This window comes from Gossypium hirsutum, chromosome A13, assembly GCF_007990345.1.
Source record: "Gossypium hirsutum isolate 1008001.06 chromosome A13, Gossypium_hirsutum_v2.1, whole genome shotgun sequence".
NCBI lineage: Eukaryota > Viridiplantae > Streptophyta > Magnoliopsida > Malvales > Malvaceae > Gossypium > Gossypium hirsutum.
Window position 1 is genome coordinate 94,925,012 of NC_053436.1, and position 72,089 is coordinate 94,997,100.

Genomic DNA, 72,089 nt, shown 5'->3' on the forward strand with positions numbered 1-72,089 from the left:
CAACACGTAGGGCACAATTTCTCGAAATTTCCAAACGTCAAATATTGCCTTGTTTAAAAATCTCGAATAAAAATGCAATAGTATGAAACAATTAAGATTATCTTGTTTCAAAGAAATAAAATATCACATCCAGCACGTAGGACACGATATTTTAAAACTTTAATGTCAAAATCATCTCATGATTCTCAAAATTTATGTATTGAAAATTTTAAAAGGATATTCGATTGTTTGGTCAAACGATAAATCAAAACCCAACACATAGGGCAGAATTTCTAAAAATTTCCAAATGCCAAATACTGCCTTATTGAGAAAATTTATTTTGAAATATAGTGAGTATGACATTTAACGATGAATGTTATTTTGTTTGAATTAAAACGAAACGTTTCATACACGATATGATTTAAACTAGTTAAAATGAAAGGCAATATAGAGCATGGAATAGTGATACATGAATTAGATGCTATGTTATTGAAGGTCAATGAAGATACTAACAAATAATTTCTAAGGCATGCAAAGGCGACATACAATGAATATTATTTAAATACCAATACCAACAATTAAAGACAAATGAAATAAATAATATGAACAATTTTAAATAAATGACAAGACAATTTTAAATAAAAAAATTCCCAAATAGTTTAGTAATATACGACATCTTAGGATAATGATCGAAAGATTTATGATAAATAATAAAAGAGTTTAAAATAGTCTACATGTAAAGTAATATAGCCAAACAACATATAAGAAATTTAAAATGGAGAATATATATAAAAAGGATGGAAATAAATAACATAAAAGTATTTAAAACTAAAATGTGTAAACAATTTAAAATGATTTGAAGTAAATAATATGGAAACTTGATGAATAATAATAACGAAAATAAATAAATAAATAAATTAGACAAAGTAAGGATTAAGTTGAAATAACAATAAAATTCAAGATATAAATTATAAATAATGGAGAATAGGCTGTCGAGGGTCTAAATGAAATGTGCTGAGACAAATGAGGGACTGGGTTGTAAATAACCCTTTTTAGGGAAACACGCAGATCCCCCCTGGAGCTGGTCGAATCGCTCGCGGATCGCCTAAAACGGCGTCGTTTTGACGCTAGTGATCTAGGTGCTAAACAGCACCGTTCCGTGTCTGTATATAAGCCTAAAAATTTCATTTCTTATTTTTGTTTCATTCCTTTTTTAAAAAAATCTAAAAACAACCCCCCATTTCCATTTATCCTCAGCTAGGGTTTGTACCAACCCATCATCACCGCCACCGTTGATGTCACCGTGGACGGTGGTTGAGGGCTAGCGAAAAGGGGGTTTTTCGCCTCTGTTTAAAGCGCCCGAAGGCTACATGCCCCCTAACCTGAGAGCCTAAGAGAAGAGAACCCCCTTTATTCCCTTTAGAATCGGTCTTAAACCACGGAGCCGGGGTTCCGATGACGCGACTTTGGGGTTTGGGGTAAGTCTCCTTTTCTCTTTTCTTCTTATTTTTTTGTTTAAAACAAACTTGAAAACAGAAAAAGAAAAAAAAGTAAAATAGAATAGAAATCAGGAGATAAAAAGAGAAGATCAGATTCAACCTTTTTTTTATTGCTTAAATCGCGTGTAAAAACCAAAATACATTGATCTTTCTGGCTTTTATAGCCTAATAAAATTTCCTATTCTACTGTTTATTTCACTATTGGTGCTGTTCATGATTTTGCTTATGCTACTATTTCTATTATCCTTGTTTCTGTCTTTCTTTTTTCTTTTTGCAGGGCCGGTGCTTAGTCAACGGAGGGGAGAAGGGTTTTTTTTCCATTTCGGTGCAAACTTACAGACGAGCCTCGGGACGAGGTACGGGCGATGTGGCCGAGGAGGGCATAGGTGCGGCGCACATAAAATTAGGGTTTAGGCTTCTGTAAAAAAAATGTTTAGGTACATGGGCTTGTTATCTTTGGGCTAAGTTTTTAGTTTTGGGTCTGCAGAAATTTGGAATTGTGTTTTGGACTCTGGACTGGTGATTTTTATATTTGGGCTTTTTGTTTGGGCTGCTGGTTAATGGTTTTAGGCCTAGGTAAATTTGGGTTTTTTATCTGCTCTACTGTAACTTCAGAGAGATAAGATCTGCAATGTATATCTTCAATCTGTTCCACTGCAACTTCAGGGAAACAAGATTTGCTATCTTCAGCCTACTCCACTGCATCTTCAGGGAGATAAGGTTAGTGGCTTCGATCTGCTTCGTTGCAACTTCAGGAAGATAAGATTTGCCAAAATTCGTAGTTACAACCGATCTTGCTACCGCGTACTCTGAGGAACATGACCTATAGAATTGATTTCTTGAGTCTTTGCATATGTCAGATGATTAGGATGTCATGAATGAATCAAATGCTCCTAACTAGATGTGCATGGATGATGTTGGCGTGAATCCAAAAATATTATTTTTAATACCTAATTTGATATTACTCGCTATTCGTCGAGGTTTTATCATTGATGTATTACTCTCCCATTTTCCTTCGGCTGGTATCTTTTGAAGAATAATCACAATTTGAGCCATTCTTTTCTAATGTTTCTTTGAATTTGGGTAATTCAAACTAATTAGTCCGGTTTTAGGTCCTCGTATCATTTAAAATCATTTCAGAGTAATATGCAGAGCTCCTTTTGAATGTCATTAGTCCATTAATTGTTATTTCAATGAAAAGTGCTTGAAAAATATTATCGCAATAGATAAGATGGAATTTTATTGAAAAGAAGCTCGAAATGAATAAAATAATTAAGATGGAAAATTTTGCTAAGATACAAAATGAATAAAAATAGGTGCCCTAGATATCGTAGCATGAGCTTCTCCGCCCAAAACTTCTTAAGGACCCTTTGAACTCGATATGTGTTTAGAAGATCACGAGTACTTTGTTGATGCCCCAGGATGTAGCATCCCTCCTTCTTTTTAATTCAGAGAGGAAAAAATTACTGTATGCCTTATCTTCGATCAAAATTTGAATTCCCCATTCTTGGGTTTTCAACTCAAAACCCCTTTGGTCTCAAAGCGCCCTTTTGTGGGTTTTCGCCTTAGTCTCTCCCTTTTTTTTTAGGTAAAGTACCTCTTGACTGAATCTGAATTCACAGGGTTAGGCAAGTTTTTGCCATCCATCTCATTCAAGATCAGAGCTCCTCTGAAGTCCTTTTGTATGGGGAGAATATTTTTCAAAACAAGGTCTCCTTCATAGAATTCTCTAGGGCGAACCTTCTTGTTATAGGCCCGCATCATTCGCTTTTGGTACATTTGACTATGGCGAATAGCTTTCAGCCTATTTTCTTCAATTAAGTTCAACTGGTCGTACCGTGACTGGATCCATTCTGCTTCATCTAACTTTAATTCTGACAACACTCGTAGAGAAGGAATTTCAACCTCGATAGGTAGGACCGCCTCCATTCCATAAACCAAAGAGAAAGGTGTTGCCCCGGTAGAGGTTCTAATTGATGTTCGGTAGGATTACAGGGAGAATGGTAACTTTTCATGCTAGTCTTTATAAGTCTCAGTCATTTTTCCTACGATCTTCTTGATTTTTGTTATTGGCCGCTTCCACTGCACCATTCATTTTTGGGCGATATAGTGACGAGTTATGGTGTTTGATCTTGAATTGGCTACAGACCTCTGCTATCGTGCTATTGTTCAAGTTCAATGTATTGTCGGATATGATCCTCTCAGGCATCCCATATCGACATATGATCTATTTCTTTAAGAACTTGCTGACTGCCGATTTCGTGACGTTGGCATAAGAGGTGGCCTCTACCCACTTAGTGAAGTAATCGATGACCACAAAGATGAATCGATGTTCGTTAGATGCCTTCGGTGAGATTGGCCCAATAACATCTATCCCCTACATGGAGAAAGGCCATGGAGAAGTCATAACATGAAGAGGTGAAGGAGGTACATGAATTTTATCTCCGTAAATTTGGCATTTATGACACTTTTTGGCATAGCTGATGCAATCCCCTTCCATAGTGGACCAATAATACCCGAATCTCATGATTTGTCTAGCCATTGTGAAACCATTAGCGTGTGTTCCACAGACACCCTCATGAACCTCTTCTAATATTTTTCTTGCCTCAACGGCATCCACACACCTTAGCAGCACCTGATCCTTCCTTTTTTTTTATATAGGATCTCTCCATCCAATACATAATCACTAGCCAGCCTTCTCAATGTCCTATTATCATTCTCAGTCGCTTGGTCAGGGTATTCACGACTTTTCACATATCGCAATATATCTTGATACCAAGGGTGATCATCTTTTTCTTCTTCTTCATCAATGTTGTAGCAATGAGCCGAAGCCTCATAGATACTCATCTGGATAGGCTTCATATCGTCCTGCTTGTTTACTTTGATCATAGAAGCTAAAGTTGCCAAGGCGTCAGCCATCTGGTTTTCATCTCGTGAGGATAGTAAAAAGTGATATTGTCAAACTCCTCAATTAACTCCAGCACCAGCTTTCGATAATTGATCAATTTAGGGTCTCTCATCTCCCATTCACCTTTGAGCTGATAGATCACTAATGCGGAGTCCCCATAACTTCTAGCACCTTGACTTTGAGTTCAATAGCTGCACAGATACCCATGATGCATGCTTCATACTCTTCCATGTTATTTGTGTAATCAAAATCCAATTTACTAATAAAAGGATAATGATCTCTATTCGGGGATACCAAAACTGCCCCGATTCTGTTACCCACGGCATTTGAGGCTCTGTCAAAATTCAGTCTCCAAGGAGGATCTTCTTGAGAACCTTCTTCATTGGTTGCAACATACATTAGATCTTCGTTTGGGAAATCGAAGCTCAGAGGTTCATAATCTTCTAGAGCCCTACTGGCCAAAAAATTTGCTATGGCACTCCCATTTATAGCCTTCTGATTCATGTGGACTATGTCAAAATCAGAAAGAAAAATTTGCCAACGAGTCATTCTTCTGTTCAAAGTATTTGATTCCATCATGTACTTCCGAGGGTCTAGTTTCGAGATGAGCCAAGTTGTGTGGTACAGCATATACTGTCTCAGTCTCCGGGTTGTCCAAATCAAAGCACAACATAATTTCTTAATCACCGAATATCTTGTCTCACATTCAGTAAATTTCTTACTGATATAATATATAGGTTTCTCTTTTCTTCCTGACTCATCATGTTGGCCTAACACGCATCCCACGGAGTTTTCAAACACTACCAAATACAGTATCAGTGGCTTATCAGGACAAGGTGGCATTAGCACTGGGGCATTGGACAGGTAATGCTTGACCTTATCAAAAGTTCTTTGGCACTTCTCATCCCATACACTTGGGTTATGTTTCCTGAGGAGACGGAATATTGGGTCACACTTCTTCGTTAGTTGTGAAATAAACCGAGCGATGTAGTTTAGCCTTCCTAGGAAGCCTCGAACTTCTTTTTGAGTGCGTGGCGGAGGTAACTCTTGTATGGCTTTGACTTTATCTGGGTCGATCTCGATCCCCTTTTCACTGACTACGAATCCTAACAGCTTTCTCGATCTGGCCCCGAAGGTACATTTTGCGGGATTGAGCTTTAATTGAAACTTTTTTAACCTTAAGAACAATTTCTTCAAGACTTGTATGTGCTCTTTTTCTATCTTGGATTTCGTAATCATGTCATTGACGTAAACTTCGATCTCCTTGTGCATCATATCATGAAACAGAGTTACCATGGCTCTCTGATATGTCGCTCCCGCGTTTTTCAGTCCGAATGGCATCACCTTATAACAAAATGTTCCCCACATGGTCACGAATGTGGTCTTTTCCATGTCTTTGGAATGCATCTTTATCTGGTTGTATCCCAAAAAACCGTCCATAAAGGAGAAAAGCGAGTAACATGCCGTGTTATCCACTAATGTATCAGTGTGAGGTAATGGGAAATTATTTTTTGGGCTGGCTTTGTTCAGATCTCGATAGTCTATGAACATCCGTACTTTTCCATCTTTCTTAGGAACCAGGACTATATTGGCTACCCATTCTGAGTATTTAACCACTTGTAAGAAACTGGTGCCGAATTGCTTCTTGAGCTCCTCCTTTATCTTCAACAAAACATCAGGTCTCATTCTTCAGAGTTTCTGTTGGACTAGCTTACACTCTTCTTTTATGGAGAGTCAGTGTACCACAATATCGGTATTTAACCCGGGCATGTCTTGATATGACCATGCGAAGACATCTTTGAATTCTTGTAGTAGCTCAATGAGATCTCGTTTTGTCTCAACGGCGATACAGGCTCCAATTTTCACCTCTTTTCCTTCTCATAAGCTCACAATTTCCACTAAATCCTTGTGAGGTAGGATTTGTTTCTCATCTTGTTCTACCATACTTAACAAATCAGGAGATAGGTTACAGTTTCGGTCATCTTTAAAATCCTGAAAATCCTCCGTACACATATCTTGCTCAAAAGGAGACTCTAAGTCAGTAGCAGCGTTACTCTTATCATTGATATCTAGAGACATGTTATAAAGATGAAGAAAAGTCCAAAGAACAAAAGAAATCTAAGAATATTTATTGGTGGTATAATTATGAATGAAATGGAAAGAATAAAAGAATATTTGCTCAAAATGATACACAAAAGTACATTTTTTTATTGAAATAACGATATTGGATAAGAGCCTATTTTACAAAAGGATTCTTATTGCCCCTAGGCTTAGAGCGATAAGCTTGTTTTGGATATTACTCTGAATTAATTTTAAAAGTTACAGGGATCTCCTCCGCGATCCAATTGTTTAAAACACTCCCGGGCACGTATGGGCAAATGCCTACATGATTTCCTTCTCTCGTTTCTTCCTCGGATATGGTGTTAATACTCAAATTCTCCAACATTTCTTCGGCAGGCCCCTTCCTCATCGATTTTCCTTCAGAGTAAATGGTCCCTCTCGATACAAATGTTCTGGATATATGAGGAAAGGTTATTGGCTCTTATTTGACCTCTTCCCCATTTAAACGTGCTCTTCTCCTCTCTTATTTCTTTTCTATCTCCTTTTTCTTCTGCCTTACATCTGGCTCATACCCTAAGCCAAAACGGTCTCATTTATCCATGAGCATGAGTGCTTCGCTCCTTCCTTGTAGGCTTCTCTCAAGCCCCTTTCCAGGCAAAGCTCATTTCCCAACTGTCAATTGTAAGCCCATCCTTGTAGTTTTAGAGATTTTGGGCACTAGGACCTTGTTCCCTTCGAAAATAAAGGTTACGTTCACAAATTCTAATGATTGGAAATAGCATTCTATTGCTTCATCATCTGCACCCACATAAGGTGCGTCACTGGTAACGGATGCAATAATATCTTCTTCTGCGTTTATGGTCACCAATTGGCCTTCCGTTACCAATTTGAGCTTTTGATGCAGCGATGACGGTACTGCCCTTACTGAGTGAATCCATGGCCTCCCCAATAAACAATTGTAAGATGGCTTAATGTCCATTACTAATAAATCTATCTCGTATGTGCTTGGGCCAATTAAAAGGGGTATTTCAATCCTCCCCATTACCTTCCTTTCAGTGCCATCAAATGCCCTTACTATATTTTGGCATGTCTTCATGTGGGAACTGTCCACTGGCAACCTATTCAGTGTGGATGGGGGTAGGACATTTAGTGCAGACCCATTGTCAATCAATACTCTCGGTAGTGTATGTCCTTTACAGCGGGTGGTGATGTGTAGTGCCTTTGTTGAACCCATTCCCCCTGGCGGTATTTCATCATTATTGAAAAATATGAAATTATCGGCGCTTATATTGTTGACGAGACGGTCCAACTTATTGAAAGAGATATCATCCGCGACGTAGGTTTTGTTTAGTACCTTCATTAACGCGCTCCAATGTGTCTCCAAGCTTAGAAGTCAGGCTAGCACTGAGATGTGAGCTGGCTGCTTATGTAGCTGTTCTACAATGCTATATTCGTTGTGCTTTAAGAACTTTAAAAACTCTTTAGCCTCATTTTCAGTCACCAGCTCATTTACTGGTGATTCGGGTTTGATTGTCTTTTCCTTTCTTCGCTCGTCTATTGGGGTCTTTTTTTTGAAAAATTTGGTTCTTTCATCGGCGGGATCATAACGTCTCTCACTACGTGTATAGAAACCTACATCTTGGTTCTTCCTTGAAGTGCTAGCCGGTTTCTCCCCACCCGGGATCGTCATGTTGCAGTCGTAATTCCAGAGAACCCTTTTACTGTCCTTGTAAGGGAAGGATACCGACTTCTGAATTATGACTCTCGGTGCCATTTGTACTCTTACTTCATTGTTCTTTGGTCGCGAAATTATCACTACAGGATAATTAACTCTTTAGACCCCTTCTGCTGTTCCTTCTTCTGAGGCGTAAACCTCTCCTTCTTCTGATCCTTCGATTTTTTCGTAAAATTCCATCTCCTTATTGTCCATCAGATTTTGCACTATGGACCTAAACTTATTGTACTCTTGGATGTCATGGCCTTAATCGGCATGAAACTCACAGTATCTTCTTGCTTCTCTAGGCCTTTCCCTTAAATCTTGTGTGATTAAGCGTCCACCATTTTCTTCCAAACCCATTTCAATGGGGGTTTTTACGTCTAATACATCTATCTTGGTTCTTCTCTTTTCATTTTCAATTATCGCGTTCACCCCTTTGTCTGAATGACTAGGTAACGTGTTCCCTACCACATTAGGTCCTGCGGGCTCATCGAACTTCACAACGCCTATGCCTATGAGCGTTTCGACTACCTTTTTGAAGGCAGTGCAGTTCTCAATCGTGTGTCCTGAGATTCCTGCATGGTATTCGCATTGAGCGTTTGCGTCATACCACTTAGGGAATGGAGGTTGCAGGGGTTTTAAGTAGTAAGGTGACACCACATGGGCATCAAATAAACTCTGATACAACTCCCTGTATGACATTGGGATAGGCGTAAACTGGACTCTTTCCGTGTTAGGCCTCGGGTTTGAATCTTGTCTTGCAGAGCCCTGATGGCTAGTAGTCACTGTCTTTGGTTGGCTCACAATGACTGGCTTGGAATAATTCTTATTGTATACGCCCGCATTGTTCACTCATTTTCTTTCCTTCTCGGAGCTGATTTCTTGGCATTTTCCCCTGTTTCGATCTTTCCGCATCTTATCGCGTTCTCTATCATCTCTCCCGACATTACTATGCCTAAGAAGCTCTTAGTACCGCTCCCCAGCATATGGTTGATAAATGGGGCTTTCAGAGTGTTGATAATGAGCATAGTCATTTCTTTCTCCAGAAGAGGTGGTTGGACTTGCGTCGCCACCTCTCTCCATCTTTGGGCGTACTGCTTGAAGCTCTCATTTTGCTTCTTCTACATGTTTTGTAACGTGATTCGATTGGGTGCTATGTCTGTCACATGGCCGTATTGCTTCATGAAAGCTTGTGCCAAGTCTTTCCATAAATGGATTTGCGCGTGACTTAGTTGGTTGTACCATTTGGCCGCAGACCCGACAAAACTATCTTGGAAACAGTGGATCAATAATTGATCATTATGAACGTACCCTGCCATTCTTCGACAAAACATGGTGATGTGAGCCTCTGGACAGCTAGTTCCATTGTACTTTTCAAAGTCTGGGATTTTGAACTTAGGAGGGAGGATTAGGTTTGGGACCAAGCTCAAATCTTTGGCGTCGATCCCAAAATGATAGTCAGCACTTTCCATCACTCTGAACTTGCACTTTCCATCACTCTGAACTTTTCTTCTAACCACTTGCATCGATCTTCCAATTCTTTCGAGAGACCCGTTCTCACTCTTTCTTCTTCTGTCATATTATTCAGATCAGGGATGGTAAGATTAATAGGGTTATCCCTGGGATTAGAGCCTGAGCCCGTTAGATAATTGATTGGCATCGAGGTATTAGCCTGAAATTGCTGAGGCCTGATCGTAACGAACGGTCTTTGTGTGTGTAGCTCGAGTTGCGTTTGAGCATTCACCGGGGTGAAACTAAGGGGGTAGAGGGGATCTTCAGTAATGGATGGCCTCTACGTGTGTGTCTCATGTTGCGTTTGAGCGTTTACCGGGGTAAAACTAGGGGGTAAAGGGAATCTCCATTGTTATTTCTCATATCAGCCATAGGGCCTTTTCCTTTATCCGGAATACTAGTCATTAGTCGAGTTAGCTCTTCCATCATATTTCTTTGAGATTCCAGCATCTGGTCCCTCATTTCCTGCTGGATTTTTGCTAACTGTTCTTACACTTGTGCTTGCATCTACTCCTGCATCTCTTTCTGCATTTGCTCCAGTCTTTCCAGTTTTTTATCCATTGCTTTAATTTTCCTTCTTGTATCGTAGGGATGTGTATTTGGGAGATTTTCATCAGTTTCCAGATTACTAAAACATTTTTAATTAATTAGAATCTTTTTATGGCCTTTAATGCATATGATGTAATGTAATGCAAATGCATGAATGCAAAGGAATGGATGAATGCAAAAAGAGGCATTGATTCTGATTCAATTTCATTAGAACAACTTTGCTAAAAGTAAAATTTCTTTACATAGAACGGATAATTATATATACGACTTTGCCCTAATGCCCAAAGCCTTAACTTTCCTAAGAAGCCAAGCTAAGTCCCAGCCTCGATTTGATTCTGACTCGTATTTTAGGCTTAATACATCAGCCTAAACTGCCAAGGTTTGCAAATTATCGGCTATCTCTCTAACTTGAGTCACGACTTCACCCATAACATAATCTCTATTTCTGATCTAATCTTGAGAGTGGTAAAATTGTGTTTTGTAATGTTCATTGTTTGCCTCAAGGAATTCTGCTCGACTTTTACTATCTAGAAGTGTCGTCTCGAGTCCCTCCATTTTCCCTTTCATCTCCTCGATCTTGCTTAGGCTGGCCTTCATCTCAGTTACAAAGTTACAACTACGATGCAGATATAGTGATTTTCCCAATTCGGCTATTTGAGCTTTTAACCTCTCTTTTTCATTTTGGTCTTCTGACAAAATTTTTTTCAAAACATCTTCCCGTACTCGAACATCTTGAAACTTTTTCTCCCCGTTTTCAGCTCTAGCTTTTTCTTTTTCAATTTTAATTTCTTGACGCCACTGATCCGATGTTTTACCCAAACCGGCAGTTCTTATTGACGTACGCAGCTTCTTATAATCAGTCTTCAGACTATCCAAGTCCTCTTCAGCTTTATTCTTCCCTTTTCCTTAGCTTCTCAGCCTCTAGCTTGTGGATGTCAACATTTAATCCTAGCCGCATCTTTTCCTCCTCTAATTGCTCTATCTTCTTTCCCAATTCCGAGCTCCTTTTTTCGAAGTCTTGCTTGATAATTTGTAACTTAGATGAGACTGCTTGTAAATGCTCTTCTATCGGTCGGGCATTTTCCTGACTTGGCATTGGGATATTGTCGTTGACTCTTTAACCCCACCACCGGTCATACTCAGGGGTCATCATTGGACCCGCTGTGAATATTTTCATTCTTCAGGTTCGTTTTCAAGCATTTGACATCTCACGAACCGTTTTCCTATAATTGTCGTCTTTATAAGAGAACTCACATTGAGCTAATCCCTATGTCGCTGGTACGAACTGCCTTGACCGATACTATCTTAGAACAAGTAGTGGAGCATACCCAATGGCTCCCCATATCCCAAGTAAGGGGGCCCAGTCAAAGTCCCCACACCGATAGAAGATCTCGACAGGGATCATCTATGGAGCTCTCTACTCGATATCTTTAGCTTGTAGATTCTGGAGAATCGCCATCCACTTCTCTTCAAAAAGGTCATCCCCCCTTATCGTACCCACTAATTCTTTCAGTGGGGAGTAAGTCTCGGAGAAAACTCGAGAGGAGACCTTTTCTACTTTCCAAAAATGGCTATGAAACCAAGCCAACAATAACTGAGCACACCCTATGAATCTGCCTTCACCTGTCCTCCGACATGCGTTCAAGGACCTGAAAGTTTCCGCTAGGATTCCCGAGACGGATGTGACCCCTTTATCAAGTCAATCGAAAAGGTCTGAGACTACTTCATCTACATACCCTAATGTCTTAGGAAAGACAACCAAACCGTAGATGCTCAAGGCGAACACGTCAACCCTTTTCCTTATATCCGGATGCGTTAGAATTAGATCTCTTAAGTTTTTCTAAGGAATAAACTTACTGTCTCCTTTCTGCTTGATTTGGCTTGCAACCCACTATTCGTTCATCCCCGTAATACTCACTAAATTTTTTACGAAGGCTGTGACATTAGTAGCTCTTGAATAGGCTTTGTCGACCTGAATCTTCAGGCAACTAAGTAAAGCCATGTACTCTTCCACAGTAGGTACCAAATCGACTCTTCCGAAGGTGAAGCAACTATAGGCCGGATTCCAAAACTGCACGAGGGCTCGAAACAGATGCTTGTCCACCTTTGCATCGAGCAAAAAGGGTAGGTTACCGTAATTACAATAAAAAAATTGCTTGATCTCATCATTCCATTGACCCCATATCTCTTTTAATTCTTCTAGGTCGCTTTGAGTCACACTGATATGAGTGAAATCCCACAATTCTGTTCATATCCTTCGGTCAAACTATCACATTTCTCTTATTGTGTCGTCTCGGACCATACTCGGACTGCCGCATTATCCTCCACTCTATCAAGAAACCCCTTTTCCATGCTAAGCTCTTCTACTTAGTAATCGAACGGGAATCAACGCCTTTTTATGATGAAATGCCATGCAATAACAGCAAAACATAGCAAGTCAGTATTATGTAATAGAACTTAAAGCAAACAGGAAATATCGAGCACCTAATTGGGTAATCACTAAGGTCTGGTGCAGTTCTACCTAGAGTATGCTCTTAAGGCTCATTATATGTGGTTTGGTTCTAGAGTAAGGGTACCCGAACTAGCAGATTCCTCGATCCTCACCCATTGTAGGCTCATATAGACCGAGTTCAGTTCAGGGGAATACATTTCCCTATGGCTACACGGAGATGAAAATCTCACGAAAACATAGGTATGGATGTATCTCGAAAGCGATCCAGTATCCTACAGGAGGTGAAAACCTTACGAAGGAATAGTTTCTCACTCCCACTTAAGAGGTGTGACCACAACGGTCATGCAATGCAATGTGCGAGGATATATACATAAAAAAAATCGAAGCAATAAAGAAAATAGGAACAAAATGATGAAAACCATAAGAAAAACGGATGAAATGCAATGAAGGGATCGTAAGTTTAAAACGAATTTTTAATTTTTGACAAAGGACAAATATTAATCAATTTATGGCTTGACTCTCAAAGTCCCCAGTGGAGTCTCCAAGCTGTCGAAACCATTTTTTTGAAAAACGGGGTCGACTTTGGTTTTGAAAATGAAAACGAAAAAAAAAGGCAGTTGCCACCAATCCTTTTTTAGGTGTGATTGGATCACCTAGAAGTTTAGTCATTTTAATAAAATATTTACTAAAACAACGATTTTGGTCTACGAAATCTGAGAAAACGGGTTCGGGAGTCGTTACGTGTGAGGAAGGATTAACACCCTCATCACGCCCAGAATTGGTACCTAATTGATTAATTAATGTCTTAATGTTGAAAATTGAAAAGATTTTGAAATACATTTTAAAATGCAATCCCTTGTTATGAATGTTTGATAAAACTTGGATGATAAGATTCTCTTGTTTCGAAGAAATACAATATCACATCCAACACGTAGGACACGATATTTCAACCTTCGATACCAAAATCGTCTCATAATTTCCAAAATTTATGTATTGAAAATTTAAAAAGGATATTTGGTCGTTTGGTCAAGCGATAAATCGAAACCCAACACGTATGGCACAATTTCTCGAAATTTCCAAACGCCAAAGGGCACAATTTCTCGAAATTTCCAAACGCCAAATATTGCCTTGTTTAAAAATCTCGAATAAAAATGCAATAGTATGAAACAGTTAAGATTATCTTGTTTCAAAGAAATAAAATATCACATCCAGCGCGTAGGACACGATATTTTAAAACTTTAATGCCAAAATCATCTCATAATTCCCAAAATTTATGTATTGAAAATTTTAAAAGGATATTCGGTCGTTTGGTCAAACGATAAATCAAAACCCAACACATAGGGCACAATTTCTCGAAATTTTCAAATGCCAAATATTGCTTTATTGTGAAAATTTATTTTGAAATATAGTGAGTATGACGTTTAACGATGAATGTTATTTTGTTTGAATTAAAACTAAACGTTTCACACACATATGATTTAAACTAGTTAAAATGAAAGGCAATATAGAGCATGGAATAGTGATACATACAATCAATATTATTTAAATACCAATACCAACAATTAAAGAGAAATGAAATAAATAATATGAACAATTTTAAATAAACGACAAGACAATTTTAAATAAAAAAATTCCCCAAATAGTTTAGTAATATACGACATCTTAAGATAATGATCGAAAGATTTATGATAAATAATAAAAGAGTTTAAAATAGTCTACATGCAAAGTAATATAGCCAAACAACATATAAGAAATTTCAAATGGAGAATATATATAAAAAGGATGGAAATAAATAACATAAAAATATTTAAAACTAAAATGTGTAAACAATTTAAAATGATTAATATAAAAATAACTAACGTGTAAAACAATTTGGATTGCTTAGTGTATGAACAAAATATATATAATATGTAAAAGTCCCAAAATAATGTAAAAAGGCCTAAAGCAAGTAATATATAAAATAATTTAAAGTAATATATAAAGTAGTAAATAAATAAAACGATCCCTTTTAAAAAAAAAACATATATAAGAAACTTAAAAGAAAAATCTAACATAAATAATATATAAACAGTTTCAATGAAAACATATAAATATAATGAAAACATAAGTTATATATATATAAGTTTAAAGTATATAAATGATTTCAAAATAAATAAGACATAATAGTTTAAAATAAATAATGTAATAATATGTGAAAAGGGCAAATTAAAGATAAAATGATTTGAAGTAAATAATATGGAAACTTGATGAATAATAATAATGAAAATAAATAAATAAATCAATTAGACAAAGTAAGGATTAAGTTGAAATAACAGTAAAATTCAAGATATAAATTATAAATAATGGAGAATAGGCTGTCGAGGGTCTAAATGAAATGTGCTGAGACAAATGAGGGACTGGGTTGTAAATAACCCTTTTTAGGGAAACACACAGATCCCCCCGGAGCTGGTCGGATCTCACGCGGGTCGCCTAAAACGGCGTCGTTTTGACGCTAGTGATCTAGGTGCTAAACAGCACCGTTTCGTGTCTGTATATAAGCCTAAAAATTTCATTTTTTTATTTTTGTTCCATTCCTTTTTTAAAAAATCTAAAAACAACCCCCCATTTCCATTTATCCTCTACTAGGGTTTGTACCAACCCATCATCGCCGCCACCGTTGATGTCACCGTGGACGGTGGTTGAGGGCTAGCGAAAATGGGGTTTTTGGCCTCCGTTTAAAGCGCCCAAAGGCTACATCCCCCCTAACCCGAGAGCCTAAGAGAAGAGACCCCCCTTTATTCCCTTTGGAATCGGTCTTAAACCACAGAGCCAGGGTTCCGGTGACGCGACTTTGGGGTTTGGGGTAAGTCTCATTTTCACTTTTCTTCTTATTTTTTTGTCTAAAACAAACTTGAAAATAGAAAAAGAAAAAAAAAGTAAAATAGAATAGAAATCAGGAGATAAAAAGAGAAGATCAGATTCAACCTTTTTTTTATTGCTTAAATCGCGTGTAAAAACCAAAATACATTGATCTTTCTGGCTTTTATAGCCGAATAAAACTTCCTATTCTACTGTTTATTTCACTATTGGTGTTGTTCATGATTTTGCTTATGCTACTATTTCTATAATCCTTGTTTCTGTCTTTCTTTTTTCTTTTTGCAGGGTCGGCGCTTAGACAACTGAGGGGAGAAGGGTTTCTTTTTCCATTTCGGTGCAAACTTACAGACGAGCCTCGGGACGAGGTACGGGCGACGTGGCCGAGGAGGGCATAGGTGCGGCGCACATAAAATTAGGGTTTAGGCTTTTGTAAAAAAATGTTTAGGTACATGGGCTTGTTATCTTTGGACTAAGTTTTTAGTTTTGGGTCTGCAGAAATTTAGAATTGTGTTTTGGACTCTAGACTGGTAATTTTTATATTTGGGCTTTTTGTTTGGGCTGGTTAAAGATTTTGGGCTCGGGTAAATTTGGGTTTTTACATTTACCAATGAGCAGGCAACATTAGTAGTGACCTCAAATAGCAGCCTTTTTTATAGAACAGTTGAAACTTAAATATATTAAGCAACAAGAATAGTTCCTTATGTTAAATTTAGATAATAAGTATATGGCATTTCTTTGAAGCTTTTGGCAGTGCACATATATTTTTACTCATCATTCTCTGCTCTCTCTTTGGCACGCTTTTGATCTCTACCGTCAAACTCTCTAAAACCCCTGCCTTCTTGAAAAGATACTCCACCAATTGAAACTCTATATTCTTTCTTTTCAATGCAAAAATCTTGATTGCCTTGATATGATGCCGTAAACAAGAGGGATATTTCTTCGGTGTACGCCAATCTACGGGATCAACGTCCTGAAAAACAAGACCAAAACATATATAGCTACAACGAAACTAGTTCAAGACTGCAATAATATGTATATATGCAATTTCTTTCCTTAATTCGTACCTCCAATTCAAAAGCAAGGGTTTCAAGACATGGACATCTAACAAGCATGTTTTCCCATCCAGCATTGCAGGTACCAATCTTCAAAAAGGTCAGGTTTGGAAATTCGGGAATCAGACTGGGCCTCTGTAGCATAGCTTGAATCTGAAAAAGGAAGGTTGGTTATAGTTAAGTCACTTAGTCAATGTTTTTTCTTTTTTTACTAGAAAATGAAATCCAGAATTTTTTTTTTGTACCCCTGAGCAAATACCAGTTAAATGAAATGATTGAACACAACTGAGTGCTCTCATCACATCAAATACCGAATCAGTGACATTGCAGTAGTTTGAAGACATGGCTATAAATCCAATATAAATGCGTGCTTCTGAAAGAGAGTTTAGGTTTCTGAGTGAGAGCCTTGTTTCTTTACAGTAGACGCAGCCGAAATCAAAGAAGACCAGATTCGGGGTGTCAATCTCCACTTCACAACTAGGGGCAATAAAACCACCACTTATGGTTAGCCTCTTAAGTGTAGGATGGCAAACACTGAGTTTGTTTAGGTTGCTGAGTTCACATGATTGAACAAGCAATTCCTCCAGCGAATTGCAGCTCGAAAGTAGCCTTCTAATGGATTCATCATCAGAGAATTTCAGAAAAGTAAGATGGAGACCTTTGAGATTCGGCAGACAAGAATGGGTGGGAATAGTCAGGACAAGACTTGGAAGGTTGAATAATCTCAATGTGAGCAGTGTTTTACAAGTAAAAACCCCGAGTTCCAGGTCAGTGAAATGTCTTGTTTCGAAGGTTCCACTTTGAAAGATCAATTCAAGTTCTCTAACGCCATGCCTTACTGCGTACAGTATCCATTCATTGATCTTGCGATGATCAATTCCGGGTCCATAGCAGAGGCGAAATCTATCCACACTGATATCCTTACGCAAGGACAGAAATCCATCCACAAATTCCATGAATCTATTACGTAAAGCCCCCTTCCTTAGAACTCCATCGAGCTCAATATTGGATATGGAAGTAAAAAGATCCTTCCATCTGGTAGACAGAAGGCATGTTCGAACTGCTTCTTTCATCGGAAGCGATGACATGATGTGCAAAATAACATTATCCGGTAACTCACTGAGTCTGTCGGCTAGGTCTTCCTCGTCTATTCTTCTGGCTTTTACGCCCCTAACATAAAAAAAAAAGCAGACGAAGATGAGGTCAATTGAGGTTACTCGTCGGCAAAGTAAAAAAGAAAAGCAAACAAAACATACCTGGTTATCAGGTTTTCAGCATTAGCGAAACCTTGTTTTCTTTTGATGGCCATGGGATTGTTTCTGATTAAAAAGAAAGAAGAATTGAACCCAAAAAAACAAGATTTGAGAAACCCTGAACTAGTTGTTTAGACGCAAGTTAGCTCAAGCTGGTGGGGGAATTTATTTACGTTCAGAGTTCCAGTTCTTGCGGGATTAGGAAAACAATCTAGAGGAATTAATTAAGGCCTCTTCGCCGCCTTCTTTTTTTTTAGGTTAATTATTAACAATAAATTAATTATAAAATAATATGAATTAATGGTAATTGCTTATTTTTTGTTTAGGTTTAAATATTTCAAGGGTCCTTGTATTTTTTCAAATTTAAAATTTAATCCATATATTTTAAATTTGACACATAGAATTCCTGTATTTTTTTTTTCTATTTAACAACCTTACCCCTAGGCAAACTTCTTTCCAATTTTGCTTTTACTGGTTGATGAGGACATTTATAGGAAAGGGCAAAGTAACTTTTATAGCCCTTGATATTTATTTGTTTTTGTAAATTTAACACTTACTCTTTATAAATACATAAAAAGTCTAAAAATTAAAAAATATATAATTTTGAATATTCAAAAATTATGAAAAAATAAAAACTCTTTAAAATTTAAAGAAGATAAAGAATTTAATTACCAAAATATTCTATCCTTCTGTTTATGATTTTAATTTGAAGCACTAAACATGAATAATTTTACTTTTTTATATGCGAAAAAATATTTAAAATCCAAATTTAGAAAACATAAAGAAACTAATGCAAAACAATGTCTTCGCATCATCTCATCTACTTAGCTACAAAACTATGATTGATTTCTACACTGCTAAACCTAATAATTATTTCAATTTCGTTTAATAAACACTAAACATCGATTCTTGATTGTCAAACCCAATATATATTAGTCACCCCTAAAAACTCAACAATGTTCATCCCTTCAAAAAGTATATAAATATTTTGTGCATGAGCAGGGGATATAAAAACTAACAACAAATTAATTATAAAATAATATGAATTAATGATAATTGTCTGTTTCAAAATCATGTTTAATTTTGAAATTTATATTTTCATTTCTTTTACTTTATAACGTAACGTTGCATATAATAAAACTTTGCACTTTTTATTCCAGCTCTTGTTCTCGTTTATAATTTAAATATCAATTTAAAAATTTAAAAGCTTTTTATTTATTTTTTAATATCAATTTTAATTTGAATATTTTTTTAAGTTTATTTTCAACTTTTTATAATAAGATTTAATAAACTTTTTATTTACCATTCAAAAAATCAAAATTTCTTAGTTTCCGTTTAGGTTTAAATATTCTAATTTAAAATTTAATCTATGTACTTTAATATTGATACATTGAATCCCTGTATTTTTTATTTAACAACTTTGCCCCTGAGCTAACTTCTTTTCATTTTTGCTGTTACTAGTTGACGAGGCCATTTATAGGAAAAGGCAAAATAACTTTTATAGCCTTTGATATTTATAGTTTTTGTAAATTTAACCCTTACTCTTTATAAATACATAAAAAGTCTAAAAATTTAAAAACATATAATTTTAATTATGAAAAAATAAAAAAAAAAACTCTTTAAAATGTAAAGAAAATATAGAATTTAATTACTAGAATCTTTTGTCCTTCGGGTTATGATTTCAATTTGAAGCACTAAACATGAATAATTTTACCTTTTTATGTACGAAAAATATTTAAAATCCAAACTTAAAAAAAAGAAAAAACATAAAGAAACTAATGCAAAACCATGTATTTGCATCATCTCATCTGCTTAGCTGCACAGCTATGATGATTTCTACATGGCTAAACCTAATAATTCTTTCAATTTTGTATAGTAAACATAGAGCATCGATTCTTAATTGTCAAACCTAATATATATATTTTTCTGAGAAAAATCAGAATAGTGTAATAATAAAAGAAAAGAAAACAAGTGGGCTAACATAGATCACAAGCCCACCAGAAAAACCAAAGCAATACCCAACAATAACAAAAGGTTTAAAACGTTTACCAAAGAAATACAAATGAAAAGACAGAAAGAAAAAAAATGACAACCAGTCTAATAATAGCTGGACTCCACTCAGCATTTCCGCATTTAATGTACCGATTCCAATCCCCAAAAAAGCAGTTTCCAATAAACCATTCATTATTCCGCTTTCTTTTTATCTTTTCTACAAAAAGACCCCTATCAGACAACTGTCAATCAGGTTCCTTTCTTTTCTGTCGATCCATCTCCAAAGTTTATTGCTTAAGGATCCTTTCAATCAGGTATGTTCTTTAATCTTCTTCATCGCATTTCTAGCAAGGTTGTGATCCATATTGTTTGCAGATTTGTTTGTATGCTGAAAGAATATGTGTTGAAAAATTGTTTTTTCTGTTTAATGTTTCGTATTATACCCCCAATTACCAATCTATCAGTCTTCTCCGAGTTTCTCTTTTTTATCATTGTTGCTGAGTCTCCTTCGATAATAACTGATTTAAACCCCATTTGTTTTCCCACAATCACTACTTGGAGGTACGCAAGTGCCTCTGCTGCAAATAGAGAAGCCACCTCCCTATGGATCTTTGTTTTGAAGCCGAGTACCTTCCCCGATGCATTTCTGGTTACCACCCCTGAGACTGATTTTGCCCAAGAGGCATCAAAAGTGGCGTCAAAATTAACTTTGTAGTAGAAAATTCTAGTGGGCACCAACCCACAGCCTCATGATTCATGGTAAAGTTCTGAATTTCACACCCCTCCTGTTCCTTAATATATTTGTTTATCCATGTAGCAACTTCTTGACCCATACTGTTTTTCCTTCATGTAAACCTTTGTTTCTAGCTGTTCAGATCGCGCACATAGAGCAGCAAAAAATTCGACACTAAGTGTTGGAATTGTTTTTGAACACCTAAGTAAGCCACTCGCAATGTGACAAAATTATATTTGTTAAATACCCACTCCAGTTTCAAACTAATCCATACTTCTTGCGTCACAGGGCATTCTCTGTTAATTTAAATTTTTTACAATTTAGTTCTTATTGCACAAAACACAAAATATGTAAAATTTTCTTATAGCCATATTAGACCGAATTTTCATTTATTTCACATTTTAGTCCCTCAAATTATTATTTTTTGTAATTTAGTCCTAATTACTTAAAATCATCAAAAGCTTCAATACAAAACATGTTAATCTAAAACATATTTTTCATATTTCATCGTCAAACAACAAAAATCACAAAGCTCTCAACAATGGTACGACTCAAAATATTCATCAAAATAAAAAATTCAAGCATGGGTTTTGTAGTACTCGAAGTAACGAACTAAAAAACGTAAAAATTATCAAAAACTGACTAAGAACGAACCTTGAATCAAGATGAGAAAGATGGTCGAACCTAGCTTTTGTTGCTTCTTTTCTTTTGTTTCTTATTTCAGTGGATGAACATAATAATATGATAGCTTATTTTAATCTTATGTTTTATTATAAACATTTTATTACATAATTTACCTTTTTAACCTTGTTTAATATCATTCATACTTCACCTTCCTATACTTCACCTTCCTATGGCCGAATGTGTCCATGCAAACATCCAAGTGTATAATTGCATTATAAGCACCCTACATTACAAAGACAACCACTATTTGGCCCTTTTATTACTAATCTTTAAATTTTTATTTTACGCGATTAAGTCTTTTTATTTAATCGGACACCCAAACAATAAAATTAAATTACTAAAATTTCACAGATATAAATTCACATAAAATAAACACAGAAAATAATTTTTAAATATTTTTCTAACTTGGATTCGTGGTTCTGAAACTACCATTTTGATTAGGGTCTAAATCAAGTTGTTACATCAGCGAACCTAAGGTTACGGACGACGGCCACCTGAATTCTATAAATAGTCTCATTTGTCACATGTTATAGACAATAATTGCTTAGTTGAGAATTCTGCTTTTAATTTCAGTTTAACTTTTCTTTCTTCTTAGGTTTTAGATTTATTTTCAAGTTGCTCTTTGTTAATTTCAATAGATTTGGTTTGTGAAGACAATCAAACTTAGGGATTCAATTCATTCTTAATACAAATCAAACATTTTCTTAGACTTTATACTTTGCTTTATTCTTCATGTTCTATCTTTATATCATTTCTATTGTTCTATCTTTATACCATTTCTATATTGTTTTTGAAAATCATGAAGAACTAATCCTTCTATAAGGGATTAACGAGTAGAGGTATGATTTGTTAACTATTTTGTAGGGTTACTTAATGGATCAACTGTTTCTATTATATTATAGTGATTCTGGTGTGTTACCAGGGGCGGATGTAAAGCCTTTAGGCTTGGCACTTGGTGCCCATGTGTGTTCCAGAGGGATGTTAGCCTACAAGCTAGGCAGTTGATGCCCAAGTATGTTCTCGGTTGGTTTAGCTTGTTTAAGTGTTTTGGTGTGTTCTGGATGGTTAACCATGTAAACGAATCTATTATATCGTTCATCGGGCAGATTTTTAATGGTTACATGATTTGTAATTCATCTTGTAAATGGTTATATGCTTTTCTGATTGAATAACATGAGTTTACATTGAATGATATAGTATAATTGAATAAATTATTTATTATGTGTATTGATATGAAGACTCACCTATTGAATGGTTGTGATTGACAAGATTATAGTTTATTAACTGTTACTTTGTGATTTATATGTTTTTACGGTAAGTTTATCATTTTAACCCTTGAACTTACTAAGCTCTAGTAACGCTTACTCGTGTCTTTTCTTCTAGTTTTTGTAGATTAAGGTTTGTGGAAATGGACGATCGAATCAACTCAAAGAATCATTCTATCCAGATATCTTTTGGTTATTTTTTATATGTTTATCTTTGGGTTATATGGCATGTAATAGGTGTGTTTTGTTAATGTTTTGAATATTTACTACATGTGTTACATATGAGATTGATCCAAAGATGATTAAGCTTAGTATTAGCTTGCTTGTGTATGTGCCTTTAATCATGTGTGAATATGGTCATATAAAATTGTTTTGGTCATTGGATATAAACGTTATGTAAGTATTTGAATCATGGTATGAATGAATAAGAATAAATGGTAAGTTTAGCATGAGTTTTATATATGAACTTATGAGCTTATGAACTTGAATGCTAATTATTTTTGTGTAACATGTGAATTGAGGTTGATAATTGAATTGTAGTGGACACATTGGTTGAATGTTTTTTGCTAGTTAATTGTGTTTTTAAAGTATGAAAATGGTTAATTTTGATTTGGCTTGGTACCTAAGTTTTGGATGAATTTTTTTTCTTATTTTGGAAGCTTTTTAAGGTGCACATAGCCTGTGTCTTTACACAGTCGTTTGCTAACATGGCCTACTCACATGGCAGTGTGCCTTATTAATTTTAGGTACAAGATTTTTCACACGATCATAGTTATACGGTTTGAGCTCACGAGCATGTTGAGTAGCCACATAGGCGTATGGGGTAGCTACACAGCTATGTCCCTGAGCTACGGCTTGGCCACACAGTCGTGTGACCCCTATTTTGATAATTTTAAAATTTTTCATGTTTTTTTGTTTTAATTCAAATTAGTCCATGATTATTCTCAAACTATTTCTAGGGCCCTGTAAGCTCGTTTTAAGTTTCGTAAATGTTATTTTTCTATGAATGAAATGTAGAGTCAAATGTTTTTATTTAAATTAATAAATGAATAGTTTAATAATGTAAATTGTTTTGATATGTGTTGTAATACTTTGTAACCCTAATTCAGCAACAGAGACGAGTTAGGAGTTGTAACGCCCTTAGCCCGAATCCATCACCGGAATAGAGTTACGGAGCATTACTGAAGTTACTGATTTTTTTTATCAGATATTTTATTTCGTCTAACATTCATATTTAGAACCAATTAAAATCAACATATTGTCCCTTAAACGTTCTCAACATGTTTTACTTGAATTTATTACTCTTCTTAATATATTTGATTTCTTTGTATCAACGAATCAAAGATAATCACATATTTACATGCTATGATAAATATTATTTTCTTGCTATTTTTTCATAAACATAAATCATGTAATTCATTATATCGATATTTCATGCATTTAAAAATACAATTTAAGTTACACTAACTTACTTCGTTGCTTGTTCATGTTTATAATTTCATTAATCCGATATTTTTTCTTTTCTATGTTCAAGTCTTGTATTCAAGTTATCCTGATCTTTATAAATAAATTTGATCGTCATTTTCATTTATTTCATGTTCTAATACATTCAATTAATGCTCTAAACAAAATTACTATTTTACCCTTAAACTTTTAATTAATGATGATTTCATCCTTGGGCTCAAAAAAATAAAATTTTTGTAATTTAATCTTTATTTTCAGCTGTTATTCTCATAAAAATTGATAACAACTCATGAATTCTATAAAATATCAGAATTTTTTAAAATTTCAATACTTTTTAATTTAATCCTTAAAACATGTTTTTCCCCGCTTTTAAATTAAATTAATAATTTCATTCCATTTTACAATTTTAAATAATAAAATAATCCATTTCATGTAAATTGGTCATTTCTAAATTTTTTACAAAATTACCCATAAATTTTTACTTTTATTTAATTTAGTCTCTGAGCTTAATCCTCCTCCTCCTCCTCCTCTCCATTCTACATCCTTAATTTATATAATAAGCTACAAGTAACATTATCAATAATTCCACTATTTACTTATATGTATATTCAAAACTATTCATTTGCATCATGGTCACTAAATTATTTATATCTTGAGCTACAGAACTCGAAATTAAGATCTGATAATTTTAAATGAAACTAGACTTATGTATCTTCTTACCATAAAATTTTCATAATTTTTTGTTTATCCAATAAGTACAGTTTATTCTTTAAAATCACCCTTATCCTATTGTCTGACTGTTCCCACCCTTCTTTACTAAAAATTAATGATCTCATTGTACAGGATTCGGATGATGTTCTTGTTTGTTTATATTGAAAATAGAATCATTCAGGATTTTAAACATATAATTTTAAGAACCTAATTATTTTTATCCAATTTTTGATGATTTTTTAAAGTCAGAATAGGGGAACCCAAAATCATTCTGACCTTTTCTCACAAAATTTATTATATCTCATGATTCACAATTTCATTGCTTACATGGTTTCTTCTATAAAAAACTAGACTTAATAAGATTTAATTTAATATTTTATTCATTCTCTTATTCGATTTCTACAATTTTTGGTGATTTTTGAAAGTTAGACTGTTGCTGCTGCCCAAAACTGTTTTAGTGCAAAATATTAATTATTAAGTTTATAACACTCTTATTTCCTTTCTCTACAATATTTCCTACCACTTTCTCTTATTTCTCTTCACTAATATATCAAGAACATAGAATCATATATAAGAAAACTCTACTTTAGCTTCATTTCCATTCTTTTTCAATAATATCAAACTTAAAAATACATGGAAATCTTGATGTTCTTACCTTGTCTTATTATTTCCAATCTTTTAACTCGATTTTCTCTCTCCTTCAGCTTCTATTTCTTGAATCTAACTTGATATTCTAGCTTCCCATAGTCTCCTTATTATTTTTCTCTCTTGGTAACCATAAAAATTCTTTCGATTTCTAGGTGAAAATGGTGAATTTTTGGTGGAAAGACTAAATTGTAAATAATAAAAAGTTTCTTTCTTCTCCTCTTCTTTCTAACGTGGGATGCATGGACAATGATGGATGGTGTGTGTGTGTGTTTTTTTCCACACACACACACATATATAGACTAAATAAAATAATAAAATATCTTATTAAAATATTAAATAAATAATAATTATCTAATTAAATAATTATAAAATATCACCAACATCATCATTACTTTCTAAATTTTTCTCTCTTCCAATTGATTGTTTTGCCCTTTGTGATCTTTTAAAATTTCATTCTTGAGTCATCACTTAATTTGGTAAAATTACAATTTAGTCTCTCATAATTCTTCACCTATTCAATTTGGTCCTAATTCATCAAATTTCCTTTGTTTCTAGATCATTCCACCCTTAAAATATTTGCACTATTATTCCTTCAACTTTTTCATATTTACACTTTAATCCCTCAAATTTTGAGTATTTACTCTTAGACCTCAAAATTTTTCTCACTTTTACAATTTAGTCCTTTCTTGAATCAATATGTCATAATATACTTCCCAGTGACATAACTCAATTTTCCTCTTCTTGTCACTTTATTTCCTTATTTTACTAATTAAGGATAATATCTTACTGTAGAAAATTTCAGGGTGTTACAGGGGTGTTGCAACTTCTATCACATAAACATCCACATTTGTTACCTTCTAATTAAATGTGCTCATGGGTTGGGTCAGGCCAAGTTTGTGTCAGGTCTAAACATGATGTTAACATATTTTATGCTTGCCCAAGCTCGGCCTGACCCGGCCCAAAATCTAGGCCTAAAATTTTGCCCAAATCTGCCCATATTTGCAAAAGACTAACCTAAGACCATTTTAGACTCACCCATATTATTTAAATTTTTTAAAAAATATTTATATTATATTATTTTAATATTTAATATTTAATAATATTATACATTTTTTATTTATTGAATTTTTTTATATAGTCATCTTAATATTTTGTTAATGTTTACATTAGAATAGTATTATATATTTAGTATAGCTTTATCTTTTTGATGTGTTATAAATTACATAATATAAAGTACTATAAACTTAAAACGTGTCGGGCAGGGCCGGGCTCAAGCCATGAATGTTCAAGCCCGAGACCAACTTATATTTTAAACGGGCCTCATTTTTTTTGTCCAAGTCTATTTTTCGAGCCTAATATTTTTACACAAACCTTCCCAAATTTCGAGCGACCTTCGAGTCTAGGTGAATAGCTCGACTCATGAACAATTCTACTTCTAATGTATCAACGAAAACCAACTGCTCAAAAAACTCTATGTCCTGCCAACCACCAACATGAGGATGTTTATTCCTTATTACTTTATGCTTGATTACTTTCCCAAGCCTTACAAGCTCTCTCATTATTGAAATAACCTTCCATTTGTCAATAAGCATTTACCCAATCCCCCATAAGGAACCTGTTTGCAATCCTACTGCCCAAAGATTTTGCGGTATACAAGCATTGTTCCATGTAATCCAAACCACCCTGACTTCGGATCACACACCTAACCCCAATTAACTTTAGTAGTACTTAAAAAAGAAAATAATTGCCAAAAATATACCCACGATTTGGTCTGAAATCAGTGAGTCGAATATTTTATTAAAATTTTCCAATTTTTTATTGTTTAAATAAACATCTGCTGTAAACTTTAGTATATTGGCACCACTATCCCAACAAACAGTGTTTGTAATGGCTTCATGCACAAGGTTAGGGGTGAGTGTTCGATCAGATCGAATTAAATAAAAAATTTTAAATTGATGAATCATATTTTATCATTCTAACTCGATTGAAATTTTCTTGAATCGAGTTGAGTGAGATGAAATTCGAATCGAATATATTTGTTCGAGTTAAATTTTAAAAAAATGACTCTAAATCTTTGTAACCATTGACACCTACCGTAATTAAATTTGTTATTAATTTTTATCACCTCATAATTTATTTATTAATCTTTTATACATGAGTTATCTTTTTTACTTAGGCTTCCTTTGGATCATCAATTAACACCAGTGTGATGGAATCTTAAGGAATAATACATTTTTGCTGGAGTTTTTGCGTGTTTGGAACATCAATGGTGAGGCACGTTTGGAAAGCCTCACCTCACCGAAGCTCTAATTTTCAACTAGAGCTTAAAGCTCCAATGAAAAAACAGCAACCCCAGTCAACTGGTTTTTTACAATTTTAACCTTTTATCTAATGTATGTTTGTACCGCTGATTTTTTAAAATAGTAATTATATATATTACCATTATAAAATTAATATTAATTAATTAAAAATAAACATTTTAATAAACATATTTTATTAAATGAATTTATAAATTTACGTATTTTTCATAATTTTGTAAAAGTAAAATAATTTAAAAATTCCACTGGTCTATTTTTACCCAGTTAAAATTTTAAAAGTCTTCTCATTTTATTTTTCATATTTGAGAACTAAAACTAGATTTTAAGTGCCAACTAGATTTTAAGTATATCTGTTAATACGTACTTTATCTGGGTAAATTATGCATTTGAGTGAAAATTATATTATTTGTAAATTTCTTTCTCTCCTTTTTACAAACAAAAGTGACTATTTTTGTAGTTTACCCTTGTTATAAAATAATATTTAACAATAAAAATTAAAAATAATTATCATTTTATCTAATAAATAATTTAAATTGATTATATAATTCATTTTAATATTTTATTAAATGAATTTATAAATTCACATATTTTAATAATTTTAAAAAAGTAAAATAATTTTAAAAACTTTTATTATATATCAATTCTAATCTGATGTCTTTAATAGTCATTTTTTATTCTCACCTCACCGCTACAGCTGCGTTTGAATCTAAACACACACCCCACCATTATTCCTAATCTCACTGCTACAGTATCTAATCTCACCGCTACAGTAACTAATCTTACCGCCACCGCTGTTTTTAATCTTACCGGAAGTAAACACACCACCCATCCAAACTAAGCCTTAGTTGTTTCAATTATTTTCTAATTCTTGCCACTATATATTTTGAAATTAAAAAAAATATATTATATGTAAAAATGTGATTTTTTTAATAAAAATTATTTTAAAGATAAAATGTGAAATTGATACCAACATAAAAATTTTATGACCAATATTTTATGTCATATCAATAATTCAATTTTAATAGAAATTTATATAGATTCAATATGGTTAAACAATTCAATAATATAAATAGTGCAAAATGTGAAATTTAATTTAATAATATAAATAATAGATATAAATAAATTATTATTATTTAGGTTTAAGGAAAAAAAATTGTATGATTTTAATTTTTGATTTGGGGATAAAAGGTGAGAAGTAAAAGTTTAGTAGAAAAATAAAAAGTTTTGGAGAGTTTCGGGGGTAAAATTTTGGAAAAAAGTAAATGGGGAGTAAAATTTTGGAGGTAAAATATTAAAAAAAAATTGAAGGGAAATGGGTTTGGGGTAGATGGGGGGTGAGATATGAACGGAGTAAAAGTGTTAAGGGAAAAGTAAAAAAGTTTGATAGTTTGGGGTAAAATTTTAAAATATTATAATTTAATATTCAGTTTATTCAAATTATTCGAGTTATTTAAATTCTAAAACTCAATTCAATTCGAACTTGAAATTCGAAAAAAAAATTCGAGTTGACTCGAATAACTCGATTAATTTAAATCAAAATTTAATTTTTTTTGATTTTTTTAAATCGAATCGAGTTTTACTCATACCTACACAAGTAAAAACATAAGTAAAAAAAAAGGAAGGTCTTGGATACAAACTCATTACCACATACACCGTTTACAAGTAAATTTTGAGAAATAGAGAGTAACCACAAACCAGTTTGTAAACTTGTAAAACCTGATATCTCAACTCTTGCCCATAAACGTTATATTATCCTTAAACTACCTAAACATTAATTAAGTGAAAAGTAATAAAAACAAAAAAAAATGTAAAAGGAAAGTGGTTGGACAGAATAAGATGGACTTCATGATTGAACAAGCAATTCCTCCAGCGAATTGCAGCTCGAATGTAGCCTTCTAATGGATTCATCATCTGAGAATTTCAGAAAAGTAAGATGGAGACCTTTGAGATTCGGCAGACAACAATGGGTGGGAATAGTCAGGACAAGACTTGGAAGGTTGAATAATCTCAATGTGAGCAGTGTTTTACAAGTGAAAACCCAGAATTCCAGGTCAGTGAAATGTCTTGTTTCGAAGGTTCCACTTTGAAAGATCAATTCAAGTTCTCTAACGCCATGCCTTACTGCGTACAGTATCCATTCATTGATCTTGGGATGATCAATTCCGGGTCCATAGCAGAGGCGAAATCTGTCCACACTGATATCCTTACGCAAGGACAGAAATCCATCCACAAATTCCATGAATCTATTACGTAAAGCCCTCCTCTTCCTTAGAACTCCATCGAGCTCAATATTGGATATGGAAGTAAAAAGATCCTTCCATCTGGTTGACAGAAGGCATGTTCGAACTGCTTCTTTCATCGGAAGCGATGACATGATGTGCAAAATAACATTATCCGGTAACTCACTGAGTCTGTCGGCTAGGTCTTCCTCGTCTATTCTTCTGGCTTTTACGCCCCTAACATAAAACAAAAAAACAGACGAAGATGAGGTCAATTGAGGTTACTTGTCGGCAAAGTAAAAGAGAAAAGCAGACAAAACATATCTGGTTATCAGGTTTTCAGCATTAGCGAAACCTTGTTTTCTTTTGATGGCCATGGGATTGTTTCTGATAAAAAAGAAAGAAGAATTGAACCCAAAAAAACAAGATTTGAGAAACCCTGAACTAGTTGTTTAGACGGCAAGTTAGCCCAAGCTGGTGGGGGAATTTATTTACGTTCAGAGTTCCAGTTCTTGCGGGATTAGGAAAACAATCTAGAGGAATTAATTAAGGTCTCTTCGCCGCCTTCTTTTTTATTTTTTTTAGATTAATTTATTAATGGTAATTGCTTATTTTCTGTTTAGGTTTAAATATTTCAAGGGTCCTTGTATTTTTTCAAAATTTAAATTTAATTCATGTATTTTAGTTTTGAGTCATTGAATTCCTGTATTTTTTCTATTTAACAACCTTACCCCTGAGCTAACTTCTTTCCAATTTTGCTGTTACTGGTTGATGAGGCCATTTATAGGAAAAGACAAAATAACTTTTATAGCCCGATATTTACAGTTTTTGTAAATTTAATCCTTACTATTTATAAATACATAAAAATTTAAAAATGTATAATTTTAAAATATTCAAAATTATGAAAAAAATAAAAATGCTTTAAAATTTATAGAAGATATAGAATTTAATTACCAAAATATTCTATCAGCACTAAACATGAACAATTTTGCCTTTTTATGTGAGAAAAAGTATTTAAAATCCAAAATTAAAAAACATAAAAGAAACTAATGCAAAACCATGTCTTTGCATCATCTCATCTATTTAGCTACACAACTATGATTGATTTCTACACTGCTAAACCTAATAATTCTTTCAATTTCGTTTAGTAAACACAGAGCATCGATTCTTGATTGCCAAACCCAATATATATTAGTTATCCATAAAAGCTCAACAATATTCATCCCTTCGAAAAGTATACGAAAGTATTTTGTCAATGAGCATGGGATATAAAAATTTCAAAGCAAACACTACAAGCACAACAACTTGACAGATAAAAAGAGAGGTTTCCTTCTTGTGGGTTTAGTAGGTATGAGTGACCTGCTGCCAATTATAGTGGTAGTTTAAGTACATTTCGGCATTTAAAGAGCTTGCTTTCTAGGCATTTTATAATTAATTATTATATTTTAAGTATTAGTAGGTTAGGAACTAAATATCAATAAAAATAAGTGTTTCACGCATTTTCTGCTATTTCAATGACCCGTAAGGTCAACTCGGGCTTTTTAAGTGACTAATGGACCATTTAAGTGTGTAAGATGTCAATTCACGTAATACAAGGGATGATGATCGGGCCGTGAGAAAAGGGAGCCCAATAGAGTAACGAATTTGCCAAGTCTGGGAAAGCATTTGACGTCGTGACGAGGAGTGCCCTCTCATCATGATGACATGCTGAAGATGGGAAGGATTTCATAGTGGGGACATCGTGACGAGGAACCTTCCCACGTCATGACGACGCGCGATGGTAGAGGTATTTCCATATTTGGACCTTAACATTTATAAGAATATTGAATTAATTGGTATCTAATTGTATCTAGGGTTGAGTGGTCACTAAGTAGCTCGTTGCCTATATAAGCAACCTTGGGGTCATCGAAATTGGTGTGCAAACTTAGAGACACAATTTTTCCTATTCAGTTTTCTTCGTATTTTCTTTTCATGTTTGCTTAGTCAGAACTTTTCTATTCCGATATAAAGACAATTGTGAGCAGAGATTGCTACAGATCTATGCTTTAATATATTTATTCCTGAGCAGTCTCTTATCTCTTCTCTTCTATTCTTTTATTTATATTTCATTGATTTGGACAATTAATCGTTATATGAATATTAGAATAGGTTATTATGCTTTACTCATATCTCGCATGATTCAATTATTAAACTAGTTTATCTGTTAAATTATTATTTATCTGAAATTGATTGTTTATTTAAGAGTACTTACTATGTTAGGAAATGATACCCTTAGTAGAATATCTAGACAAGTGAAACTGGAAAGGTATCCTATCGTATATAACTTGCGCCAAATGGTGAGCCCAAGAGGGCATCTCTATGCCTAGAAAGTGACTGGAAGGGCGACTTAGGTGGTAATCCTTAGCGTAGATGAAACTAGAAAGATATTATTAACTAAGGGTGATAAATAATTCAATCAAGGATAATTAATTATTAAATTAGATAATTAGAGATTTAATTGATCATAGGCTAGAGACTCGCTTTGCGGACACTAGGGATAGGAAATTCCATTAGGTTAATTTAGGTTTATTAATTTAATTAGTTTAACTAAAATATTAATTTAGATTCACACTACTAATTTGTGACTCGATTAGATAAATAATTATTTTCTATAATTAATTGAATAATAGTTTCCCCAATCTGTAATCCATTGGGTACGATCCTTGAAACACTTACCAGTATTCTGTTGCAACACAAATCTATACTACAATTTGACCTGTATGCTTGCGGACACCACTGATTTAATATTTTGTATATATTTTTTGAGTGATATTTATACTATAAACGATAACATATCTATAAGCAGTTAATAAGTCATCCTTTCGAATCACAAATCCCAATGATGTAGGTAATGGTTTTTAGATTTTTATTTTTTAAAGTTTACATAATTTTAATTTTTTCTTAAAAATGTATAATTTCTTATTTTTAGTATTTTTATTAAAAAAGTATAATTTTTTATTTTTAGAATTTTTTAGCTATTTTTTGAGATAAAAACCATAAATGTTGAGAGTTATAAAAATTATTTTGCCTTTTTTTTTCTTCTATAATTACGGCATTAGAGACTAAAGGTAAAATGGAGGGAAATTAGGTGAGGAGTATGATTTTTAAACTAAGAAAAATAGAAAAACACAATCTCTCAAAATCAAAATATAAAAAACTAAATTTTTGTTATGAAATATTTATGTAGATGTCATTATCAACCCCATAAGTTATAAAACTCTTCCTATACCCCATAAATTATGAGACTTTTCCTATACCCCATTAATATGGGAGATAAAAGGTCATGAAGATACACTCTCTCTTCTACATTCTCTCTACACTCTTTCTTCTATCACATTTTAATTTATTCTTTCTTTATTATTTCACAACAATTTTAAAATTTAAAATAGCGTAAAACTTTACTTACTAAAGCTTATGGTATTCCTTATTAAATAATTCATATTTAACATTCAATTAATTATTTATAAAAAGAATAAAAAGGGTTTATCCAATACATTTTAAACCCCTTAGCATTGAAAGTATTTACGTTTAAATGTTAAATAAATGCTCCGCTTCCTAATTCCGAGGTTCATATGGTCTCTTCGCTGCATTCTTTTTTATTTATTTATTTATAATTTTCATGAATTATTATTAAATTTTAAAATATAATATATTTATATTATTATAAATATAATTTATGCTTTAATTTTGAGGAAGAAAATTTAAAAAAATGAAACTGTTATATAATTAATGATTCAGAATTTTAATATATTTTAAATCTATACCACATATCATATAGTTTTTTTTTACTCATGAATGGTTAAATATCATTAAATCATTTTGTAAGCTTGTTATAATTTTTATAGATGTAAAAAATAATTTAAAGTATATTATTTTATAAAAATATTAAAATTAATGAGTCAAAATATTATGAAATTTGCAAAATAAATGCTTAAATATAATATAAAAGGATACAATTTTTTTTATAAATAAATACTAGAATAAGTGATATAATACCATTCAATATTTTTTTATTCAATTTTTTTTTATAAATTTTAAAACTTCTTTAATAAAAATTTTAAACATCATCATATTTTATATTTTTGAACTATAAAATCTTTGAAAATCTAATATTTCTATATGATATTTTTTAAACACTAGTGAATTTTTTAATTAACTAATTAAATAATATTTATTTTCTAAAATTTTCTTTATACGTAATATATTCTCTTTCCTTATTCAACTTTTAATGGTATTTGAAATTTTTAAAATTTTGTATAATTTAATGATATATCTATAATTTGATTTTGTTAAAAAAATAATGGATGATTAAAAATTAAAAATATAAATATAAAAAATAAGAGTAAATTTATTGTATGCTCTTGTCGTAAATTTATTGTATGCATCTTGTTATATTAAATATGTAACACTCCTTACCCGTCTCGATCGCCGGACCTAAGTAATAAGACGCTATGACATAATTCAACAATTCAATAAATACCTTAATAAAAATTCAATCATTTCTTAATAAATTATGGATATAAAGAAATATATTAAATAATTAGAATTCTACAAGGACCAACCACATTACAAAATACAAGCATATGCTAAGATTGGATTGTAAAATTTTGAAGTTAAAAGTCAACAATAGAAATTCACAGATGGTATCGATACCAAATCAATACATTCTGAAAATCGATACCAAAATTCAATTCTATTTACTTGAAAATCACTGGCATCGATATTTATTTTATGGAATCAATATTTTGTGAAAAATATCGATACTTAAATAAAAATCGATACTATTTTAGCATTCTATTTGTTTTAAAATTGTTCATAAGGTCAAGTATAGATACCATATGCAAAAGTATCGACACTTGAGTTTAGAAATGGTAAAAACTTATATTTAAAAGTTTCACTTATGCTCAAAATTTACCTAAGCATAATAAAGGCATGTAACTCAACATCCAAGCATTCCATTCATGTACAACTCAATTCAATACATCAATATCTAAGCCAAATACATATAAGTTCAACCCACCTAAACAATCAACCATTAAGGTACTTCAACATGAATAACTAAGCTTCCAATTTCATTTGTAAACATACACCATGGCATTATCATCTATTGCAAGTTCAAATCATCTATCATCCATCATTCTCATAACTATGCATTAACCAAAAGCTCACCTAGCATATTAACTTTTCAATTATTTGATCAATATGCACATAATTAAACTACTTAACAAGACATATTCAATATGGCCAATCTTACCAACAACACACATACAAATATATAATATTTATAACATAGAAACCCATACACCAATAAGATACGAAATGACCATTAAAATAAAAAAAACTAACTTTATAACTTAAAAGACTTCCTAGGCACATGCCAAAATTAAAATCAGAACATCACCAACACTTGAGTTTGGGATGGTCGTTGGATGCTGAGTAGACTATCAAACCGATGAGTACCTAATCTACGCACGGAAAATAAAATCGTACACTGAGTATAACTCAGCGATATTTCTATAATCCGAATATAAATGTAAAATACAATACAATTATATGCTCAAGTTAAAATAAGTGATGTTATGCAATTTTATCTCAATCATAGTTCAATTCATTTCATACTTAATTAAACATCATTCTTTAAATACATATCCATTCAATACTTTAGTTCCCAATTCACATTTCATTCTATCACATTTGCTATTCAATAACATTGCCATTTTCAAATCATTACCATCTCAAGTCATTATCTCGAGTTTATCATTTACTTTCCCTATTAACGTAACTCGGACTCAGACATGTGAATTCCAACTATCTCATTTTCATATCAAATCCAATATCCCATACAATATACAATATTTTATTTTACAACCATACAATTTAATACCTTGTCACTAATAATCATTCAATCATCTCATTCAATTAAAATTCACATATCATGAAATAGTTTCAAAGGAATAACTCACCTTATATATATATACTTACCAATGACCTAGATGCGAGTAAAGAAAAATGATTCGTATCTCAACAGTCAGATGTGCACACCCAATATCTAGATGCAAACGTGGAAAGGCAATTGTCATACATTACGGCCCCATGGAGTGTCTAGCAAGCCGCGTCTAAAATAGACGTAAGGCCTGGCACTTTATAACGCCCTTTAGGCCCACTAAAGGAGGGAATGGATCGTTAGGATTTGGGAACTGCTAGCCCAAGTGACTGATAGAATCTGGATCTTTGACCCGATGAACTTGACCTGGAAGGAGAATGTTCGCCTACAGGCATAGTTAGCTAATGACCTCGTGTGAATGTTAGATGTTAGCAAAGTTAGCTTGCGGGAAGCCATCAAGGGGAGCTCCCGTAAGCCTCGTAGGAATAAGGTCGCGAGAGGAGAGCTCGCGTAAACCTCACAAGGACAAGGTCACGAGCTATGTTCGTGGAAGGGATCATAAGCCCTGCAAGGGATCCTCGCTCATGACTGGCAAGTGCGAGGTTCGCTGGGGGAGTCAGTCTTTGGATCAAAAAAGACCGCGTGCTCTGCAGGCACATGTCCAATAAGCCAAGGGATGCCTAGAGAATGTCAGCACTAGGAACAGAGAATGTCAGTACCATCGGCCCAAAGGCCGAGACAAAATAATGGACTCTATTGTGAGCTGTAATAGTAGCAGTAGGAACATGTATAAATATCCCCATGTTTCCCTTAATACGATATGAGAAAACATTACTCGTCATATACATTATCGGTGGAGTTTTTAGATTAAACAACAAGAGTTTTTAGAGTGAGGTGGGATTGATATTAAAAAATAAATATTTAAAAAAGAGGTATGTCTAATTCTTAAAATTGCTTGTAAAAGAAAATACATACCAATGTACCAAATATTCACCTTTATATAAGACTTGATATATATAATTTATATTAATAGAGAATAAAATGTAATAATTAAATTATTAAAATATTAATCAGCAAACAAAGATAAAAGCAATCCATGGATAAATTCAAATCGTAATATAGAAAAAAGTTTTGTTTACAATTAATTCAAATATATACCATAATTATTGTTTATCAATTTTAATTTGTTTATAAACTAGAATGGTTTCCTACTTCGTGCATCAGAATTTATTTTTTCCATAATGTTTTTTTTGAGCCTCCAATTTTAAAAATAAAAATTTATTCTAGTTATCAATTTAATTTTTGAAAAAAAATTAACTTTGATTAATTATGCTGATGTGGCATACACATGAATTATCATGTGAATGACATACTAACATTTAATTACTTTTTTAAAAAATTTAAAATGTTAAAAATATTTTTTTATAATTTTATATTTTAAATAATTTTAATGATTTTTAATTTTTAAAAATATTTTTTTGAATTTTTAAAATTTTAAAAAATTAATTAAATACTAATGTGTCATTCACGTGACAATCGACGTGTATGTCACGTTAGCAAAGTTAAAAACATTAATCTTTCCCCTCATTTTAAGGTGATTTGACAAAAAAAAAATCAAAAGTTTAAGAGGTAAAATAGGTAAAAATTAAATGGAAGGCTAAAATTATTTTTTTTATAAAATTAAAATACTAAATAAATCATTATGTGTTTAATTTTAATGTTGCTTTAAGGGCTTTCTTAATATACTAACTAAAATTTATAATTTAATTGATTATATGAGTTATTAAAAAGAACCTTTAATGTTGTATAAAATATTATTTTTATATTAAAAATAATCTGAAATGTACGTCTAACTTTAAAGAAAATACTTTGCAAAATTGATAGAGAATTTAAGAACAGTAATGAAATTTACAAAAATTGAGCTTGGAAACTGGAAACTAAAATAAGGAAACAAGTGACCATACTAGAGGGTGCAGAACGGTAATAATTTGGGTCAGTCAAAGGATTCCTTAAAATTGGAATCAGTGGCTTCTATCAAATGTTGAACCCAAAAGCTTTCACAAGGTAAATCCAAACCCTATGTTTCTTTTTTCTTTTCCTTCCAACATTTAGTGGTAAAAGTATAATATACACTCTTACACGATAAATTTTATTTTTAAAATTAATTCATACACATCAAAATCAAAATAAAATACATCTAACATGTATATCTCAAATCGAAATCTACTCCATCATAATTAACTATAAATATAAAATAAAATCAAAATAAAATACACGTTACATGCGTTTCTCGAACCGAAATCTGCCTCTTCATAATCAGTTATAGATGTATGATGATTTGGATTGATGGGTCATAGCATTTTCCTTTTCACACCTAAGCATTAAAAAACAAATCCTTCTCAATTTTCATCTTTGGCTGCTTCCTCCTACTAGTTCCTATATAACAAGAAGCTTACGCTTAAATCCTTCCACAAGCCATCTCCTTTCAGGCTTCAGCTTTCCCCACCTTCCCTCTTATCGTTTCTCCAGACTCTGATCTCATCTTAAATCCAAGCTAGCAAACCCAGCCTCCAATTTAAACTCAGGTCACCTTTGCGTGATGCTCAACCCCAGCCTCCGCTTAGGTTGTGGTCCATATTGTTTGCAGATTTGTTTGTATGCTGAAAGAATATGTGTTGAAAAATTGTTTTTTCTGTTGAATGTTTCGCATTATACCCCAAATCACCAATCTAACAGTCTTCTCTGAGTTGCTCTTTTTTGTCATTTTTGCTGAGTCTCTTTCGATAATAACTGATGTAAACCCCACTTGTTTTCCCATAATCACTACTTGGAGGCACACAAGTGCCTCTGTTGGAAATAGAGAAGCCACCTCCCTATGGATCTTTGTTTTGAAGCCGAGTACCTTCCCCGATGCATTTCTGGCCACCACCCCTGAGACTGATTTAGCCCAAGAGGCATAGCAGCGTCAAAATTAACTTTGTAGTAGAAAATTTTGATGGGCACCAAACCACAGCCTCATGATTCATGGTAAAGTTCTGAATTTCCACCCTTTCTGTTCCTTAATATATTTGTTTATTCATGTAGCAACTTCTTGACCCATACTGTTTTTCCTTCATGTAATCCTTTGTTTCTAGCTGTCCAGATCGCCCACATAGAGCAGCAAAAAATTCGACACTAAATGTTGGAATTATTTTTGAACACCTAAGTAAGCCACTCCCAATGTGACAAAATTATATTTGTTAATACCCACTCCAGTTTCAAACTAATCCATACTTCTTGCATCACAGGGCATTCTCTGAAGATATGGTCGATGTTTTTAGCAGTTGCACCACATCTGGGACAAACTACCACCCAGAGCAATCTCTTGTACCAAAGATTAATAAAATGGGGAATAAAATTCCATGAAATTTTCTAGATTAGGATTTTTATTTTTGCTGGAATGTTAGTATTCCGTTAAAATAAATTAGCATCAGTCTGTAAATAATTAAGAAAGTCTTGTAATAGTTTATAAGTATTTCTCACCGAGAATTCTCCTGAGGCCTCCCTCTTCCATACCATGAAGTCCTTATGAGGTTCCCTTACTAGAGGGATTCGCACAATTCTGTTAGCTTCTTCTTTAGATAAGGCAGAAAAAACTAAATCAGACTTTCATTCTCTCTTTTTTTTCATCAATAAGTTTTGCAACTTTACTTAGCTCGCTAACATTTCTAATAGATTCTACCTTGTAACTTTTAGTTCCAGGAAGCCACGCATCACCAGTAATTGAGATATTCTGACTTGTTCCTACTGTCCAACAAATCCCATTCATCAACAATCCTTTAGCAGCCCAAACACTTTTCCAAGTAAACGAAGGTAGCTTCCCAAACTCAGCATTAAGAAAATCCGTATTTGGAAAATACTTTGCTTTAAGGACATTCGTTAATAATGAATCTGGATTATTAATAATACGCCAACCTTGTTTAGCTAATAAAGCAATGTTGAATTTGGATAAACTGCGAAACCCATACCCCCATTCTCCTTAAGATCGCAAAGTCGTTCCCAATTGCACCAATGGATCCCTTTTTGCCCCTATCTTTTTTGCCACAAAAAACGCGCCATAATATTGTCCAATTCCACACATAACGATTTTGGAAGTAAAAAAAGGCCATAGTATAAGTAGGTATAGCTTGTAAAATAGCTTTGATGTAAACTTCCTTGCCTCCTTGATAGAGGAATCTCACATTCCAATTCTCAATCTGTTGCCTCATGCGATCCTTTAAGAGCTGAAATGAAGCTCTTTTTTTTTCCTACAACATTCGGTAAACCAAGATATCTTTCCATATTATTTGAATTTCTCACCCCGAGAATATTGGAAACAACTCCTTTGGCTTCTTTTGAAGTGTTGTTATTATAAAAGACCGTTGATTTTTCGTAATTGACACTTTGCCCTGAGCATCTTTCGTATTCCCTAATGATTGATCTCAACACTTGTACACCTCTCTCACTAGCTTCTCCAAATAAAATATTGTTATCCACGAACAATAAATGAGAGACCAATGGGCCCCCTCTACTTGCCTTAGCTCCCTTACTTGACTATTCCCTGAAGGCCATCCTCATAAGCATTGAAACTCCCTCACTACAAATAAGAAACAAGAAGGGACTAAGAGGATCCCCTTGTCTGATACCTCTCGTTGGTTTAAAAGTCTAACCACTTATTTCGTTAGTTATTATTAAATATGAAACTGAATTGATGCACTTCATTATTTTGTCCACCCACAAAGTATGAAATCCCATCTTGAACATCAAAACTTTTAGGAAATTCCACTCCACCCTATCATACGCTTTGCTTATGTCTAACTTGAGTGCCATAAGACCTTTTTTCCTAGCTCTTTTTTTGTCTAAGTGTATAAAGAATCTCATATGTAAGGAGCACATTTTCTGAAATTAATCTATCTAGTGCAAAAGAACTTTGAGCACTATCAATGTAATTGCCTATGATGCTCTTGAACCGATTTGCTATCATTTTGGCTACTATTTTAAAGAGGACATTACAAAAACTAATGGGTCTGAAGTTTCCTAAGTTCACTGGATTAAAGACTTTAGTAAAATTGCAGTGGTCTACAGACATGTCTCTATTTAAAATTCCCAAGCAATAACATGTAACCTTGTCTCCCACAATATGCCAAAACTGTTGGAAGAACAACGTTAGAAAGCCATCATCTCCCGACACCTTCGTAGGACCAATCTCCTTGAGGGCTCCAACAACCTCCTCATTCGTATAATTTTTTATCAACAACAAATTGTCATTATTAGAAATACATCTTTCAATCCCAGCAAGGATGCTCATTGTCCACACAGCCATTTAATGAAAAGAGATTTTGGAAATAATTCCTTTCAATTTCCTTCAACTCCTCTTCATTGCAAGTTTCTCTTCCACCATCGTATCTTAAACTGCAAATGGTATTCCTTCTCTTTCTTTGTGTGGCATAATTATGAAAGAAAGTCGTACTTTTGTCCCCTAATTCCAACCAGTTTACCCGGGCCCTTTGCTCCCAATACATTTTGTCTTTATCAATCTCCAAATTAAAGTGTACTCTAGTATCAATCAAATCAGCCATACTTTCATTAATTCTGTTTTGATCTAAGAGAAACTTTATTTTTTCTGTCAGCTTCTTTCGCCCTTCCCTCTTTTGTCTAATTCCAGTTGCCATCTCACGAGTCCAATTTGTAAAAAATTCAAATTTTCAAAGATATCACCGCAACCTGCTTGCCACAATCATTTGATCTCATCCATACAGCTTTCTTCCTTCACTCACCACGCCTCAAATTGAAATACCTTTCTAATCATGATCTTTGGTTCAATATCAATATCAAGTAGTATGGAATGATGATCGAAAAAAGAATGTGGCAAATGGTGAAAAATGCTTTTGGAAACATATCCCTCTACTCTAAGTTTGCCACACCCCTATCAAGCCTCTCACGTATATTAGTCTCCAGCAAATTCTCTCTTTCCCAAGTAAACCAAGTACCTTACAAGCCAATATCCTTCAGTTGAAATTCCTCCAAAACTTCTCAAAACTTCGCCATCCTCCTCTCCTCTCTTGGCACACCACTCACCTTTTCAAAGGAGTAAAGAATCTCGTTAAAATCTCCATAAACCATTTAAGGTAAGCCTTGGATTCGATTTAGATTTTTCAATATGCCTCAATTGTAGTGGTATGAGTGACCTGCTGTCGATTGTTGTGGTAGTTTAAGTACATTTCGGCACTTAAAAACGTTTTTTTTCTAAGAATTTTATAATTAATTATTGCATTTTCGGTATTATTAGGTTAGGAACTAAATATTAATAAAATAAGCGTTTTCCACGTTTTCTACTATTTCGATGACCTGTAAGGCTGACTTGGGCCTCGCAAGTGACTAATGGGCTATTTAAGTGTGTAGGATGTCAATTCAGGTCCAATAATATAAAGGATGATGATTAGGCAATGAGAAAATGAAGCCTAATAGAGCAACAAATATACCAAGGCCGGGAAAGCACTTGACGTCGTGGCGAATAGTGTCTTCTCATCACAACGATGCAATGAAGATGTGTGTGTTACCCTCATATGATATCCTTAATTCCTTTGAGTTAAATCCGTTAACTCAATACAATCATATTTTATCTCATTGTCACTATTGTGTTTTCTTAATGATTAATATGATCACTATCAACAAATGACTGTGATAAATTCCTTATTCGAGAACAAGCAACCCATGACAACATTCCATATTTATCAATCTATACAATGCGAATAAGAGGATACCATTAACTCTTTAATTGAGCTATGAATTCCATTATTGCTAGTAAAGCCATGCCATACACAAGTCATGTACCCAACATACCGGCTATGGGCTCGATCATCTTTAGAGCATAAGCCTCCACTTATATCAAAGCACATGAGTTACATACGCATGGTCAATGGCTAACTTATGATTTAGGTAAATCACACCATGAACATCACAAGTGAATTAATTCACAAACAGATTCAAAATTAATTCATATTGGGACCAGTCTAATGTATCATCCTACCAATGAATACATCTATGTCTCTACTCGTAGAGTCAACTACTTTGATAGTTAAGACTAGCTATCTCCCTAATTGGAATTGTAAACGAAATAATAATCCTTCTCAGTATTTGAATCAAATATTCACTTTGATTCTTTTACGAGATTATAGACTCTTTTAGATTTTCTACTAAATTCAGTCGTCTTTCTCGCAATGTAAACATTCTTTACAATGCCACTTATCTTCAGTTTGAACTTTAGACAGTCAATCAGCTAATATTTGTTTGTCACAATTTCGCTATGCATGCAAAATATAAAAGATATAACTACAAAAGACAACTACAAAAGACATAATAATGAAATGTGAAATTAACTTTATTTATATATTCATCATTCAAATAAATAGAAAATAATTACATGTTTACTACAATATAGGCATGTTTCCTAACATGTTGCCCCCACCTTATTCAACCTTTAGAGACACGATTTTGTATAGCTATGAATCTCTCATAATTGATGATGTCTATGCTTCTTTGACCTCGTGTGGCAAGATGAAACATCATGTAGTTGGATCTGATTCTCAGGGAGAGGGTCTCACTATTTGTGGGAGACAAGAACGATGTAACACCTCTAACCCGTCTCCGTCGTCAGATTAGGGTTACAGAGCATTACCAATCAATCAGAAATAATTTAACATCGTAACATTAAAGAAATTAACCTTATTAAAAACCAAGCAATCATATGCATTTTGTCTCTAAATCGGGCCTTCCTTAATAATAGCTTAGAAGCAATTCGAGGCTAATTTGAAACAAATCAAGAATTTTAGGAAAATACGAAAAATTTACAAAATAATGGACACACAGCCGTGTAGAATGCCCTAGGCTATGTAACTTTTGAAATAGGGACACATGGTCGTGTTTCAGCTAGTGTCCCTGCCCGTGTAACTCACTAAATTGAGCCACACAGCCGTGTCATAGGCCGTGTGCCAGACCGTGTAACTCTATGACTTGTGACACACGTTCGTGTCGCAGGCCATGTAACACATTGAGTTAATCCACACAACTGTGTCTCAGGCTGTGTGTGGTACACAGCCAAGTGGCACGGGCGTGTCCTAGGTCATGTGCACCTAAATGAGCCTTAAACATAATGTTTACCATTTCAAGTTTTCTTGAACAATAAGTAACCTACTTACCAACCATTAGACCTATTCAAAATAACATTAAACAAGCTCAAATCATACTATTTCAATCATCTTAAGTGCCTAACCAATATACTATTTCAATCATCTTAAGTGTCTAACCAATATACACACTTATACAATAATATAAATGATCAACCACAATTTACAAATCACACAACTTAACTTTTAACTAATATGCCTATCATAAGCACCTCAAATCACAACAATTCAAGTAGACCTTTTAGTCATACATATACTTCAAGTTTATGACCAAAAATATCTTCCAACATTCATAATCCATAACAAGTCATTATCCAAACATTTTCCAAATAAGCACTAAGATCATGTAGTGATATTCATGTTACCAACTAGCACTTAAGCTTACTCTTATATATATACATACCAAAATAAAGTAATTTCAAAACAAGCCTATTACATGTCATATAATCCAAAACAAATGTTCTGAAAGCTACTGAATACGGATGGATAGTGTGACTTGAGTGCTGATCCGGTCGTCCAACCTTCAGAAGTATCTACAAGAATAGAAATTAACACAATTAAACTCATTGAAGCTTAGCAAGTTCGATGTATAGAAACAATAAATCTTACCGAAGTATATACAACAATTCAATCAATAATAACTCAACTACATGTGTTTCTTGCCTTCTATAATGTCAACTGGTGAATTGCATAGTTCAAATCAAATCTCAAAAATAATCTCCAGGATAATATATATATCCACAATAGAATCAATTCTAGATATCATTTACATGTCAAACCATTCCAAGTCATTATATAAGTTATAATACAATAATTTACGATGTGATGAATGACTTACAGATACAAGTACACAAGTAATCCAACCAAAACACGCCAAACGCTCATAAGAGCTAATCCATCTGATAACACGCCAAATGCTCATAAAAGCTAATCCAGATGATAACACGCTAAGTGCTCATAAGAGCTATTCCAATTGATAACACGCTAAATGCTCAAAGAGATAATCCAATCGATAACATGCCAAATGCTTATAAAAGTTATACATCCTCCCCCATAACATGCTAGGATAAGATAGTGTAACATGAGAGTTCACAAAAAATGCTGAACCTCGGCATACTTAGGATAAAATATATAAATATAACCACATCAATCTCCACTCTGATCCTCACATAACATGCCATTATTCAATTGTACTCTGTCTCGCGTTCATCCAATCCAAATATCGAAATTCAATAACATTTTTCAAACAACTTTACTTCATTAAAAAAACAAGTGACATCCATTATATCATATTATATCATCAAACAGTACATATAGATATTAAATTATAAAACGTACGGACTTACCTAGACTAAGTTGTAATAGTTGTAGAAGTTCAGGGACTATTACGTAATTTTCCCTTTTTCACGTAAATCAACAGGGTCTTGATCTAAAATATAAAATTTCAAATTAATTAGCTTGCATTTTATATTCCTATTTACTTTAAATTTTATACCCTTTTACTTTTTAAAATTATATAATTGCCTCTAACTTTAACAACTTTTGCAATTTAATCCCTTAAATAAAAAATCATCGAATTTACCGTTTTCACTAGTTAAAGTTTACAGCTGAATATTGAAGGCTTCTAAACAGTTGGCAAAACACCTCTTATTCACCATTTAAACCTTGAAAATTTGACATTTTAACAATTTAACCTTAAATCAAAATCTATCAAAAATCACTTCACAAAACAACCAAATATCACAATCAAAGCTTCAAACACATAGTTATCATCAAAAACATTCAAGACTCATCAATAGAAACTTCCAAAAAATTTAACATATTCAAAAACGGAATACGGGCTAGCTGGACCTAGTTGCAATGATCTCAAAAACATAAAAATTACAAGAAACGAGTAGAAAAATCACTCACATGCAAGGAACTGAACTTGGTCAATTCTCTAAGCATAAAAAACCATGGACATTCAATTTTTGCATGAAGAATTTAGGAAGAAGATGATAATTTCATGTTTTATTTTTTGTTTAATTAATATTTATTTACCTTTTGAACCTTTAAAAATAATAAAAATTACTTTAAATGCCATACTAGACTATCCAATAAATTAAATAAGGTCTAATTGCATTATTGGCCATCTCACATTTAATAATTAAGCCATTTGATCATCTATTTGTAATAATTAACAAATTTTGTACCTTTTTCAATTTAGTCATTTTTCATTAATTAACCACTTAAATGTTAAAATTTCTTAACCAAATTTTAATACGACTCTAAGAATTTGTAAATATTTTCTAAATAATATTTACGAGTCGACACAACGAAAATTTGTGGTCTCGAAACCACTTTTCTGTTACCACTAAAAAATAGGCTGTTACAAACGAAATTTTGATGATGATCATGGGAGGACAAATGATCAAAATCCTCGCAGAAAATTTAAGGGTAGATCAAGATATTCAAATAGAGGTAAAATATGTAACTTCTGTAAGAAGAAATGACACATTAAATTCGAGTGCTATAAGTTGCAGAACAAGATCAAAAGGGAGGATGCGAATCAAAAGGGAAAACAACTAGAAAAATTTGGAGAAGCTGATGCTGTAGAAGACTACAGCGATGGTGAACTCCTAGTTGCTTCTGACAACAATTCTAAAGTGAGCAAAGGGTGGATCCTTGATTGTGGCTACACCTTTCATATGAGTCCCAATCAGGATTGGTTTACAATTTATGAAACAATGTGTAAAGGTATTGTTTTGATGGGAAATACTTCTTTATGTAAAAGCGCACGTATTGGCACAATCAAAATCAAGATGTTCAATGGAGTTGTTAGAACACTTAGTGGTGTACGACATGTACCAGAATTGAAGAGGAATTTGATTTTTTTGAGTAATCTTGATTCAAAAGGACATAATACACAATTGAAAGTAGGGTTCTAAAGATTTTCAAAGGTTCCCTTATTGTGATGAAAAGGGCAGAGGAAAACTGCCAAGTTATATGTTCTGTAGGGTTCTACTGTTATTGGTGATGCAACCATTGCTTCATTTTTTTTTGTCAGAAGATGATATTACTAGACTTTGGCATATGCATCTAGGGGATATGAGTGAGAATGGCATGGCAGAATTGAACAAAAGGGGACTTCTTGATGGGTAAGGGATTTGCAAATTGAAGTTTTGTGAGAACTGTGTTTTTGGGAAGTAAAAGAGAGTTCGACTCTGTAACAGCCCGTTTTTCAATTGTAACGGAACGATGGTTTAAGGACCACAAATTTTTATCATTTCGGCCTATAAATGTTATTTATAGAATATTTATGGAGTCATTAGAGTTGTATTAAAATTTGGTTAAGAAATTTTGTAACGCTCTGAATTTTGGGCCTAGAAGTATTGGGTCTTGAGCATAGGAACAGTTAGGAGGCTACACATAAATATTTAGTTGAGCAAGAAAGTGACATACAACTGTCTGTCTGCTTTAGTGGTTAAGTGTTCTGGGAAGTGTTTGAGAAGTCTTAGGTTCAAGCCTTGGCTTATGCAAAAGTTTTATTTTTAAAGGAATAAACCCTATCTCTAGTTAGTAGGCTTATAAATAAATATGGGTATTTCATGACATAAAATACCTACTGGTCTAGGGGTAAATGGCGTGTGGAGTGTTCTAGGAGGTCTGAAGTTCGAATCCTACAATGTACAAGGGAGTGTTTTATTTTACTGTGAGTACATAGGAGTGCCCTAGGTTGACCGAAACTCTAAGGAGTTTGAAGGGAGTTCAAACTAGTAGGTTGGAGAGATTTGAGGAGAGGGTCAAGGGATTGGTGGACGGTTTGAGTAATTTGAGGAGGAAAATTTAGGATTTGGAGAGGAGTGGGAGAGTTGTGCTGATTTTGGACTCCCAACACTCAAAAAATTCGGCTCTAGTTTGTATTATTCTCTCCATTTCAATTTCTATCTTTTGTTTTGGGATCTTTTCACTTCTTTGTTGAGATCGAACATATCCTTGACCATTCGGGTTTTCTACATGTTGCGATCGTGTTTTTCCTTTCGATCATTCTTTTGTTAAGCTGACTCCCTTTCTTACTCTACTTTTCCATATTGCGTGTTCTCCCTTACGATATTTGGCCGAATCCCCTACTTTAGTGTTGCCTGAATATTTCTTTTCTTCTTCTTTTCTCTTCTCTCTCTCAATCCTTTTCTCGTATCACCCTTTCTTCTGGATATTTAAGCTGATTATTTCATATCTCTTCCTCTCCATTTTGTTTTCGGTTTTGACAATTGATAATCGATCAATCGGTGAGTGCACTCGGTTCTTCTCTATTTTCTCTCCCTCTCCCTACTGTAATAATTTGTCCTTCTAATAATTTCCTTGTTGTCATTTATTGCTAGGGGTGTGATGTTGCTAGCCTTGCTTTTGGAGTATCGTGTGACTGGTTGGGGGTACACTGATTACTTCCTTTCTCTTACGCTTGGGGTGCATTTCGGTAAGTGATTATTCGTTTGGTTCAATTTGATCATGGGAATATATGTTATCGGTGTCGGTTGGAATACAGGTTATCATTATGGATCAAGTCATTGGTCTCTTGTAATGGGTTAGGTGTGCAAACCCCAATCGATTGAGTTTAGGCAAGTGATAAGATATCATTTTGTTAAGTGATATAGATTGGGATTGCTAATCTTGTTGTTAAAGAGATTAATGATGTTTTGTGTTTGAATATAGGTTGGTGTACTCGGGAACTATTCATACATTTTTTAAAACACTTGTGTAAAGCACTGCCCAAACTATAATCGGCAAAAAGCCAAAAAATGTAATCTTTGATACCACATGGGCGTGCGCTCGCTCGTGTGATAATCCGAACGCATAAAACTTGGTCATTTGATCGTAAAGGCCACCATGAGCAATTTCATGGGCTTAGGCCGTTCTGGGCAACGTTGGGCAGGAACGGACCTCGTGGGCCCCACACGGATGGATGCGTGGAGATTATTGAGCCAGGCTGTGTAGCTCAAACGGCCAAGGCCATTTTTGGGCTTTGTGGGCCACATGGGCGTTGATAAACCGTAATTTATACATATTTTTATCCTATGCTTAGCACATTTATGGATGGTTTCTCCTTAGATTTGGTGAATTTGATGCTCCTAATTCTTTAATTTCATGTTTTATACTTAAGTGAGCACATGAGAGTAAAAAGACCGAGAAATGGGCTGAAAACGGAGAAAATGGACACATATGGAAAATCAACACGGCCTGGACTTCCTCACACGGGTAAGCCACACGACCGTGTCTATTTAGCAGGATCGAAGCACGACTTACACGAGTAGACTACACGCCCGTGCCTATTTAACAGCCTTGACCACAGGCTGGAGCAATCGCACACGAGCATGTCACACGGACGTGTTCCTTTCTAGCCCAAGTATAGTCCTATTCGAAAAAGGCCACTTTTGAGGGCTCTTAGGCATTCCAAAATCCTATTTAAACACCTGATGAGGCATTTAGAAGAGAGACACGGGAGGAGGAGGCAAGGAGTTACTCAAGGGAAGCCGATTGATCCATCTCAGAAGCCAGATACATCGTCAAGACTAAAGATCTCCCTTCAATTTCCATGTAGGGATTTTGGGTTTTCTTTATGTTTTGTATTCATTATTCTTCTAGGATGTTTTCTTTTATAATTATGAACTAAACCCCCTAAATACCTAAGGGAAATGAAACCTAAGACGGGTCTTGTTATTATTATCTGAATTGTATGATAAATATTTGACTTGTTCTTAATTATGTGTTCTTAATTCTTGTCTTAATATTCCAGGATATTGATTCAAGTTAATGCGCTTATTCATAGGAGAAAAAGTCCCTGTCTAAGAGTAAATTTGCCATAATTAAGCGGAGTTGATTGCACGCCTAGAGATAGGGTGACAAGATTTTGTCAGATTAGGGTGAAACCTAATAACGTGATCTATAGATCGAGTTAATGCAACACTAGGGTGTTAATTAGAAAGAGATTTCAATTAATCAACCTAGGGTTAGACGTTATTAGTCTCGAGAGAGATAATAATATAACTTAGGGATTTCTACGGATCAAGTCAAATGAATAAATCATCTGATTCAGAGTCAAATAACAAGTGAATTCTAAGTGGATTTTTCCTTAGGTATTGTCTTAATCAATCGAGTTTTCCCAAAAGCTTTTTCCCAATTTTCTCTCTGTGCACTCTTAGTTTAGTTAATTAGTTTAGATAAACAAATCCCTTAATTTTTAGGCTAGATAATAGAAAGAAAGTAATTACTAGTACTCTTGGTTCCTTTGGGTTCGACAATCCGGTCTTGCTAAAGCTATACTACTGTTCGATAGGTACACTTGCCTTCATCGTGATAATAGTTAGTTTCAAGAACGATTAATTATAAATTTTTAAAACCTATCGCAAATATCACGTATCAAGTTTTTGGCGTCGTTGCCGGGGAGCTAAGATATTAGGAACACTCGATTTTTATTACTTTAGCCATTTTACTTTATTTTCAATTTAAATTTTTATTTTCTTTTCTAGTTTTTATTTTATTCGCCCATGGCAGGTTTTTATAGTGTATGACTAGAAGAAACCCGTCAGGACCATTACTGTTTGATAGTGAAATCGATCGTACAGTTCGCAGAAACTGAAGAGAAATAAAGCAAAGCTTAAGATGCACAGAGGAAGAGCAAGAGGATGATATTCACACCACAACCGAGGAGATGGCTGAAAACTAGAAAAATCCGCAACCTCCTGCGATTGCTGCTAATCAGAATCCTGCTCTGCATACTATGTATGATTATGCTAAACCTTCTTTAACAGGAACTGAATCGAGCATAGTTAGGCCTACTGCTGCTGCAAATAATTTTGAACTGAAACCTAACACCATTCAAATGATCCAACAGTTTGTTTAGTTTGATGGTTTGCAGGATGAGGACCCAAATGCTCATTTGGCGAATTTCTTAGAGTTTTGCGACACTTTTAAAATCAATGGCGTTTCTGAAGATGCCATTCGCCTTCGATTATTCCCTTTTTCATTGAGGAACAAAGCTAAACAGTGTTTGAACTTGTTACCACGAGGGTCAATCACTACTTGGGAACAAATGACCGAAAAATTTTTATTAAAATATTTTCTGCCGACTAAAACAACCAAATTATGTAATGATATCTCCTCTTTTGTGCAGATGGATTTAGAAACACTCTATGATGCATGGGAGAGATACAAAGACCTTTTGCGAAGGTGCCCTCACCATGGGTTACCACTCTGGTTACAGGTTCAAACGTTTCACAATGGCCTGAATCCTTCGACTAGACAGATGATTGATGCAGCTGCTGGAGGAAATATCAATAATAAGACACCTGAGGATGCTTATGAATTTATAGAAGAGATGTTACTGAATAATTATTAGTGGCAAGTTATGAGAACAAAACCAACGAAAATAGCTGGCATTTTTAACGTCGATTCGGTTACCATGCTCTCTAATCAGGTAGAACTTTTGAATAGAAAAATTGACGGTTTTCTTGGTCTTCACAGGTTCACCCAGTAATGCAGTGCGAAGCAAGTGGAGGTGGATCAAACAATTCAGAATACCTACCCTATGGCCACAACATAGAGAACGAGCAGTTAAATTACATGGGTAATAATCGTCGATCTCAAAATAATCCTTATATTAACACTTACAATGCAGGTTGGATGAGCCACCCAAATTTTTCATGGGGAGGCCAAGGAAATCAGAGACCACCACCACCTCCAGGCTTTCAACAACCACTCTATCAACAAGAGAAAAAACCGAACCTTAAAGAGATGCTAACAAAATTCATCTCGGTGTCAGAAACTCATTTTCAGAATACCGAGACAGCACTTAAGAATCAACAAGTGTCAACCCAAGGGCTCGAAACTTAGATAGGCCAGCTCGCTAAATTGATTTCTAAAAGACCACCAGGAAGTCTACCTAGTAACACCGAACCCAACCCAAAAGAGCACGTGAAAGCAGTTACACTAAGGAGTGGAAAAGTGTTAGCTGAATATGAAAAGAAGCCACCACAAGAAGCTGACAAAAAGAAGGTCGAACCCGAAAACATTGACAATCTAATGCCAAGAGAATATAAACCACCAATCCCATACCCAACAAAGTTGAAGAAAGGCCACATAGATGCACAATTTGGTAAATTTTTTGAACTTTTTAAACAACTGCATATTAACTTACCTTTTGTTGAAGCTATATCGCAGATACCTACATATGCAAAATTTTTAAAGGAGCTTTTAACAAACAAAAAGAAGTGTGAAAACTTATCTACAGTAGAACTTAATGAGGAGTGCTCAGCCATACTCCAAAATAAACTGCCAACCAAAACTGAAAGATCCAGGAAGTTTTACTATTCACTGCTTAATTGGTAGTTTGAATGTTGATAAAGTACTAGTTGATTTAGGCGCCAGCATTAATTTGATGCCATATAAAATGTTTAAACAACTTGGTCTTGGGGAACCTAAACCCACTAGGATGGGTATTCAATTAGCTGATAGATCTGTTAAATATCCTAGGGGAATTATAGAGGACGTACTTGTAAAAGTAGATAAATTTATATTCCCTATTGATTTCGTTGTGCTTGACATGGATGAAGATGTTGAGGTGCCTTTAATCTTAGGTCGGCCATTTTTAGCCACTGTTAGAGCTGTAATTGATGTGGGTGATGGTAAATTGGTACTTAGAGTAGGTGACGAAGAGATTATTTTTAAAATTTATGATGCTATGAGATTTTCTAAGGAACAGGATGACTCATGTTATTTTATTGACTCTATTGATCATGCTACTCAAGATTCTTTTCAGGAAATCGTACACAAGGACACGATGGAACTGTGTCTCGCCCAAGGAGAGGGGGTGGATGATGATTCTAAGATAGGAACCAAACTAACCTCCAATGAAACCTCCCCAAAGCTAGCAGAATATGAGGGAATTAAGGTAAAAGATGAACTTAAGCAAAAACCCTCTATTGAAGAACCTCCTAAACTGGAACTTAAAGAATTGCTGAATTACTTGGAATTTGCATTCTTTGGAAATAATTCTACATTACCTGTAATTATTGCATCCAACTCGCAACCCAAGGAGAAAGATGAATTACTCCAAGTATTAAGCGAGCATAAAAGGGCCATAGCTTGGAAAATTTCTGACATTAAAGGGATCAGCCCTTCTTTTTGTACCCACAAAATTTTAATGGAAGATGAATATAAACCATGCGTGCAAGCCCAAAGACGATTGAATCCTAACATGAAGGAAGTTTTTAAAGCTGAGGTAATTAAACTCCTAGATGCTAGAATTATTTATCCTATTTCTGACAGTTCTTGTGTGAGTCCAGTGCAGGTTGTTCCTAAGAAAGGAGGCATGACTGTTATAGCCAATGAAAAGACTGAATTAATCCCAACAAGGACAGTTACAGGTTGGAGAGTGTGCATTGATTATAGGAAGCTAAATGATGCCACGAGAAAAGATCATTTCCCCCTTCCATTCATTGAACAAATGTTGGAAAGATTGTCAGGGCACATGTACTACTGTTTTTTAGACGGACTCTCTGGCTATTTCCAAATCCCAATAGCTCCTAAAGATCAAGAAAAGACGACATTTACATGTCCATACGGTACGTTTCCTTATCGTAGAATGCCTTTGGGATTATGTAATGCTCCTGCTACTTTTCAACGCTGGATTATGGCCATTTTTTATGAACTCGTAGAAGACGTCATGGAGGTATTTATGGATGATTTCTCTGTTTTCGGTAACTCTTTCCATATTTGCCTCAAAAACTTAAAACGAGTGTTAATAAGATGTGAGGAAACAAACCTTGTGCTTAACTGGGAAAAATGTCACTTTATGGTTCAAGAAGGTATTGTGTTAGGACATAAAATTTCTAGTAGAGGGATTGAGGTTGATAAATCTAAAATTGAAACCATTAAAAAACTACCTCCCCCTAATTCGATTAAGATCTAAAATTGAAACCATTGAAAAACTACCTCCCCCTAATTCGATTAAGGCTATTAGAAGTTTTTTAGGATATGCTGGGTTTTATAGAAGATTTATTAAAGACTTTCCTAAAATAGCTAAGCTTTTGACTAAACTACTAGAAAAAGATATGCCTTTTAATTTTGATCAGGAGTGTTTAGAAGCATTTAATACTTTAAAGGATAAACTGATTAAAGCTCTATTTATAATTGCACCTGATTGGAATTCACCTTTTGAACTAATGTGCGATGCGAGTGATTTTGCAGTAGGTGCAGTTTTGAGATAGCGAAGAGATAAACATTTTCAACCTATCTATTATGCTAGTAGAACTTTGACAGCCGCACAAGAAAACTACACGACCACGGAGAAAGAGATGCTAGCTGTGGTTTTTGCATTCAATAAATTTAGGCCATATTTAATATTGTCGAAAGTTGTCATTTATACTCACAATTCCACTCTTCGCCACCTTTTGACTAAAACTGATGCAAAACCTCAACTTATTCGATGGATCTTATTATTGCAGGAATTTGACTTGGAGATTAAGGATAAGAAAGGAGCTGAAAATCTCACGGCTGACCAACTCTCCAGGCTTGAAAACTCAAGTACCAAAGAGCCAGATGACATTGAAATAAATGATTCATTCCCTGAAGAATAATTTTTTACTATATCTGATTCTGAGGTACCTTGGTTTGCAGATATTGCAAATTTTTTAGCCACTAACATTATTCCAAAAGGGTTGACACTTCAGCATAAGAAGCGATTCTACACTGATGTGAAAAACTACTTCTAGGAAGACCCTTTTCTTTTCCATAAATGTACAGATCAAATCATTAGGAGATGCGTGACAAGGATAGAAGCATTGAAAAGCTTGGAACATTGCCACTCAGGACCGACTAGAGGACATTATGGTGGAAATAGGACTGCACATAAAGCCCTTGAATCAGGTTTTTATTGGCCCACTCTATTCAAAGACGCCAACAGGTATGTTACTTTTGTGACAAATGTCAAAGGACAGGTAATATATCCAAACATAATGAAATGCCTCAGACATATATGCTCTCATGTAAAATATTTGACGTTTGGGGTATCAACTTCATGGGTCCATTCCCTAGTTCATTCGGGAATAAATACATCTTAGTAGCTGTTGATTATATGTCCAAATGGGTTGAAGCCCAAGCTTTACCTACTAATGATGCTAGAGTAGTAGTACGATTCCTTAAGAAACTTTTCTCTCGATTTGGTACACCTAGAGCAATTATCAGTGATAAGGGTACTCTTTTTTGTAATGCCTAATTTTACAAGACCCTTAAGAAATATGAAGTTCATCACAGAACAACTACCCTTTATCACCCTCAAACTAGTGGCCAAGTCGAAGTAGCGAACCGAGAGCTTAAATGTATCCTAGAAATGACAGTAGAATTAAACAGGAAGGATTGGGCAATGAAAGTAGATGATGTTTTATGGGCTTATAGAACTACTTTTAAGACTCCCATAGGAACATCACCTTACAGACTTGTTTATGGGAAAAGTTTTCATCTACCGTTTGAGTTAGAACACAATGCATTCTAGGCTATAAAATTTCTAAACCTTGACCCCAAACTTGTAGGAGAAAATAGGATGATGCAGTTGAACGAGTTAGATGAGTGGCGAGCCAATGCTTATGAAAATTTGCACCTATACAAGGAAGCGACGAAGCGCCGCCACGACGCCCGTTTGAAGCAACGAAGGCAATTTGAAGTTGGATATCTTGTCCTGTTATATAACTCGAGGCTCAAATTGTTTCCTGGAAAGCTTAAATCACGATGGTCAGGTGCTTTCATAGTTTAAACTGTGTTTCCATATGGCATGGTAGAGGTAAGTCATCCATCACAAAGCACTTTGAAGGTAAATGGACACCGTCTCAAAATTTATAATGATGAGAATTTAAAAGACGACAAAGAGGAGCTACGGCTCCACGAAGTTACCTAAATATACCTACAAGGTAGATTCGAGCTTAGACTATAAATAAGCGCTTCTCGAGAGGCAACTCGAGCACTAACGGCGTTCACTTCTTTAAATTTTAATCTTTAACATTTAATTCACTAACTAAGCCACTGAACACATGATTTCCAGAACCACACGGCTAGGCACACGGGCATGCTGTAGGCCGTGCACATACCACGGGAGAAAACACGGCCGTGCGATACGGCCATGTGAAAACAAAGCAAAAAATTTCCCTAACACGGGATCCGATAAATTGCCACGGCCGTGCGACATGACCGTGGGCAATACTGCCAAATTAACACGGGCGTGCGACACGACCGTGCCCACTGACCGTGGTTGAGCCTGTTAAAATAACATGGGCGTACGCCTGCATACACGGGTGTGGGAGAAGCGAACGAAGAATGACATGACCGTGTAACATGGCCATGTGCACCAATGACCCAATTTTGAAAATCACGAAATGCATGGGCTGAAATGAGGGCACACGGGCGTGCCCACGGCTGTGTACCCCAATTTCTTTATAAAAACCTATTATTTATTTTATTTTTATGTTTACATTTTTAAATTACTTTTTATTTCCTTTTAATACTATTTTATCTTGAGATTTTATAATTTTTATTCTATTCTTTACGATTAATTAGGCTTCTTTATATTTCCTAAAAAGTTCCTGATTCTATCACAGTTATAAAGAGCTCCAATGCTCATCATCACTTAGGAACTAAAAACTCCACTGGAAAAGGTTCTCCACAACTGCCATGTCTTGCTCGACCATGACCATAGCTGCTACTAGATATAATATTCTTTTGGCGCAGGACTTATGGACTAATGAACCTCTACCACCACCAGAGTATCCTCCTCCACTCTCATCATTGTCTTGGCCGATTATTCTCCATAACTTTAATTCAAGGAGTTCATTTATCATTCAAGAAGTTTCACTTCACTCCCTATCTTATGCTTATAGATCTATATTTTTCAATATATTTATCTTTGTACATTGAGGGCAATGTACATCTTAAGTGTGGGGGGTCTTTTATATCATTATCAGAAATTCCTGAATTTTATCTTGTTCTCATGTGATCTTCTCATACCACTATTAGAATGAATTTTGATTAAGTTATGATTTTTATTGATATGTCTTGAATTAAAACATAGACATTTATGCATTGATCGTTTAAACTTTAAGACATAATGGAATCAAGCATGATAAGTTTATTTTTGAGAATTAAAATTTTTTTAGGTTTTTCCCCCAAGTTTAGATACTATCTTGAGTTAAAATTCACATGGTTAACATAAAAAAGCCATAATTTTTGTGAGATCTTGAGCCTTTAGAGCATATGTTATTTCTTTCATGCTCACTCTTACTACGAGTGCGTCAGTATTGATTTGTTATTCTAAAACTTGCTTGATTATGCATGTCAAGACCACACCATTTGATTTGATATGTCTAGATGATAAAAGCACTTAGGTTTAACCCACTCACTTCACAAAAGCCTACCTTTATAATTAACCCTTAGTGAACCCCTTTGAGCCTAACAAGCCATTAATTGATTTACCCTCAATATTAACCCATAACCTATTATTGTTGAAATCCCCTAATTTGATCTGTATTTTTGTCGAGATTTTATTTGAATTAATTGCTTAGCTATGTTTTACTCTTCGTTGCAATAATTAAGTTCTATGTTATTTAATTGTTCTTAAAAAAAACAATACTTACATACATATTAGTAGTAATTCGTCGTTTTTGAGCTTGAGTGTTAATTCCATATTCTGAGAAGAAGCTCACTTGTATTCAACTAATAATTAGTTATTTTTCTAGTTAGGTATTTTTTTTCAATTCAATCTCGATTCTAACCTTTTCTTTCAACTTCTAACCACACCCCCTAACCAAAGCCACGTTACATCCCTCTAAAGACCTTTTTGATTGATGTATCATCTCAATATATAATGGTGGAAATTTGATTTTCATGCAAGCCTATGGTAATAACTTTTCATATTGACTAATGAGTGTTTTATTTGATGTCCTTAAACACCTCGAGTGATTTGAGTGAACCTTTAATGAGGATGTTAAACTCTGTGATATTTTGATCAAAGGTGATTACTTAGATGGGGGGGACACCTATGTTTTCATGATAAAATGCTCAACATGGAATGTTTGAAACTTTGATGTACTCTTGGTTGAATTTTCAATGTATGAATACTTATGGATTATTTTGAGATATTATTATAGGGATTATAAATTGAGAAGAATTTATTTTGATTGTGAGTTGAGGATTTTGCTTGAGGACAAGCAAACACTTAAGTGTGGGGGTATTTGATAAACCGTAATTTATATATATTTTTATCCCATGCTTAGCACATTTATGGATGGTTTCTCCTTAGATTTGGTGAATTCGATGCTCTTAATTCTTTAATTTCATGTTTTACACTTAGGTGAGAACAGGAGAGTAAAAAGAGCGAGAAACGGGCTGAAAACGGAGAAAATAGACCCACATGGGAAATCAACACGGCCTGGGCTTCCTCACATGGGTAAGCCACACAGTCGTGTCCATTTGGCAGGATCAAAGCACGACTTACACGGGTAGACTACACACCTATGCCTATTTAACAGCCTTGACCACGGGCTGGAGCAATCGCACACGGGGGTGTCACACGGGCGTGTCCCTGTCTAGCCCAAGTATAGTCCTATTTGGAAAAGGCCACTTTTGAGGGTTCTTAGGCATTCTAAAGCCTATTTAAACACCTGAGGAGGCACTTAGAAGAGAGACACGGGAGGAAGAGGCAAGGAATTACTCAAGGGAAGCCGATTGATCCATTTCAGAAGCTGGATTCATCGTCAAGACTGAAGATCTCCCTTCAATTTCCATGTAGGGGTTTTGGGTTTTCTTTATGTTTTGTATTCATTATTCTTTTAAGATGTTTTCTTTTATAATTATGAACTAAACCCCCTAAATACCTAAGGGAAATGAAACCTAAGACGGATCTTGTTATTATTATCTGAATTGTATGATAAATATTTGACTTGTTCTTAATTATGTGTTCTTAATTCTTGTCTTAATATTCCAGGATATTGATTCAAGTTAGTGCGCTTATTCATAGGAGCAAAAGTCCCTATGTAACGTCCCCATGCCCGAGACCGTCGCCGGAGTCGAGTATGAGGTGTTACTAAGCTTAATTTAACATATTTAGAACTTTGGATTATTTATTTCTACATTCACAGCTTTTAAGCTACTTGCATCACAGTCACAAGAAAAATCATATCTCGAGTTACGAAGCTCGAAATCAAGATCCGTAAATTTTCCCTAAATCTAGACTCATATACCTATCTGCTAATTTTTTTTCTAGAATTTTTGGTTGGGAAAATTAGTACAGTTTATTAGTTAAAGTTACCCCTATTTTAGGACTTGACTGGTTTGACCTCTATTTACTACGAACCACATTTCTCTCTATAAAAAATCCATATGACTATGAGGTTTATTTATACTAAAACTAGACTAAATAAGGATTCTGAGAATATAAAATACACTACCTAATTATATCTTTACAATTTATGGTGAATTTCTAAAGTTGGAACAGGGGATTCAGAAACTGCTATGACCCTGTTTCACTAAAATTAAAATATCTTGTAACATATAATTCCTTTACCTGTTTCATTTGTTTCATGTGAAACTAGACATAATAAGATTCAATTTGATATATAGTCCATCACCAAGTTCAATTTCTATGATTTTTAGTAAATTTTTAAACTCGCGTCAGTGTTGCTGCAGTATTCTGTTTATGGCAAATTTCATCCCTTTTATGAGTTTTTATGCACTAAGTATCTTAATAATTTTCCTTAACATCAAATATAATCTAAACTAACTATTTCCATAATTTATCATTATCAAGCATTTCCTCAACCATTCCATCACCATACCATAAGAGCATTTACACAAAAAAAGTATATTGCTATACATGCCATACTTAAATTTACAAGCCATTACCAAAAGTCTTCCGGATAGTGTGACTGAGCCTTCGACCTATCCCGACTCCTGAGCTGGCTTGTCCAAAACTACAATGAGTAAGAAGGAGGGAGTAAGCATAAATGCTTAGTAAGTTCATATGCAAATAATAAGTAACATAACAAACAGTCATATCAATCAACATTAGCATGTATCACTAAAACACATATCACATTTTTAATCATTTTTCATCATCTTATTACCTTATCGTGGTTGTATCAATACTCAACCCGAGGGTTAAATACATACCTGTCCAAAATATTCATTTCACATCACTTACCAATACGTCTCTTTACATCTCAAATATTCCTCCATTTGAGTAGAACTTTACCCGTTGAACACATCGGAATATAATTCGGATACACGGATAACTTGCACATAAGTGCCATATATGCAATCAAGCAATCATGTAACCCGCCCATAAGCGAACTCGGACTCAACTCAACGAGCTCGGGCGTTCGCATCCACAAGTGAACTCGGACTCAACTCAACGAGTTCGAATGCCTAGTTACATCTCACGAACTCGGACTCAACTCAACGAGTTCGGACATTCGCATCCATAAGTGAACTCGGACTCAACTCAACGAGTTCGGATGCTCAACCATCCTAGTGACATGTCACTTGTATCCTAATCTATTCCTAAGGTTCAAACGGGATTTTTTTCTCGAACACTTATCCTTGCCGTCTTCCGTAGAATGCCGAAATCAATACTCGGTAACAATTATATTTAACAAGTAGCTCACATAATTTACATATTATTTGAAATTAACCACAAAGCATACATTTCATAATAAAATTCAGCATAACATATAATTAACATCAATAACTTAAAAATAACCATTATGCTACATTATTTACACATGAACTTACCTTGGTACCAAAATACAAAGATTTTGCAATTTAGTCCACAATCTTTTCTTTTCCTCGATTGAGGTCGATTCCACGTCTTTCTTGATCTAAAATAACACATTTAGCTTATTTAATACTCACATTATCAAATTAATCCTTAACTCAAATTTGGCAAAATTACAATTTTACCCCTAAACTTTTGCATATTTACATTTTTGCCCTTAGGCTCGGGATTAAACTTTATTCCTTATTCTTATGTTTTACAACATGCTGATCACTTTTCTCTTCTATGGCAACATCAAATTCTCACTCTAACATGTACTTGTGACTATTAGGTATTTTTACCGATTAAACCCTTTTACTCGTTTTTGCTTAAAATCGAGTAGTACAAGTTGTCTAACATAATTTAAAACTTCATATTCTATCATAAAACATCAAAATACACAAATTTCACCTATGGGTATTTTTCCAAATATAAACCCTAGGTTAAATTATTGCTAACATAAGCTTTATCGAGTTACCGGGATCTCAAAAACGTAAAAATCATTAAAAACGGGGCTTGGAATCAATTACTATGGAGCTTGGAAGCTTGAAACAAGCCCTAGCTATGGAGAACCCTTGAAATTTCGGCCTAATGAAGAAGATGGACAAAAATTGGCTTTTAATTTTGTTTTTAATTCATTTTAATAACTAAATGACCAAAATACCCTTACTATGGCTGATGAGATTGCCATGATTGAGAAGAACCAGACATGGGAGTTAGTTGCAAGTCCAGTCAATAAGAAGGTCATTAGGGTAAAATGGTCCTATCGAGCCAAGTATAATGCTGATGGGAGCTTGAACAATCTCAAAGCAAGGCTAGTTGTGAAAGGGTTTAGCCAGAAGTATGGTCTAGACTACCTGGACACATTTGCACCAGTGGCCAGACTAGACACCATCAGATTACTGGTTGCCTTAGCAGCTGAGATAGAGTGGAAAATCCACCAGCTCGATGTGAAGTTTTCATTTCTCAATGGTTTTCTTGAAGAGGAAATCTATGTGGAGCAACCTCAAGGCTTTAAAGTGGCAGAAAATGAATGCATGGTCTACAAACTAAAGAAAGCCTTGTATGGCTTAAAATAGGCTCCAAGGGCCTGGTATAGTAGAACCGACAGCTACCTGCTTAGTTTAGGATTCCAAAGAAGCCTCAGTAAGCCTACTTTGTATGTCAAGAAAGAAAATGATGAAACACAACTTATTGTGTCTGTGTATGTGGATGATTTGCTTGTTACAGGAGGAGACCAAGCCATATTGGAAGATTTCCAAGCAATGATGCAAAAAATGTTTGAGATGTCTGATCTTGGAAGAATAACTTATTTTCTTGGCATGGAGGTGAATCAAAGTCAAAAAGGGATCTTCTTAAGTCAGAAAGCTTTTGCCTCCAAAATCCTAACCAAGTTTTCAATGCAAATTTGCAAGGCAACAAGCACACCTGTTGCTGTTGGAGAATAATTATTAAGCCAAGGGAGTTTTAAACAGGTTAGTGAATCTTTCTATAGGAGCCTAGTTGGTTTTTTGTTGTATTTGACTACCACTAGGCCAGATATTATGTTTGTTATCAGTTTGCTCTCAAGGTTCATGCATTGTTGCAATGAGGAGCACTTCCAATCAGCTAAATGAGTGCTTAGATACATCAAGGGTACATTGAACCATGGAATGTTGTATGGCAAAGCTGATAAGCTAAGATTAGTTGGATACACAAACAGTGACTGAGTAGGTTCGATTGATGACATGAAGAGTACTTCAGGGTATGTTTTCACCCTTGGTTTAGCTATCTTCTGTTGGAGTTCCAAGAAGCAAAATGTCAACTGGTGAAGCTGAATATGTAGTAGTTGCTAGGGCAGTGAATCAAGCCATATAGCTAAGGAAGATATTAGCAGATCTAAATTTGCATCAAGAGGAAGCAACAGGGATCATGTGTGACAATAAATCCATTGTTGCAATTGCAAAGAATCTTGTCTTCCATGGAAGGGCAAAACACTTTAACATCAAGTTTCATTTTGTTAGGGAGATGAAACAAGCTCGAGAGGTTGAGTTGATTCATTGTAATTCTGAAATACAAGTTGCTGATATTTTCACAAAACCTCTTAATGTATCGATGTTCGTTAAACTAAGGGAGCTAATGGGAGTTTGCAGCATGGAAACCAAGGAGGAGTGTTGAAGTTGGCTTCTATGCAGCACAAGCAACTAAGGAAGCAGCACATGTTGTCGAGCCATGCATGCACCAGATGAGGAGCCTTGCTGCTGTTGGTGTTTTGTTTTGTTTAGTTACATTTAGTTACTTCTAGTTTCCATTTTGTAATTTAGTTTATTTTGAACCAAGTTGGTATGATATGTGATGTAATTAGGTAGAGTTTGAGCTGAAAATCAGCTTTGTTTTGTTGTGCAAGTTTTATCTGTAGACACTCAATTTTGCCCGGCCCATTTCAGTATTTAAAATAATAAACCCTAAAAAAAATGAAGTCCAAGTTCAGTCCAGAATTACAAATATAATTTGACCCGATCGGAATGGCCCATTACTTGAAAATATTTAAGGTCCGTCTACAAGCTTGACTCATATGGAAATATAATCTTCAATGATATGTAATCCTAGATATGATACAATCTTAAATATGATTGCAATCTTAGATATGATACAATCTTAGATATGATTGCAATCTTAGATATGATACAATCTTAGATATGATTGCAATCTTAGATATGATATACAATCTTAGAAGATATGATTTTGTAATCTTGGAGATTTAATTTGTAGATATCCTTTAATCTTAACCGTTGATGTAATTGATCTGTACCGTTGGATTTGGGGAGGCTCAACTATAAATAGAGGCCTCTCCCTTCATTGTAAATCACTTGAGTTTTGGGAAGCAATAAGAATTCTTGAAGAGCATTCACTCAAATTTCTCTATCTCTTGCGTTCTTACTCTCTGTGGTTTGTTCTTATTTTATTGTTCGTCTATCTTAGTTTTTCAACTCTTTTTATTTAATTTCTTCATTTTTCAAATATGTATATTTTTTTCCTATCTTTTATACATTTGATTATGTATGTTATATATCATAATATTTAACCTTTTTATATAGTTTATTTTCAAATATATATTTTCTATGCATGTATATATATTATATAATTATAAATATAAATTATTTTACATATTTGATATTTTATACATTATTTTTCTAAACCAATAGATTTTTTATTTTTATATAATTATTATTCTTATAAATATATTTTTATTATATATTATATTTTAAATTTATTATTAAATATCACATTTTTTTATATGCTCATTCTATTTATCAATTGTTTATATTATACATATATTTTTAAAACTTATGGTTTTTTATTATTATACAATATTTGTTTTTACTTTAGCATTAATGTATTATTGTTATGTTATGTATTTCATATGTTATGTAATATCTTAGACTTTTATAATTTACTTTCAAATGCATATTTTTATATATGTACATTGATATATTGTATTATATGCATCATTTTATTTATTAATACATTCATGTGTACATTAAATTATTGGATTTTATATTTTATGTAGATTCTATTTATCCATTTGCTATGCATGCCATCTATTTTTACTCATACATATTTTACACATTAATATTTACCATGTTTTTTTATGTTATTTAATGTTTTATTTATGATATATTGTATATAATTAGTGTATTTATTATGCTTTCTTTTTGGTATATTCCTATTTGCTTAGCATGATTATTTTTATTATTCTATTTTACCCTCTATATAGTGATTGCATTTATATAAAGTGTTATAATACTTTATAATATATGCTATTTGAATATCTATGTTTCGTAATATAGAATTGTCACTCTAAAAGGTCATTTAAAACAATATTTAAAAGTTTTATAAAAATAAAAAAGGCAATGCTTAGTATTTGAAAGCTTCGAGAAAAGTAGTGCCCTAACTTATTGGGTTGCAACTTTTCTCGTTGAGTTCGAATAGTCAAGTACCTTTCTAAGTTTTTAAGATTTTCAAAATACGAGCAACTGTCTTGGAATTTCAAAGCGTTGTGTCCTAACTTATTGGATGTGGCGATTTGTCGTTTCAAGATAGGGACTGCCAAAAGGTTAACTTAGTGTCAATGTTATGATACGAGTGAACCCAAATTTTCAAAATCAAAGTATTTTAAAGAGGATTATATCTTAAAATTTTTTAAATTTCCGACATTAAAGATATTTGATAATCAATTAGGTACCAATTTTTGGGCGTTACGAGGGTGCTAATCCTTCCTCGTACGTAACCGACTCCCGAACCCATTCTTTTATTTCGTGGACCAAAACTAATGATTTTAAAACAAAATGTTTTAAAGGTGATCCAATCACACCTAAAAAGATTGGTGGCGACTCCCGTTTTCGTTTTTTAAAATCGATTCCCATTTTCTAAAACTCGATTTGAAAATGGTTTCGACAGCTTGGCGACTCCACTGGGGACTAATAAGAGAGTCAAGCCGTGTAATTGATTATCTATTGTCTTAATGTCGAAAATTAAAAATTTTAAAATTTAATCTTCTTTGCATTACATGTGTTTTTGTTATTGCATGTGTTGCTATATTCTAATACGCATTGCATTTGCATGACCGTTGTGGTCACACCCTTAAGTGGGAGGGAGAAGCTACGCCTTCGTGAGGTTTTTGCCTCTGTGCAGGATAGTGGATCACTTTCGGGATACATCCGTACCTATGGTTTCGTGAGATTTTCATCTCTGTGTAGCCATAGGGAAATGTGTCCCCCTGAACTGAACTCGATTCAAATGAGCCTATAATGGGTGAGGATCGAGGAATCTGCTGGTTCAGGTACCTCAACTTTAGAACTAAACCACATATAGAAGGACCGTAAGAGCTCAACCTAGATAGAATTATACCGTAATTATTACCCTTGCAGGTTATCTTTGAGTTTATTGTTATCATGTGATACTAACTATCTCCTTTCTTTTGTTGCATATCATTTCGCATTTAAAAGATATCGATTTTCGGTCAGTTTCTAAGTTAGAGAGTTTTATTATGGAGAACGGACTTCTTGATAGAGTGGAAGACAACGCTAACGTCCATATATGGTCAGAGCAAACTCAGTTAGTAAAGGAAAATAGTCTAGCCATGGGATATGTGTCAGAGCTGTCAGACTACATTTGTATCACACAGGATAATCAGCATGGTTAAAGGAAATATGGGATCAATGGGGTAGTGAAGCCAAGCAGTTGTTCTACAACAACCATGGGGACTTGCAGTACTTGCTTGACTTGGGAATAGACGAGAATTTGTTTTGGGCCATCACTCAGTATTGGAATCTTGTATATAGTTGCTTTACGTTTGGAAAAGCCTATATGGTACCCGTGGTGGAGGAATATTCAATTTTGTGGCGTTGTCCTATGACTCAAGTTGATAAAGTTTACTCAAGGGCTAACTGCATTCCAACTTTTGTGAGGAAGTTGATGAATGTCATAGGGAGAGGGAGTGAGCTAAAATGGAAAGAACAGGAAGGAAAATGGGCAGTCTTGGAATTCCTACCTCTTCCGCCACTAGTGCGTCTTAATGTTGTTTCCAATCAAAGCAGAATTGGATACGAAGAAGATTGTTCGACACTCTATGGCAAGGCGTGCTGCAGGGAAAAAGGTAATGTACTCACCAATCATTTTAAGGTGAACAAGAAGAGTATGGATGGACATTTCCACCATTACAACATTTCTCTTTCATAGGAAGATGGCCGATGGTGTTGGAAGAAAAGTGATTGACAGAATGCATGGACCTACAAAGGTGAGTTGGATGGAAAGAATTGTGCCTATGATGTTAAAAGGCTTATTTATTATAGAACCAAACAACAAGCATGAGTTCACTATGTTGCACTTATCAGAGATAATAGAAATGCAAGCCCTGATGATCTGTCAAAATGGACGCAAAAGAATGAGATTAAAGAAGTCCATATCATTTAAAAGACCTTTAAAGTAGAGATTAACTATACTGAGAAGATACCCATCTAAGCATTTCAAAATGCTTTGCATGGACAGGAATTTGAAAGTTCTCAAGAAACCCTAAAGGTGTTAGATATCATTTTAAGGTAGCATGTTAAGCAGGAATGCCCACTTGTTTGCCAATCTTTCTTTCAAAATAATCAAAACAACTTCACAGACATTGGAAGAGGTGTCCATAGATGTAGGGATTATCTTATGGGTGAAGCTACAGCTCAAATTCGGGATGGTAGTAGATCATTTACGGACCATAAAGGTACAAGCTGATACATTGAGCACAGTCAGATCATTGTAAAGAGTTAGCTTTGTTGAGTTAAAACTTTGGGCCATGGGACGAAGTCGTATTTGTAATCCATTCATATGTAAAGATATTCTTTTTCTAAATAAAGTTTTCTAAATGAAATTAAGTCGAGATCGATACCTTTTTGCATTCATGCATTTGTATTACATCACATCGCATTATATGCATTTAAATTATAAAAAGACCATAATTAGTTAAAGTTATTAAAAAAGAAAGAAAAAGAGAGAGAGAGAGAGAAGAGGGTCACGACTAAGTGAAAAAGAGACGTTCCCTTACATATCCCTGACTTTTGTGTCAAGAGGGATAGCTTACCCGGAGAAGGGGGTGTTTGGAAATGAAAATAATCCCATCAATGTCATACATGAAGAAGGGACTGAACAAAGAAACCTTGAGGGCATTCGCCCTTACGAACCGGGAAGTTCTTTAAACAATTAGATTGCAGAAGAACTTCCTGTAATCTTTAGGAATTTTACGGAGTAATATTCAGAACACTCTTGTTGCTCTAAAGCTTAGGAGTAATGAGATTTCTTTTGAGAAGTGGGCTCATGTTCAGACATTTTTATTTTCAATAAAACATACTTTTATTATTTATCTGAGTAAATATTCTTTCATTCTGATTCTTTTGACCTTTGACATTCTTTATAAATTTTCATTTCATGTAAATAGTCCTTTTTGAATTCATTTATTCCTTTTATATTCTTTTGTGTGCCTATCATAGATCCCTAAATATCAATGACACGGGCAACGATACTATAGATTCAGAGTTCCTTTTGAGTGCGATATGTGTTTAAAGGAATCTTAGTACTTTGAAGGTGACAGAAATTGTGACTTGTTTCTGAATTTGTTGAAAATGATTTTTACCCCATGAAGTGGTGGTAGGAAATATAGCCTTAGAGGAAGGAAAGATTGCGAAATTGGAATTAGCTGAGGAGACAAAACAAGACCTTGTTGAGACTATTATGGGAATTCAAAAATATGGTTCAAAGACGCATGCAGGAGGATTTGCAATTGCCAGGATAAACATGAGGTTTTGGGGCACTGTTGGTCCACCATGGAAAGGGATTGCATCAGTTGTACAATGAATACCAAATTTAAAGGAGTAAAGACTTATGAGGCATGTATGTTATGGGCCCGAGCTCATCAAAAGTTTCAAGCTAACAATGACTCATCTTTGTAGACGTCAACTACTCCATTAAGAGGGGGAGATAGCTTCATATGCCAATATTACAAAGTCAAAAGTCATCTATTTCAAAAAAAAAAGCAAAAAGATTATATATAACTGCACAATGCCAAAAGTTTGCAGTCTTTTCAAAGATAATGCGCCATACCACAGTACAACAAAGGTTACCAAAAGAAAAGAAAAAGAAGAAAAAAACAAATTACAAAAGATGACCGAGACTGGTAAAAATTGGCATAAGAAACTACCACCTACTCTCTATGCTTACGCTGGGGCAAACACCTTCAATTCCAGTTGTTTCAAAGGTTCCAACCATCATCCTTGGAATGGGTGCATTGTTTGGCTTTCTTGAGCAGTCTGATGTGCCGTCAATAGCTGCGATGGTTAGCTCCAAGTGGTGGCCATTGATTTTCAGCTATGGTGCATCATGCCGTACACAGTCTCTGAAGCTTAAAATGATAGATTCTTTCTTCAAAACCAGTTTCTGACAAAGTTGATGACGGTATCATGAAGGAAGCTCTCTTAGACTTCTATACAAGTTTAGAGAAGAGGAAACCTGATCAAATCATTATTTTCAGGGAGAGGGTTAGCGAGTCTCAATTCAATCAAGTTTTGATCAAGTTATTGAGGCTTGCAAGTTCCTTGGTGAGAAGTGAAACCCTAAAGATTGTGGTTATTATTGTACGAAAAACCATCATACCAAGTTTTTTTTTCAGCAGGGATCTCCTGACAATGTGCTACATGGTATTGTCATTGACAACAAAGTATGCCATCCAAAGAACAATGCTTCTTACCTTGGTATCCATGCTGGAATGATTGGAATCACGAGGCAGACCCACTATTATGTTCTCTTAGACCAGGCTGGGTTTTTGGCTGATGATCTGCAAGAGTTTGTTCATTCTCTATCCTATATGTATCAAAGGAGCACTACAGCCATATTTGTTGTGCCTCCTATTTGCTACGCTCATTTGGCAGCTTCACAGTTGGGGGCAATTTATGAAAATTAGGGATGCTTCAGAAACATCATCAAGTCATGGTGGGATGTATGCTCCAGGAGTAATCTCTGTACCTCAGCTTTCCAGGTTGAAGGATAAAGTCAGCAACTTCATTCTTGTTTGCTGAGAATCATTAAACCGTCTTTTTGTAGGGTTTGACAAACAACAGCCAGGACGGCTGCTGGGGTAATCCCTTTCTCATGGGTTTATGAATCAAGATTTTTCCTCCAAGCTTTGATGGAGTCAAGAATTGAATACCTTTAGTAAACTTTAACTTAGTATTCATCCTAAGCAAATGTACCAAGAATGGATGACACAGACTTATGACAAAGAAGGTTCGTCCAAAATAATCTCATAAAGGAAACCTTGCAAAAGGATGCCGAATTGAGAAGGGCCATATGTTACGAAGAGGGCTTTCTCTAGAGGTGCATTGATTTTGACAAGAAATGGATAGGAAGACTTTATCTGATCCAGTGAATTCGGACTCAATCAAAGAGTATTTTGTCTAAAGGAGAAGGGAAGCCAAGGTGAAAACCCGCAAAGGGCACTTTGGGACTTCTATTTTAAAAAGTAAAAATAAAAAAAGAAAAGAAAAAGAGAAAAAAATAAAGAGAAAAAAGAAAAAGATGGAGAGGCCAAGGTGAAAACCCGCAAAGGGCGCCTTGAGACCAAAGGGGTTTTGAGTTGAAAACCCGAAAGGGCAGCTCAAATTTGGAAAGTCATGCAGTGACCTTGTTATACCAGATTCGACGAGAAGTGAAGTATGTTACATATCGAGGCATCAACGAATTACTTTGGATCTTTTAAACACATGTTGAACTCAAGAAAGTCTTCATGGAGCTGGTGTATAGACGCTCAAGCGGCGATATCTAGGGCATCTGATTTTTTGTCCTGTTTACTATCTTTGGATTCTCTTTCTTCTCAAAGATAGATTCCTAGATTAACCTCCTTTGTCTTTTTGATAAATTATTATCCCCAAGATCAATTTATTCGTCCCATTATTCATAAAGTGTGTTGCATAAAAATAATGATTGATGAACTAAATATCTTTACAAACGAAGTTTTGCATATTACTCTGGAAATTTCTAGATAATACAAGAAATTGAAACAAGACAATTGTTTAAAGAATTTCCATATTTGAGGGTCGGATGTACTCAGGGAAATTTCTTCTTCAGTCCAAAAGGTGGTGGGACATTTTAAATTGATCTTAAGAAAGGATCATTTCATAAACATCTCCAGCGGGTCACAACATTTGGAGAATGGCACAATAGGACTAAGTTGATTCAAAGCATACAAGCAGAGTATGATTGATACATCAAGAAGTATAAAGTTAAAACTTCGATGAGGGAATGAGTGATGACGCCCGAAATAAGGGTCATATTCATAACATTTTGCATTATAACATGTCTAATTAGGAGAATTTGACTCACTTCGATCATAGGCATGAACTCATACGCATTCTACAGGTTATGTCTTTTATGGGACAATGTAAAGATAGTAGATCTGACATTCCTGTGCTTACAGCGAAGCAGATTGAAGATTTTAGCATGGCATCCCTGTGTTTATAGGGAACAAGTTGAAGATAGCAGATTTGGCATCCCTGTGTTTATAGGGAACAGATCGAAGATAGCAGATCTAACCTTCAGATGTTTCTACTAAAGCAGATCCAAGATGATTTGGCATTCTTGTGTTTACAAGGAACAAATCGAGGACATAGTAGATTTGACTCTCAGACGTTCTCAAAGATAGCAGATCTAACCTTCAGATGTTTATACTGAAGCAGATCCAAGATGATTTGGCATTCTTGTGTTTACAAGGAACAAATCGAGGACATAGCAGATTTGACTCTCAGACGTTCTCAAATATAGCAGATCTAACCTTTAGATGTTTATACTAAAGCAGATCCAAGATGATTTGGCATTCTTGTGTTTACAAGGAACAAATCGAGGACATAGCAGATTTGACTCTTAGACGTTCTCAAATATAACAGATCTAACCTTCAGATGTTTATACTGAAGCAGATCCAAGATGATTTGGTATTCTTGTGTTTACAAGAAACAAATCGAGGACATAGCAGATTTGACTCTCAAACGTTCTCAAATATAGCAGATCTAACCTTCAGATGTTTATACTGAAGCAGATCCAAGATGGTTTGGCATCCTTGTGCTTACAAGGAACAAATCGAGGACATTGCAGATATGGCTCTCAAATGTTCTCCAACAGACTCAAGATGGTTTGGCATCCTTGTGCTTACAAGGTACAAATCGAGGACATTGCAGATATGACTCTCAAATGTTCTCAAACAGACTCAAGATGGTTTGGCATCCTTATGTTTACAAGGAACAAATCGAGGACCTTGCAGACATGACTCTCAAATGTTCTCAAACAGACTCAAGATGGTTTAGGCATCCTTGTGCTTACAAGGAACAAGTCGAGGACCTTGCAGATATGATTCTCAAATGTTCTCAAACAGACTCAAGATGATTTGACATCCTTACAAATCGAAGAAGCAGACTCAGTGTCTCTGTGTTCGGTAGAAAACAGATCAAAGATATCAACATAGCATTCTTGAGGTCGTAGGGAGAAGGTAGAAGACCATTCGAGGAAAAGATCGCAAAGATTGGGCTAGGCCGGGCAAACTTGGTCCTTTATGGTCTTTGCTCAATTCCTATTACATAGCAATGAGCAAAGAGGGGCAGCTGTAGACACTCAATTTTGCCCGGCCCATTTCAGTATTTAAAATAATAAACCCCAAAAAAAAAACGAAGTCCAAATTCAATCCAGAATTACAAATA

At 34.3% G+C, this 72,089-nt stretch overlaps 3 protein-coding genes, 2 long non-coding RNA genes and 1 other non-coding gene across 22 annotated transcripts; 3 read left to right on the forward strand and 3 right to left on the reverse strand.

Moving 5' to 3' along the window:
* The first annotated feature begins 15,232 nt into the window (after window positions 1–15,232).
* Window positions 15,233–17,574, forward strand: LOC107895212 (uncharacterized). Of its 2 annotated transcripts, XR_005907731.1 has the most exons (5): window positions 15,233–15,519; window positions 15,819–16,565; window positions 16,660–16,751; window positions 16,848–17,352; window positions 17,434–17,574. It is a non-coding gene; the product is annotated as an uncharacterized lncRNA (long non-coding RNA). The 2 variants fall into 2 exon arrangements; XR_001683446.2 differs by lacking the exon at window positions 17,434–17,574 and having other exon boundaries at window positions 15,234–15,519; window positions 17,006–17,247.
* Window positions 15,618–17,969, reverse strand: LOC107895211 (F-box/FBD/LRR-repeat protein At4g26340). Its single transcript, XM_016820475.2, has 4 exons — window positions 17,842–17,969; window positions 16,831–17,755; window positions 16,598–16,738; window positions 15,618–16,503 (listed from the first exon to the last, which is right to left on the reverse strand). The coding sequence occupies exons 1-4, from the start codon at window positions 17,892–17,894 to the stop codon at window positions 16,243–16,245; spliced, it is 1,380 nt and encodes a 459-aa protein (XP_016675964.1). The 5' UTR covers window positions 17,895–17,969; the 3' UTR covers window positions 15,618–16,242.
* Window positions 17,970–19,844: 1,875 nt separating this feature from the next.
* LOC107895213 (uncharacterized) lies at window positions 19,845–22,961 on the forward strand. Of its 16 annotated transcripts, none has more exons than XR_001683448.2 (4): window positions 19,904–20,144; window positions 20,392–20,589; window positions 22,112–22,259; window positions 22,631–22,961. XR_001683448.2 is itself a non-coding variant. In XM_016820476.2 (3 exons), the coding sequence occupies exons 1-3, from the start codon at window positions 19,924–19,926 to the stop codon at window positions 22,761–22,763; spliced, it is 435 nt and encodes a 144-aa protein (XP_016675965.1). In that variant the 5' UTR covers window positions 19,904–19,923; the 3' UTR covers window positions 22,764–22,961. The 16 variants fall into 16 exon arrangements, 1 of the variants encoding a protein (XP_016675965.1); XR_001683455.2 differs by having other exon boundaries at window positions 22,640–22,961; XR_001683451.2 differs by having other exon boundaries at window positions 22,150–22,259.
* A 6,300-nt stretch (window positions 22,962–29,261) lies between these two features.
* Window positions 29,262–30,508, reverse strand: LOC107894750 (putative FBD-associated F-box protein At3g50710). Its single transcript, XM_016819983.2, has 2 exons — window positions 30,197–30,508; window positions 29,262–30,109 (listed from the first exon to the last, which is right to left on the reverse strand). Exons 1-2 carry the CDS (start codon window positions 30,247–30,249, stop codon window positions 29,497–29,499), a joined length of 666 nt encoding a protein of 221 aa, XP_016675472.2. The 5' UTR covers window positions 30,250–30,508; the 3' UTR covers window positions 29,262–29,496.
* Window positions 30,509–38,080: 7,572 nt separating this feature from the next.
* On the forward strand, window positions 38,081–39,444 carry LOC107894752 (uncharacterized). Its single transcript, XR_001683246.2, has 3 exons — window positions 38,081–38,822; window positions 38,930–39,000; window positions 39,083–39,444. It is a non-coding gene; the product is annotated as an uncharacterized lncRNA (long non-coding RNA).
* An 11,672-nt stretch (window positions 39,445–51,116) lies between these two features.
* On the reverse strand, window positions 51,117–51,223 carry LOC121213458 (small nucleolar RNA R71). Its single transcript, XR_005908839.1, has one exon. It is a non-coding gene; the product is annotated as a small nucleolar RNA R71 (small nucleolar RNA).
* Between the last annotated feature and the right edge of the window lie 20,866 nt (window positions 51,224–72,089).

What these genes read in the sequence shown, in the direction of transcription:
- LOC107895211 (XM_016820475.2), bottom strand. Translation starts at nt 17,894, where the DNA reads ATGGCCATCAAAAGAAAACAAGGTTTCGCTAATGCTGAAAACCTGATA. An exon ending in GCTGAAAACCTGATAACCAG is followed by an intron (nt 17,756 to 17,841) that starts GTATGTTTTGTT and finishes TTTTTATGTTAG; the next exon opens with GGGCGTAAAAGCCAGAAGAA. An exon ending in TAACTGGTATTTGCTCAGGG is followed by an intron (nt 16,739 to 16,830) that starts GTACAAAAAAAA and finishes TTCCTTTTTCAG; the next exon opens with ATTCAAGCTATGCTACAGAG.
- LOC107895213 (XM_016820476.2), top strand. Translation starts at nt 19,924, where the DNA reads ATGACAACCAGTCTAATAATAGCTGGACTCCACTCAGCATTTCCGCAT. An exon ending in TTAAGGATCCTTTCAATCAG is followed by an intron (nt 20,145 to 22,169) that starts GTATGTTCTTTA and finishes GTGTGTTACCAG; the next exon opens with GGGCGGATGTAAAGCCTTTA. An exon ending in GCTAGGCAGTTGATGCCCAA is followed by an intron (nt 22,260 to 22,639) that starts GTATGTTCTCGG and finishes TAGTTTTTGTAG; the next exon opens with ATTAAGGTTTGTGGAAATGG.
- LOC107894750 (XM_016819983.2), bottom strand. Translation starts at nt 30,249, where the DNA reads ATGGCCATCAAAAGAAAACAAGGTTTCGCTAATGCTGAAAACCTGATA. An exon ending in GCTGAAAACCTGATAACCAG is followed by an intron (nt 30,110 to 30,196) that starts ATATGTTTTGTC and finishes GTTTTATGTTAG; the next exon opens with GGGCGTAAAAGCCAGAAGAA.